General features: G+C 44.1%; 2 protein-coding genes across 2 annotated transcripts; both read left to right on the top strand.

The window, feature by feature from the left end:
- The first annotated feature begins 17,006 nt into the window (after positions 1 to 17,006).
- On the top strand, positions 17,007 to 42,647 carry LOC147902830 (cell division protein ftsH). Its single transcript, XM_087374051.1, has 4 exons — positions 17,007 to 18,075; positions 40,941 to 41,264; positions 41,537 to 41,837; positions 41,982 to 42,647. Exons 1-4 carry the CDS (start codon positions 17,008 to 17,010, stop codon positions 42,182 to 42,184), a joined length of 1,896 nt encoding a protein of 631 aa, XP_087230177.1. The 5' UTR covers position 17,007; the 3' UTR covers positions 42,185 to 42,647.
- A 25,758-nt stretch (positions 42,648 to 68,405) lies between these two features.
- LOC147902829 (microbial Terpene synthase-like protein 13) lies at positions 68,406 to 69,701 on the top strand. The gene has a single exon (XM_087373950.1). It carries the CDS (start codon positions 68,406 to 68,408, stop codon positions 69,699 to 69,701), a length of 1,296 nt encoding a protein of 431 aa, XP_087230076.1.
- The last annotated feature ends 2,388 nt before the right edge of the window (positions 69,702 to 72,089 follow it).

Raw genomic sequence — 72,089 nt, 5'->3', positions numbered from 1 at the left:
AGTACCTCCCTGATGAAATGGTACCTAGTCTTTGCATGAAAAAATGGATTCTATGCTTGCTAAGAATAGCACTCATGGAATCAATATGCAATGTCAGTACACCAGTATGAATCCTCAAATCTCCCACTAGCCGATTAAGTAGTATAGCCTCCTTGGAACCCTCTATGACTGCAACATGCTCGGACTCTTTTAGACAAAGCAACACACTTCTATGTGTGAGACATCCATGACACTATACCACCTGCAAAGTTGAACACATAACCAGAAGTGGAGCTCCTACTATCCACATGCCCTACATAGTCTACATCTGTGTACCCAAGTACACGCATCTCTCCTCTGCCAAAGGAGATACACATCTCTTTGGTACCCTTCATGTACCTCATGATGCACTTAACTACCTCCCAATGCCTCTTTCATGGATTAGCCATATATTGCATGGCCTTCTACAAGATTGTTTCCTTCACATAATGAGGACTCTCTTATTAGTCCCCTTCCCCTTCCTCTTTTCCTCTCTTGACAACAAGCTCGAGGATGACTAGATTACCATTGTGGCTCGATTAGACACCTCTTTGGGGTGGGAGTTGTATGGGTTATGTAATGGTGGGTCAAGATCTTAGACATTGTACTACACCATGGCACAAATAAGGAGCAATGGGACTTGACTTAGAGGGAGAATGAAGGAGGAAGACGTTTTCAACCTGATCATCGGCATAATCACATGATGTAACAAAGATCAAAGATGAGGTAGTGATTGATTAAATGATGGGAAAATGGCAACAAATGCATAAACGATCATATATTATTCAAACATTTTTCGTGATAGGAATATATGGTCAAGGTTGTTGCTCAACAAACAAATCTCTTTCACAGAATCCCATGGCAAAAATGAGTGTGTGATGCTAAAAGGGATTTGTGGAGGAGATTCAAAAACTCATAACTTGGTAGTAGACATTACTCCTTAGTGGGAAAGGAGTCCTCATGCTTAGTATTTTTGTGAAATAACAAGTTCCAGTTCTTGGCTCAAACTCTTGACACTTCCCATTCACTAGATTGCTCAAAATCTTATTTTTTAGTGTTGCCTTGCAAGACAATCACTCTACTAACACTTTTCATAAAAAGTGTCAATTTCAGATACTCATTTCTCTTCTCTCATCCCATAATATTGCACTTATATTTGGGTTAATGCCATACAAAATATAGAATGGGGATAATCTTGTAGATCAATTTTTTTCTCAATGAAAACACATCTTGTAAAGTAGGTCTAGATTTCCCAAGAGCAAATGCTCATGACCATAGTAAATGCTACATAGCATGAAAGACAAAATACCTCTATAAGTTCAAAAAATTGCTCATCAATAAGAAGTGTCAGGTAGAAAATGCCACATCAAACCTATGCTAGACTTTTCGAGAAAGATAGCCTCCTAGCAGATTGAGAAAGGAGAAGGACTAAGGAAGAACATCATCTAAGGAGAAGGCCTAAGGAAGTCTTAAGGAAGAACATCATCCAAGGAGTAAGACTCAAGTAAATGTGTTTGCAAATGCAAGTTCTTTGAGCCTTATCTTCATTTGGTTTGTGTGCCATAGTAGGCCATACGGTCAAGCAAGCTCAAGGAGGAGGAATTCTATAGCATTCAACCATTATTTAAAAAGGAAAATTTCCCCATTAGGTCTTAATTACAGACAAGGCAACTCTTGGGGCACCAACTCCCTCTAGTAAGAAAACCTATCAAAATCTTGAGTATGAGATGAGTTTAACAATTTGCCATGAGTAGAAATTATTCAAATTAAAATGGTTGTGTTCTACACTAAAAGAGATTCAAATATGTCTTTACATCTTGCATATTTTTCAAGGTATATACCTAGGAGGGGGGGACATGAAATTTTCATATTTTTCCCTTGCATATTTAAAATTTTTAAAGGAAATCCATGCATATTATATATGGACCTTGTCCCCCCATACCCTAGATTTTGGACGAGGGTAGTAACATATTACACATTGAATTGATGCCCCAAGAGGCAACTCTTCTCAAAGTGAGTCCTTTGTCGCCTTAGGAATTCCCCCACTGATTGTCAAAATGGAAAACTTGTGGAGGACAAGTAGAGGGGTGAAGATTTGAATGACAAGTCAAGAATAGTTTGATAAACTTTTGCAAACCTTGGATCCATTTACTCTAAAACCTTAGATCCATTACTCTAAAACACTCTTAAAAGTTTTTAGAGTTGCATTTTCCTTCTGAAAGTTTGAATGGATTGTATCAAAGGTTTGATATTTCGAATATTTAGTGATTTTATTTAGATAATATCAAAGGTTATGGATTTTCTAGCCTCCACTAGCAAGGCATGGGTGCGCATGCACATACACACACATGAGCCCTTATATCGAGACCCCTCACCTTGATTAAAGTATGGGTAATATTGAAGCATATACACTTAGAGATTTGTTTGACTCTTATTGATCAGTGTAATAGATTATCATGACTCGGATTGAGTATTGGAAATATGGATATCTTGGAGAATGCCTTGTCATTATACAGAGTATTAGAGTAATTATAGGAATAATAATATTTATGGCGTAGCCATGGTTCAAGGAAGGGCAATGACAAGTGGTAAGGTGGGATTGCTGGGAGAATAAGCTTAAAGAGAATAGTTTCCATAAGAGTTTTTGGGAATCTTGCGGGACTTTTTGCTGAATGGGTAGGAAGATATAGTTTATCCAAAGCTATCCTGAGATGCCAACACTTGGAAACTGTAGGTCATCTTCTCTCGATTGTAGTGATGGCCTATGGGCCCTGGTATGTGCCTTGTAGGCTTAGTTATAGGCACTTTAGTGTTTTAGTGCCTTTTATGCCACATAGGACATTTAGTCTTATGTGACACCTAGGACACTTAGTCCTAGGGTCTATCCTCAAGTACCTTGTACTTTCATTTCTTTTCAATCTAGTTGACATGACGACTTATCACTCTCGACTCTTGTACTTGCTCCCTCGTCCCCGGACCTGCATTGCTCCCTGCTCCCAGACCTCGACCATCCATATAGTCCATACAACTATACGGATGCTTGTATAAACAACGTGTAAATAACACGCCCTACTGTACAGCTACATAACTGCATCGTACAAAGTATCTATGTACAAAGCACCTGCACTGTACAATCGTAATTGTCCTATACCTATGCTGTACAATGGTACCTGTGTCGTACCTATGTTGTATAACTGTACTTGCACAACAGTTGTTCCGTATAGGTATACCTGCACACAATAGAGCTATTTTGTACATGTGTACTTGCACACATACATACTTCTGTACAATTGTATGTACAGGCGTACAGGTCTTCCATTCACATTCCCTATAGGTCACCTGCACCGTAAGATTCTATACAAGATATCTGCTCTTTGTATGGTCTACCGTACATGTATACCTACAGATCAGCCATCAACACCTTGTACATACTTTTCATACACATGTACCTGCAGAATAGCTGACCGTATAGCTTGTAGTTACTCTGGGTGTTCCGTACAATTTCGCACGTGCAAATCTACCTACAAGTTCCATACCTACTTTGGCATTGGCTGTGAACCAGGTTCTTGATTCCTGGTTGCTATAACCCTTTTTGGGTCTCACTACAATCAACTACAGACATTTGCAGTTTTGGGGCTTTTGCAGGACATTGGAAAATTTGGGGCCTTTAGTTCTTTTCACTTCCTTTGGTTGCAATTTCTTGCAAGACATTGGAGCTTCGGTCTGCAATTTCTTGTTTAGATTGTAGGACATTGGGCCAGATTGCAGGACATTCACATTTGAAGGGCATTGGGACATATTGTAAGACATTGGGTCACATTTGCAAAATCTCAGCAAAATTTGGGGCTTTTCTGTATTTGCCCTCTTTTTGGCCTCTTTGCTCTCATTAAATTTGGGGCTTTTGCCAGATTTACTGTTTTTTGTAGTGAACATTGCCTGACACAGTCACGTTTGGGTCAAATTTGCATTTGCCCTTTGATTTCGGCTGGAAATTTGCAAGACATTCACTTGCAGACATTTGCTGTCATTTTTTGCACAGCCAGCTCTTTGCAGTGATAGCCTTGAGGCTTTTGTGTTTTCATGTCTTTTCTTTTTAGGGTATCCCATTTGCCAATGGCTGGCAACAATCATGATCTACTTGGCATTCTTCATGAAGATGATAAGTTGGATGGCACCAACTATCCGATGTGGTCTTATCTTATGAAACATATTCTTGTTGCAAGGCATTTTTGTTATATTGTTTTTGGGGTTGATTTGAGGCTAGCCAATGCTACAGTGGCTGCCCCTACTGCTGGTCCCTCTGCAGAGGGTACTCCTCCTAATGCTTTATCCTCTAGCACCCCCGTTGCTGCTCCTCCAACTCAGGAACAAACAAGATGGGATGCAAGAGATGCAAATGCACATTCTTGTATTGATTTATCATGCAAGAGAATCATTATTCCACACATCCGGTCTTGTAGGACTATAAAGGATGCTTGGGACAAATTGGCTTCTCTTTATCAGATTCGTAATGAGGCACGTGTTGCATATTTAAGAAGGCAATTGCAGGAAGTCAGTATGAATGAAGGTGACTCCATCGATGCATACTTGACAAAGGTCAAGGATCTCATGGAACAACTTGCCAATATTGATGAGGTGGTGCCAAATTCTCAGCTTGTCAGTACCACATTGAATGGACTGCCAAATACATATTAAGGGTTTGCTACAACCCTTTGATTAGTGGCCATGGGTAATCCAGACCACTACTCTTTTGATCAGCTACTCACTTTGCTTTTGCAGGAAGAGCAAAGTCATGCTAATAGACAAGCTATTATTCCTAATCATAAATTTGCTTTACAGTAAACAAGAAAAGGCAAGGCTTCCAAGCCTATGGGCAAGCCTAAATATGCATCTAACAATGGCAATTCCTCCAATGCATCTAAAAATATAGTAGATAAGTCAAAGAAGAAAAGATGCAACTATTGTTGTAAGCTTGGGCATGAAATTTCAGAATGCAAGAAGCACATTGCTTCGGAGAAAAAGAAAGCAAGATTGATAGTTAATGCCTCACATGCAATTGAATCCCATGAGCCAGTAGATGCTTCACATGCATATGCTCTCTAGGATGATTGGGCATGGGCTGCCCATTACTCCTTTGATCCCTCCTAAGTTGATGCATTCTTTACTGCTAATGATGCTCAGTCTTGGTATTTTGATAGTGGTGCTTCCAAGCACGTCACATCTTGCAAATAGTTGTTTCATTCCTTAGCTAATGCACCTCGAGGGGGAACTATCACATGTGCTAATAATGCCTCCTATGATGTAAAAGGAATTGGAGATGTGCAGCTCACATCCATTTCAAGCCATTCTATCACTCTGACTAATGTTCTTTTTGTGCCCGAAATTGAACTCAACTTGATTTCAATTTCAGCAATTGCCACTTAAAGTTTTAGAGTGATTTTTGATGGATAGAGATGCCTAGTATATGATCTTCATGATGACAATGCCATAGTTCTCACTGGCACTTTGAAAAAGGGGCTTTATCACCTTGATGATCACTCAGCTGCACTCTCTATTGAAGCATTTGCTATTTCAGATTCACAGCTTGCTGAAACTCATCTTTGGCATGAGAGAATGGGTCATCTCAATTATAGAGCTCTTGCTAAATTACATTCATAGGACATGGCAAATGATGTACCTCAGACTCACACAGTTTCCAAACATGTCAATGAGGGTTGTCATTTGGGTAAGATGCATCGGTTTCCTTTTCAAAAGAATTGTCCAAAACTCTCACAAAGGAAATTGCAACTAGTGCACAATGACATCTGTGGCCCGATGAGGACAAATGCCATTGGGGGGTACAAATATTTCATGACTCTCATTGATGATTTCACAAGATATTGCTGGATATATGCTTTAAAAGCCAAATCTGAAGTGTTCTCATGCTTTCAGAGGTGGCTGAATATGGTTGAGAATGAATCAGGATGCAAGCTTGTCACCCTCAACACAGATAGGGGGGGAGAGTATATGTCAAAGAAGTTTGATGCATTTTTGTCTTCACGAGGCATTGTTCACTACTCCTTACACTCCTTAGCATAATCGTGTTCCTGAAAGGAAGAGCAGGTCCACTATGGAGATGGCCAGATGCATGCTTAAGGCCAAGTCCTTGCCCAATAAATTTCGGCTTAATGCAGTGATGTGTGCCAACTATGTGCTGAATAGATCACCTGCAAGGGCATTAATGACTGTTACACCTTATGAAGCATGGAAAGGCAGGAAGCCTTCACTTTCACACGAGAGTTTTTGGGTCTCTTGCATATGTTCATGTAGCATCTCAACTGAGACATAAGCTTGAAGACAAGGCAATCAAATGCGTATTTATTGGTTATAGCCAGGAGAGCAAAGGGTATCGGTTAAACCAACCAAACACTGGGAAGATTATTGTCAGTATAGATGTAATCTTTGCTGAACATTCGGCTTCTCCTCTTGTGGAGTGCAAAGCTAAGCCAGAAGTTGACATGTTTGATGTTTTTGACTCTTGGTTATCTCTGCTTCCCTCAGAGGGGGACAAGATGAGCCTCACACAAGCCCTCCAACAAGCAATGATAAGCTAGTACCCCATGCTGATTTGCAGGTTTTCTTCCAGCACAAAATGATCCCACTATTCATGATGCAGTGATTGAAGAAAGAGCTATCAATAGACAGCAAAGGCAAGTTCCCAGATGGCTTCTTGATACATTGAGGGACAGCAAACAAGATCCACCTCTTGCTGCCCGGCGGATAAGATTAGGGAATAGACAAATGCATGGTCACTTTCTTGAGTTTGCACTCCTTGCTACACCTTGCAATGAAGAGTCTTTGTGCCATAAAGATGCTTTTGATAGCAAGCAGTGGATGGATGCAATCAGTGCTGAGTTACAATCCATTACCAATAATGACACATGGGAATTAGTAGATCTCCCTCCCAGCAAGCATGCCATTAGTATCCCTTGGGTCTACAAATTAAAAAGAAAATCTGATGGAAGCATAGACCAACACAAAGCCCGTCTTGTTGCAAAAGGGTATGCCCAACAACAAGGCATTGACTTTGAGGAGACCTTTGCTCCCACTTCTAGGATTACTACTATTAGATGTGTCATTGCCATTACAGCCCATCACCATTGGCAAGTGCATCAGCTTGACATCAAGACTGCCTTTCTTCATGGGGATCTAAAGGAAGAAGTTTATGTGACACCCTCCTAAGTTTGAGGTTGTTAATTCTGAAAACAAGGTATGCCGGCTTTAAAAAACCCTTTATGGTTTGAAGTAGGCACCCAGGGCATGGTATGCCAAAATTCATGCACATTTACTATCCCTTGGTTTTTAGAATAACCCCATACCACTCTTTATGTCCATGGGAGTGTATCTGATTGTTTAGTGCTGATTTTATATGTGGATGACATGCTAATCACGGGTCCGGATACTTAACGTATTGTAGCTTTGAAGGCTGATTTGCAGCAAGCTTTTGAAATGTCGGACATGGGACAGCTACTCTATTATTTGGGCATTCAGTTTGCTCATGTTGTGGGGGGTATCATGATGTCGCAGTCCAAGTATATTGGACAGCTCCTTGATCATTTTCAGTTTGAAGATTGCCAGCCAATCTTTACTCCAGTGGACCCTGGCTTCAAATTTTCAGCTCATGATGGGAGCCTACCCTATGATATCTTTACCACGACAGGCTATTGGATGTCTCATTTACTTATGTCATGCCAGACTTGACTTATAGTATGTAGTATCCCAACTCAACAGGTTCATGCACATGCCCAGTTCACAGCATTGGCAGGCAGTGAAGAGAGTCTTCAGATATCTCAAAGGCACTCATGATTTGGCCCTCTTCTATGGTGATCAGGGTTCACTTACCATGCATGCTTACACGGATAGTGACTGGGCAGGTTTTTTGCTTGGCAGTTCATGTATCTCTTGGCTCAGCAAAAAGCAACCAACAGTTGCCACATCTAGCTATGAGGCTGAGTACAGGGCAGCCTTCACTGCTACAGTAGAGTGTGTCTAGCTTCGACAGTTACTTACAAATCTTGGTATTCGCTAGACATCCTCCACTATGGTCTACACAGACAGATAGAGTGCTTTGGCCATTGTGTGTAATCTAGTGTTTCATGCACGTACCAAGCACATTGAAGTTCATATCATTATGTTTGAGAGCGGTTGTCAACAAGAGACATAAACTTGTCCTACCTTCCCATAGAGGACAACATAGTAGATATGTTTACAAAGGCACTTCCTCGTCCCAAGTTTGAAGTCTTCCGATAGGCTTTACACTTGGTTCCCTTTGTTACATGATCTGACATACCTTGTACATTCATAGGTGGCTATATCCTTTTGGATGAGCATGTGCCACCATGACTAGAAAATACCAGGTATTCTGAGATGTTTCAGCCCATACCATGGAGGGGGGTTTGTAGGTCATGTTATCCTGGTTGTAGTGATGCCCTATGGGTGGTATGTGCCTTGTAGGCATAGATATAGGCACTTTAGTGTTTTAGTGCATTTTAACCCACATAGGACATTTAGTCCTATGTGACACCTAGGACACTTAGTCCTAGGGTATATCCTCAAGTACCTTGTACTTTCATTTCTTTTCAATCTAGTTGACATGATGGCTTATCACTCTCGACTCTTGTACTTGCTCCCATACTCACCGTACCTACAGAAACCATTCACACTAATGTTGTTGCCCCAAAATGTTGATGCATAATACTTGATGCTTGGTATCCTCTACTCAAGATGCAGCATAGAACTCAATTACCTTGAGAAGAGAGGAAGGGGCTACTATGTATGTGAGGTACTTGGCAAATGCCTCCAGACAAAGCATGTGGCTCAAGACATTGTAGAGGATAGTTGAAGGGACAATGGATGCTCTCCAAGTGCAGCTTGAACCCTTCTTAGACTTTTCATGAGCCTAACTCTTTTGCATGCACTATTATCATTGCTTTTATTAGGAGGCTTGCTTGTCAAGCCCTCCATGCTACCCTATTAATAGGTTTCTCCATTATATAGGAACATAGTTCGACCATTCGTGTTCATTTTTATATGATAGATAGTCATCCCTAGTTTTGGTGGAAGCTTCTCGGTTCATATATCTTCCACTTAGCTAGGAGGTGAGCATTGGAGTTCGCTAAGCAGTAGAGACACACAATATGAGCCAAGAGATCATTGGCCTCCATAAATAAGAAGTAAAGTTGTACTATTCTTTGCACCACAAAGGGGACACAGCAAGGAACTATTTGTAGATCAAGAAATGTTCAGCGATGGTGGCAATAGAGGATGTCTTGTGCCAGTGTCGAAACATTTCCATTAACTATATCTAGAACATGGTTGAATGAATTTATTTAACACTTTGACGCTTTGTATTAGTTAGACTATAGGTTTTTGATGCTTTGTTTTAGTTAGAATAGTAGTTGGATGAATTTATTTAACGCTTTGACACTTTGTTTTAGTTAGACTAGTATTGGCCTATACCATCACTGTTCACTCCTTCGCCTCTAATTGAATTTTCTCTCTCTTGCGTATGGAAGCCTATGAGGGACCATCTTGCATACGAGGGAAAGCTCCCAGTAGGTTTTTAGTTGTCCCTTTTGAGACATGCACTCATAGTGATAGTATTCTCCATAGCTAACGTCCAAGTAACTTAGAATGAAAATCACCTATAAAAGTTCTAAGAGCCAACGTAAGTTATATGCCCTTTTGAAACCTCTACATTCAAAGGTGGTATGTAGTTGACGTTGGTTCTATTTAAGTGATCAAGTATATAGTTAACACTCTTAAACAAAGCTAGGAACACCTACATCGATGTCAACTCAGAGAGGAGACACACTATGCTTGATGGATTTTGGAACTCTTTGTGAAAACCTCGATGATCACAGGTTGAGATGAGCGGCCACCATTGGGTTGCCAAGCACTTTCTTTCGAACTCCAGCTTGCCTATTGATATGCTATGCAATCTAAGTGTTGCACATACTTTCATCACCATTTCAACATATAGATGCATCTTCTTAGAGGCAAATTCGAATTCAATATGGAAATCCCTTATGCTAATGAGATATGCAACTATTGTGAGGGATAGTCTTGCTTGGGGACAACCTTGCTTGTCCCTAGGATTTAACTCGAGTTTACTATTTAAAGGAGTGTTTACACTTTTTTATTTTTTATTGGGACCTACGTTAAAAGTTGTTGCATGATTGTTCTTACTATGATCTTGTTAATACTATTTTTCATAGTGTTCTGCCTTTTAGTATGAAGTTATGGCACATACATCAAGTGGTGAGCTATTGTTATGAGCCAGTGATTTATATACTTAGACACTCTAGTCTTGACCAGTAGGAGAGCTTGCACCTCAGAGGGGAAATCATGAAAATATACTTCTTATTACTTTGACTTCTATTGTAGATTTTGCAAATTTTTGGTAGGCATTTTGATGGTTTTTTAAGGGACACAAATTGAGTCGGTTTTTGAGGAATTTGCAAACTTATATTTCATTTTTAAAGTAGTTGTCTAACATCAACCTTGATTTTATTTGATAAAAAAAATGAGCAAGAGAATATGTATATATAAAAAAGGATCATGAGTATATGTATCATTTTATTTGATAAAAAAATGAATGTGGCCCCGGACTAGCCAAAATTGTCATCAAGGAGCTGAGAAACATATTGGGGGAGGCCACTATGCAGAATGAGGAATGGTCAGGATGCATTAAGGTTGTACTTGATGGAGTGGGGGGCAGAGTTTTCGAGTACCTGCAATTGCGGTTGGCGAGACCATTCAACAAACAGGAACTACAGGAGGCATTGAATGCCTTAGCCAATGACAAATCACTAGGTCCAGACGGCCTTAATGCAGAATTTTATAGCCTTTTGGGATGTGATGGGCCAGGACCTCACCGAGATCGCCAGTGATGCAAACAGAAAGGGTACACTCTTGGTGGATGTCAATACCGGGCTGATGAAGCTCTTTCCCAAATGACAGAGCGTGGGAAATTGGAGGCCCATAACAATGTCAAAACGCCTCCTACAAGATCATTGCAAAGTCAATGGCCATTTGAATTTGAGATGGATGCAGCACGATAATTGATAGGGACCAGATCGAATTTGTCAAAGGGAGAGATATCTACAAAAACATCCTAAATGTCGAGACTGCCCTATATTATGCATGCGCTACTAGTCAAGAGGTGGTTATGTTCAGCATCGATCTGGATAAAGCTTACGACTGAGTCACGTGGGACTTCATTTTAGCGACCCTAGAGAGTCTGGATTGGGCATTAGAAGTTCATCAACATGGTAAATTGCCACTTTGGAAACGTTGGGGTAGTATTATGCATCAATTGGGGGGGCGTGGGGCGGTTCAAGCTCAAACATGTAGTCTATCGGGGATGTTGGCTCTTTTATTGTTCACCATGTGCATAATGCCACTTATGGCATTGTTGAAAAAGCAGGTCCATTTGGGATCGATCAAAGGGGTCCTTCTACCCTATCAATTGTGTAATCACTTGCTCGCTGATGACACCATGTCATTCTCCTAGGAGGACCAAGATTGCATTTCGCACCTATTGGAGTCTATCAAGCTGTTTTGTAATTCATCCCTTTCCAAATGCAATTGGGAAAACACCTTCACCATCTGGACAAGCGTCAAGCCTACCCATGTCTAGTTGACTTACCTAAGGGTTTAGACGGTTTCGAGAGGGGAGATTATTAGATACCTCGGCACTCTAATAAGCCTAGGAGTTACTCTCCGACAACGTCTTGAATGGTTTAAAACAAAGGTCAAGGCTTAGCATAGAGCATGGAGCGGGAGATGTATGGGGTGGAATGCTCGATATCTGGTGGTCTAAGACATCTTGGCAGCATTGATCACATACATGGCCTCAATATGGCACTTTAAAAAAATGCCCTCGGAGCCACTAAAGGCCCAAAACTTCAAGGTGAGGTTGGCCTCCCAGATATCAGGCTGAGGAACATTGTGCTAATCAATAAATGGTTACCAAGCCTCTTTGATAGCCAATATCCCTGGATGGGAGTGGTGCAGGATTTCATCATGAACTCAAGAAGCAAGGGGGCAAGTCTATGGAGGAGGTTAACCCGGTACGACAAGCTTATGTCCCCCATCCGAGCTCGCATAATGGGGTGTGCAGGCTTGGTCAGTGATGAGAAGTCATGCAAGCCCTTGATGTCATGGAAAGGCAGAGCAGGTTTTAAGGGTGAGGGGCAATGGCTGTCTGCTTGAAAGCATCTGGTGGAGTGACGCCCCGCCCAAGGAGGGTGCAGTTTTCACCCTTCACTAGATAAGAAGATCCAAGAGCCTTTTCAAGAAAGGGTTACGAATTTGAAAGGACCTATGGGACCCTCATAAGGCCAACTGGAGATCATTGGAGGAGTTGAGGACATCTATCCCCTTGTCCAATGGGGAAGCCGATCTGCTTAGAGCGATGCTAGAACATGTCCTAGAAGGTTGGCCTTCAAACATAGAAGCAGTGGAAGGATGGAAGTCCTCCCAATGGACAATAGGCAAAACATAAACTCTCGACCAAAATCATATATAGAAGATTGAATGTTGTTGAATGCGGAGCTACCCGTTTAAACAAGAAATGGGGGCTAAGGTGCAGCCCGGTCTGGTGGAGGACAAGACATCATGAAGTGTGGAAAGGTTGTGCAGTCAGAAAGGCGAAGTTTTTGCTTTGGAAGGTGATGAACTAGTGGATTCCGGGGTTAGGAGTAAATTAGCCAAGAGAATCTATGTGAACCCAACCTGCGTGCTATGCGAGAAGGCACGAGAGGATGCGAGTCCTCTACCCTAGAAGATGTGAGTCCTCTATTCTCATGTGGGAAGGCACGAGAGGATGCGAGTCCTCTATTCTAGAAGTGCCAAGTCATGAGGGAGATATGGCAGGAAGTCGAGCGGGCAGCAGTCCATAGCGCTAGCCTCATGGCCAAATTCATGATCGGATCTCATTGGGCTATGCTTCTCCTTGGTGACATGTGGAGACTCCCCTTGACATTTGTAGTAGCTTAGCCCTACCTAAGGGCAACAACCCTATTGGTCATTTGGGAGTTAGGAACCGGTTGGTGTTTCAACATTAGGTACAACTTGGGTTTCGTGTCCCAGTCACCCTAGCATTGGTCAAGGCATATTTAAGAGACTTTGGTAGGGGAGTTAGCAAAGAGGACCTTGTGGTTTGTGGCGCTATCTTAAATGTGGAGCGTTGCCTCATGATAGGGAATCTCTGGGTGTTTAACAGCGTAGGCCTTGGGTTTATGAACCTTATTTTGGGCCAAGTTTTGTACACATAGATGGACATTGTAGGAGTGATCGGCCCAAGTTGTATGTGAAGAGGTGGGGGTATCCGTGAGGAGCCGATGTCTTCCACTATGCTATGTTGCAACACCAAGTAGCGTATAGGGAGTTCATGCTGAAATGGAACTAGGTGGTGGTAGTGGGAAATGTATGTATTGCATCATACAAAAGGGGCTCCACATTGAGTGCCTGCTCAGGAGATGTCTGCACTTGCTTATCAAAAACTTGCTTGAGGTGGGAAAATAAAGTTGGGGACACCTATACGCCTTGGTCGCAAAATGTGACTTGGTGGTTTCACACTTCCACTTTAGCCTCTCAATTGGATTGAGTGTTAGCAATGGGCCAAGTCCTCCGTTTCTTTTGTTTCTCCTACTGCCACAGTGGTGCGTGAGCTTGTTGTGGCCTTCTGGAGGGTAGGGCGACTCTCAGAGATAGGCTAAGAGGACCGGTGAGGTCCTTGGCTGCTACAGAATCTCCATTACCAGGGTCGCATAGGCTAGTCAGCTTGGATAGGTTCTCTTTCGGGGCTTGGAGCTTTCACAGAAGTTGCTAGGGTTGTTTGTAGTCTTTGACTTGCTCAGTGAGCTCAACATTTTCAGTTTGGAGCTCACTGAGTTCCACTAGCTCTTCACGAAGCTGCTTGTTCTCGGCCTAGATTTTGTTGTTTTCTTTTGGCACCTATTCAAATGCCTGCTACTCAAACGATGGAAGCAGAATTGGGAGATTTGAAGTTAACTCCGCCATAACTCAGGCCACTTATGCTTTAAGTGCCTCCTCTGAGGCTTCCAACTTAGCTTTTGTTTTTTGTAGTTGCTCAACCTCACACTTGAGATTTGCATGGTTCATTTGGAGTTCTAAATGCGTTAGTTGGAGTCGACTATTGGTGTCCATCGAGTTTTGCGTGAACAAGGCATTCACTGTTGAGCATATCCTTGCGATAATCTCATTCCAAGCAGAGGTTTGTTTGGTTGATCCATAGGAGGTCCATCTACTCTTTAAAAAGGTGACTAGCTGGTCCCTATACTTGCTCTACACATAAGTGTTGTAATGGAGCACATATGGGGGGATCCTGTGGTTCCCAGGGTCCAAGAAGACGAATCCTTGGACCTTGAGCTTCATATTTTCTCTTACGATTTTCCACTGCACCTAGGTGGCCTCATGGTCTTTGTGGGTATCTTTTGTAATGAGAGGGTCGACAGGGAGGTATTGCTCGGAAGGGGGCAGGGTCATGAAAAGGTTAGGGGCTATAGGGGGTCCCTAGGTTGAGGCTTCAAACTCAACTTTCTTCAGCTACTCAAACTTATTGTCCTTGGCATGCTCAGCCTGGGATGGCTCTGCATGGGCTTAAGGCCACCCTTATGAATAAATTCGGCATTTATAACAAAAAAAAAGAGGAATTAAATTTTGCTATGCAGCAACTTGTGCTCTTCAATTAAGGATTGGTGGGGTGAGGGCCATTAGGCATGCTTGAAATTCAAACAAACTCCTTTCTTCGTTGAATGAAAAGCGTTGTCCAATGTTATAATTTTAGTACTAAAGAATATATCATTCTTGATATGGCAATGAATATCAATTATTTGATTTGTGGTTGGTGTTGCAAAGCACACCTCTGAATTTAGGATTGGAGTACAACAATACAATGAAAAGAGAAGAAAAAAGGTGGCATTTTGTGACTTCTTGTGAAGTTTAGGAAGTGAATATGTAGCCTCCACTAAACTTTTGGTGAATATGTCCCCCTGAGCTGGGTGCCGGCGATGCCTCCTTATTGTGTGGTAGTGTAAGCCATGGGCAAAAGCTCCCCTCATAGGGGGGGGGGAAATTTTGGTGGAGAAATTCTTATGGTGGCATGAAGTGAGGTTGAATGGGAAGACCACATGATATGCAAGCTAATTGATTATTATATGATATGATGAAAGCAATGAAAGAGAAGGAGAGAGAAAGATATGTTGTGAGGAGTTCATGGTTTTCTTGTGCCCTCCTCCTCCTCCCTCGTGACTTTTGGTGGAAAATGCAATTAAGTAGTTCCTTGTGAATTCTTGTGAATTTTTGGTGCAAAATCTTTACTTGTGCCCTAGACTTCTTGTGAATTTTAGAAAGTGATTGAGGTTGACCAAATAGTTCAATAAGAGAGAGAGAGAGAGAGAGAGAGAGAGAGAGAGGGGGGGGGGGGGGGGATTTATGTAAACTCACATGAAAAAAGGGACATATTAAAGATTTTAAAATGTAGAGAGAGAGAGAGAGAGAGAGAGAGAGAGAGAGAGAGAGAGAGAGAGAGAGAGAATATTTGTGTAAACTCGAATGGGAGACAAGAGAGAGAAAGAAAGAAAGAAAGATATATTAATGTCCATGGGAGACCTCACGGGCCTATGGGTCAAAGTGCATAGAAAAGCGAACTCATGGGCTGAAGCAAAGGGTATGCTAGGACCCTTGCTAAGTACTAGTCTATGCTAACAGAATCATAGTCATCATCATAATCATAGACAAAGACAATGTCAACCACGGTTGCAGAGTGGGCCATATCAATCAATCTATCTAGGTGCTGTGACGAAACCGAAGCCTCGTACAGTGATGGCTCTCTGGTGGGATGTGAAGATGTCTCGTATCTGCGTCTGTCTCGCGCTGCAATGGGGGACGAGGTCTCCTCGCTCTCTGGACTCTCTGGGCTATGTCTAGAGTGACCCCTCGTCTCCATCGGTCTCCCCTGAGGAAAGCTGTGATAGGTCAAACCTTAATACTAGCGTACTCTGGGGGCTCTTTGTTGCACATGTGGCCTCTGCGCCCCTCTCCCGGTGGTACTGTACCGGCTGCTCATCTAGAGAGAGAGAGAGAGAGAGAGAGAGAGAGAGAGAGAGAGAGACCTGTAATCGTTCCTACTCCTACTCGTTCCTCCTCCTTTGTAAATTCATTGCTACCAAACTACAAATGATTTCCAATTGCAATGGATTGCTAATTTTGCGTAGAAAATTAGGAGCATCACTCTGCTCGCTCCGTGTGCCTCTCCTGCTCTCTCTCCGTCTCCCTCGCTCCGCCATTCTCCCTCCCTCAATCGCAATTAGCTTAAGCAATTAACCTAAGCTATATTGAAGCATAATGGCAAATTTAAGGATTTGGAGTCTGCCGTGTCTCTCTCGCTAACGTCTTGCTTCCCTCTGTTCTTCTCCTCCTTCCTCCACCCACCTCTCTCCCTCCTCCCTCTCACTTCTCTGCACAAACGGTTGATAAGTCCGAGGGGTGAGGGAGAGGCTGGACCTCTCTTTCTACTTGCTCAAGGGCGGCCTTTGGAACATTCGAGAGTCTCTAGAAAGTTGGTGCGTTGTCTGCCATCCATTTTACTTACCATAATCTTTGGCCACCGCATTCATTGTCCAAAAGCTTAGGTTAATTTATTTAAATCCTGACGCAGCTCTTGCAACTAATACTAATCCCCGAATAAATCTCATCGTGGGGACCTACTACTTGTGTAAACGGGAATGGGAGATAATATATTTGTGTAAACTCAAATGTGCTCTCTCTTTCTCTCGTGTGACGAGTTTGAACTTTGGACTCAAAGTGCAACAAGAAAGTGAATCGCATGAAGGCGTGTGAAGTTTAGGAAGTGAGAAATGACCAAATGGTATGATTTGAGGGTCTATAAGAAGGAGGAGGAGAGAAGGCGAGGTTTATTTCATGGCGAGAGAGCAAGCTTCGATGGTGTCCCTGCGCCCTCCTCAGCCCCTCCTCCTCCTCCGCCAAAATCAAGCTTTCAAGGCAAGCTTTCATGGCGATGGAGCAAGCTTTCATGGCGACGCAGCAAGCTTTGCCTCCTCTTTCCGCCTCCTCAGCTCCCGCCATTCTCCCTCCCCTCTTCGCCCTTCTGTAGCTCGCCATGGCGACTCCAACAATCAGCCTCCCCCCCCCCCCCCTCACCCGCAGCACCTCGCCCTCCCCAACGATCGCATCCGCCCCTCCCGCCGCAAACCCTTCGCCTTCTTTCGCCTCCCTGCCCGCTTCCGCCTCCTCCTCCGCTCCCTTCGTCGCTGGTCCCCTCGCCTCCTCCTGCAGGCTTGCTTGCAATATATCCGCGCGCACGCTCGCCAGGTTGCGCTCTCCACCGTTGTGGGTTCCACCATGGGCGTTGGCTGCTTGTGCCTCAAGTTGGGCGCCATCTCTGCTCCCCACGTCGTGCCTTACTCGGAGCTGGTACGCCACTTGCATGCTAGATCCGTGACCAGTGCCCTTTTCGAAGAAGGATCCAGGCGAGTATTCTTCAATGTTAAGTCTGACAATGAGGAAGCAACGAATGGTTCAACCTCGACAGAAGGGGAGATATCTGCAAGTGAAGGCAGCCCCGAGCAAAGAGAGGTTGAAGTTGATGTGGCAAGGGTGTCTTCAGCATCCGCATTTGCGACCTCCGTGAAAGCTTTAGCTGGTAAGCCCGAACAATTGCTGAAGCGCGAGTCACAGCCATGGAAGTATTCCGCCCGAAGGATCGAGAATGACGAGGCATACCTTCTTAACCTGATGAGAGAAAGCGGCATCACGTACAGCTCTGCGCCTCAGCCAATGAGTGCTGCTTTGCGAACTATTATAATTACAATTGTTTCCCTCTGGATTCCTCTCAGTCCTTTGCTCTGGTTAATGCACCGGCAATTCTCTGGTGGTAATGCAATTGCTCAAAGGCGGCGGTTGATCAATCGGTCTGTAAAGTTTGAGGATGTAGCGGGAGTGGACGAAGCCAAGGTTGAGCTCATGGAGGTCTGTTATTCTATCCCTGAAGCACCTATATTGTGGTCGCATTCCTGTGATAGGGACGGTTGCTCGAAATCTTTTTTGTTTGTTTCAGAAACAAACATTTGAACCGAAATACAAACAAAAAAGTCAGCCTTTTTCCACCCACCGCGCTTATAAATACCATCTTAGATATGTATGAGGAACTTCCACTTGCGATTTTACAAAGGATATAAGAGAGCTTCTGATCGGCTTTTGAAACTAATATGATTTTCTAAGCTCTCATTTGAGACTACGTGTTATCATCTGTAACAAAAAATTTGGGGTCTTTTCTAAAAGCGCTTATTATTTTTCTTAACGGCAATGCACTTAGATTATTGGTTTGTGTGGGCTGAGGTCTGGGTTTTGAATTAAGAGAAGTGGGAGGAAGGTCAAGTTTGAGGAATTTGAAACGTCTTTGGCACAATTTGCTTCAACTCACAGCAGTCCGCCCGGGAGGGGGTACAATTGTGCAGAGAACGAAGGAGGGGGATCCTGGGAGCAAGTGACAATAATATGTAACTATAAAAAGTGCTTATCACCTTTGAGACTATATATTTTGAAAGGGTAGGAATAATAACAAAATCAAAGCGAGAAATAAAAACCGTAGATGCCCCCCTAAATGCTAGCCTGCATTTACTCTGGAGTCCCTTCATTTCAAGAGCCTTGACGAGTTATGCGGGAGATACCTTTGTATAGATGCTCGTACATGTGTGCTGATGCCCATGTCTATGTGGGTATGTGCATCTGTGCTTGTGCGAGCCTCCATAATGGCTGAGGTATGGTACGGACTGCTGTGGGCTCTGCTGGAGCTGCTGATGGCCTGAGACCACTGGAGGGACTCATGAAGGGAATCATGAAGGGGCTGCTACTACACTGGAAGATGTTAGAATGAGAGGAATGACCTCTTTTGTAGATATAGGACGGCGGACTGCTGGCCAACCCAGTCTATGGCCTTCTTGATGATGCCACAGACTGATCCAACCCTTGCTGACACCTGCCCAGCCTGAGATTGGTCCTGGTGTCTGCACTATCTGCAGAGTGCCGCCTGGTGTCCTGTACTTCTGTACTGCTGCTGTTACTGACCTGCTCTGCTATACAGCTGCTCCTGTGGGCTGCAGGGCTGACAGCAAGGCTGTCATGCCATGGGCTGCAGGTAAAGAATTGGGCTCAGATGTCCTTGATGAACTCATAGTGACCATTGTTAGCATATGTCATGTTCTGTGCACCGCTTGTGTAATCAAGTGACGGCTTCATGTGTCAAGTGCATGGAAGCAAGAAGCACTCCTCATTGTCCTATGTGTGCACAGTGGAAAGGTAGCTCTCGCTATATCTGTCATAGTTCAGCTTCCTTGGAAAAGAAGGCCTGACAGGAGGTGGAACTTGTCTGTCAGGCTCTGCTGCTTTGGTCAGGAGCAATGAAGATAGCAAAGCTCGATCCCATTCCTCCTTTGCTACTTGTGCCACTCTGAGGCAATCTTCTCTGGCTTATTTGAAGATTGGCCTCCTGTTTTGCATGAAGACAGTCTTCTCTGGCTTCTTGGCCATCTTGGAGACACTCTTCTTGGGGCGCCTAGGCAGAACTGTCCCTCAGCTCCTGAAGTTGTAACACGCAAGAGATTTTCTGGTTGCCGAGCTTGCATCTGCATCGTGGCCTGCATCTTTGCAACCGTGTCTAAAGGAGATGCCTGTGCCTCTGCTAGTGGGAGGTATTGGTGGTGAAGGATGTGCCTAAGTGGAATCTGCCTTGCCTTTCAAGCCGGGGTCGAATTGTTCTCCCAGACTGGTATTCTTGCTGGAGCTTCTTGTTACCCTGCACTGGCTGTACTATGTGGATCCACCGCATCACCCACTGAGACTAGAGGATGAAGGGAAGACATGGAGAGGATACCTGCTATAGAAGACACCGGTGGTGTTTAGCTTCCACTCCCTCCCCCCCTTGCTGCTCCTCACAATCTCAGGGAAATTTTTTGAAGCTCTGATACCACTGTAACGAGCAATAGGCCTGGAGTAGTTTCTCATTAGTATGCCTGTCCCAATCTACTGAGTGCGGAAGCATGGGATGCTGACTGTAATGTGTGTGTGTGTGAGAGAGAGAGAGAGAGAGAGAGAGAGAGAGAGAGAGAGAGAGAGAGAGAGAGAGAAGTAGAATTTATTAAGGTCCACGGGGGGCCAAAAATGACCCATGGGACCATTTCAATACAATGTAAAGAAAGTCTCCTCAAAAAGAGGGGTCAGGAATCTATGAGTTCCTGACGACATGTACAAAGACGGGTGACAAGATCCCAATGCTGCCGGAGAGGCAGTAGAGAGAACTGATAGAAACTCTGGCGTGTCTGGGCTGATGCATCCAAGCTCCTTTCTCTATAGCAAGCGTATGAGATCTGGTGCGAAACCTGGCTATATTTCTGCAATAGAGAAGGGGAATAGGTGTGCTAATGTAGGGCTGAGCAGAGGCCTCCATGGACATGTATGTAGACCAACATGAAGGGTTTATGTTATCTTGATAATACTCCAGCTTTGTCCACTTTTCATTTGTCAACCAGTGGGTCTGCAAAGTGCTCAGTAGGGACATTTGAAATTCTTGCATGGTGACCTTTTCAGGCGGCATGGTCAAGTATGCATCGACTTTCCATTGGCTGAACCATTTCCTTATGTCTGTTGCCCACCTTGTACAAATGATCTTACTTTTGTGATTCTTTTGAAGCTTTGTGCTAGCAGTCCATGCTCTATAAGGTAGTCTATCTGGTGGCATTTGCTGCACCTCTAGCAAATATTGCATAACTCTGATCAATGCATGAAATTCGATCGGCCTCCTACCTGTTTCCAATAGAAGCACTGAGTATGGGGTAGTGGGTTTGACACCAAGGTGCCTGCGTAGAAATGCTTTCTACATTTTTTCAATCTCATTCCATGTAGATGCTGAAATACGTTCTCCTCATACTTCCACTCCATATAACACTGTCTGCACTACATATGCATCAAACAATACATTTCGAATTTTCCAATTCCTGGTGTCAGTGTGCCTGCAGTCATTCTCAAACTGGTAGTATTTCCCCCAACCAGTATCCATCCTTCTGTGTGAGAGAGAGAGAGAGAGAGAGAGAGAGAGAGAGAGAGAGAGATGACCGTGGACACCATGTTTATGCTACCTACTATCTTCATTGCTTTCTGGTGGGACTTGGCAATCACCCCCCTCTACATATGTTCTTCTTCCTCATTGAAGAGGGCTTTTCTAAGCCTCGCTGAAGGGCTATGCTGAGGCTGTGAAGCTATCCATGGCCGAGGCTAGCTGAAGCAGCTATGGCTGACCTGTCTCCATGGGAGGACAGATCCTATAGAGGCAATGGTGCTGAGGGAGGTGCTGCTGAGGGAGCTATGGTGTCTGCTGCTTCTGGGGATTCTGTGGGCTACCTGGAGCTGCTGCATGGACTGTGTCTCTGCTGTTGAACGGCCTGCTGTGGAGCTTGTTGGAATGGTCACCTCCCCATCTGTAAGCCCCCAAATGAGGAGAGTGGGGGAGGGAGACCTAGGGCAGGATGTACCCAAGAGAGAAGAAAGAGAGGGGGCTGCCACATGGGCAGCACCTGACAGCCAAGAGTGAAGAGATGGCTGCCACATGGACAGCAGCAAGGCTGTCATGTGGGCAGCACTGCTCAAGAGCATCTTGGAGAGCGTGGAGCAAAGGCGCGGTATAGGTGGGTCAGGAGCGCAAGAGTACAGAGCAGGGTACAAGGCTGTGCAGATCTAGGACAGGTGGTGCTGACATCAGCATGTGTACGGAGCAGGGTACAAAGCTGTACGGGCTGAATGAGGCCTGGCAGAGCAGCAAATGGGGCTGCCAGTGGGCAGTGGCATGCCTTATATAGGGCTGGGCCCTTGCCTAGATTGGAGGGCCAAAGGCCCTAGAAGTGTGGGCCAAAGGGCCCCGGTTTTAGAGCCCTTAAAGGGCTGGACCAGCCACAGTCTGGTCGGCCAGATTAGGGCAGGCTGGTCGATTTTTTACAGCAGGCCTTGGGGCCTATAAAAGCAGAGGCCTCAGGCCTCATTTCACATCCAGCAGCCAGCAGTTCCAGGGTAGAAAGGAGCAGCAGGAAGCCTACTCTTTGGGCCTATCTACAGGAGGTGAGAGAGTGCAACGAGGGCTGCAGACTTAGCCAGGAAGGGCTGAACCTTGGCTGTCTTCTAGGCCGAGATCATCACACCTTCTGGAGCAGCCATTCACAAGCAGGTTGGAGCAGTGGAACAGCTATCTTGGGGCCTACATTTAGGAGGACCAAGGGGACCTGTGTGCTGCAGACAAAGCTTGGTAGGGGCTGCCCACCTAGGCTGATTCACAGCAGTAAGGTGGAGAAGAACACACTGGATGGAAAGTCTATAGACGCTCGAGGTGGAGCATGCGGGCTCGAGTCTAGAGATAGCCAGCAGATAGGAGAAGGACCTTGTGGTTAGATCAGAGGACCACACCATTGGTGGGACTGTGGATCTATCTATTTTGTATTGTGTCCATAGTTTTGGACGGAAATATATTATTTTGGTGGTTTCTCTATCTGGCTGGTTCATTGTCTATTGATGAGTCTGCACATCTATTTTATGCACATAAGTTAAGAAGTTGTGATTCCACACCCCACACCACACTGTGTGAGCTCCTGGGCATTACTTTAAGTCTTCCGCTGTGCGTACCCTCTGTTGGGTGATTTCTAACAAAGCTGCTGTGAGAAGTGCACCGGAAATGAACGAGAGAGGGGGAGAGAGCGAGAAGGAGAGAAAGGCACAAGAGAACTGCAAGTGATCTCTGGAGAAAAACCCCGCTGCAACTGGGGGAAAACCACGGAAACAACGGGCTCCTCGAGAGCTTGGAACACACAGCTCAACAACCAGAAGAACGGGAGCACGAGGGAGTGGATGAACTGCTCCACTACCCTGCTCCTCAAGTGATGCTGCAGGCTGGCTCTGCACCTCTGCTAGGCACACTTTGTGGTGGACTGAACTGCTCCACAAGATGCTCAAACAAGGAGTGAGGGGGGGCCTATATATTGCCCCTCACCCTCTTCCAGTTGGCTGCAGCATGCAGGCCGACTCACTGCCCTACGAGGGCCGACTCCAGGACACAGGGCTGGGCACATAGCCCTATAAAAGGGCGCCTAGGGGGCCGACGCCCTGCTGCCTGTGGGCCAACCCACCTAAAGGGCTGCCTACTGCCCTATAAAGAGGGTTCAAGCCCCCACCAGCCGATGGCCAGCAACGTGGCCGACCTGCAGGTCGGCCCACCCTCTGCTCCACAGCCCATAAAAAGGGCTCTAAGAGGCGCCTAGGCCCTAAAAGGCAGCTCCATAGGGCATACTTGCCCACACACCTCCGTACCCTGCCTGGGAACCACACTAACCTACACTCACGAGGGACAGGCTCACCCACAACAGAGGCCCTCACTCTCTACGCTATCCCACTCAATGGGCGGGCACACCCAGGTGACATCAGGAGATGTTGACCTCCAACACCCCCTCTTGGCTCCTAGATGGAACAGAGATGCCAGGGTGCCGGGTGTGTTGTTGGAACAATTGGAGGAATTCGTCATGTGATGATCCATCACTGAAGACCGCCACAGGTACTGACGAAGAAGCCCCCTCGTGACGATCATTGGAAACCTGGAACTGTTGCTCCCAGGCCACAGGGGCTAGTTACTGTAATCGGCCTTAGATCACTAAGGGCAGTGTATCTGTCTCTACTATATCACAAAGATGAAAATACAGCCAACTTAATTGATTGTCTTGGTTCACAAACCAAAATCAAAGCATAGAACTTCACTGCACAGCGTCATGAAACCATTCAAGACAAGGGAGGCTAGCATGCCCCTACTCAGAAACATAGAGAGTGACACTTGTTGGCCCCAACACTTGGTGCCCCTTGCGGTATTTATTTAAACTGGTTAGCTCAAAGATACAAAGGGACTCCCTTCAAGAGCTCACCCGCAGGTGCAACCCAGTAGTGCTATTACCTTGGTTCCTTTCAGCAGACATGCATAATCACAAGTAGACCAGTCTGACAGCATGCCAAGCAATGCATTACCCATTTCCAAGCCATTACCGAGCCCAAAGACAACTGCTGCACCCCCAGGAAGAGAGTCACAACCAGTGCCCCAATCCTCTCCCGGGCCAACGGCAGGGCATCCAACGTAGCAGGAACTAAGTAGGAATGGCTGTAGCAAAGAGTGTAGAAGGAAGATGAGAATCCAGCCAACCGAAAGAGCCTGTTTCTAGAAAAGATCAGAGTGCGTCCAGCAAGCTGTAGCAGATCAGCCAAGAATGCGCCCACCAGAACGAAGTTTACAGCCCACAAACAGCTCCGTTTTCAGTGCGCCTTGCACCAGGCGAAAGACGTTATGCATTGTCCAATTGTTTGGTAACCACAGCTTAATGATGGGGAATGGTCCGAAACTTTTAAAGGATAATTTAGGGCATCGCTTGCCCACCTGTTTTAACTTTTGCTTTATAATCCTCAGATAAACCCAATCACCCTCTTTATATCGTTGGGACTTATTAGCTTGGCACGTGTACGTTGCTTGTGCTTTGACGAGGCGGTCTTTAATTGGCTCCGTGATCTCGGCCATGGATTCTGTAGTTTTATTGGCTTCGAGAGATGGAGGTATCATCCTGGTGAGGAGTGAAGAGAACCTCCTGCCAAAAGCTGCTTCTTACGGTGTACAATGAATAGGTATGGTTCAATATGTCTTGTATTAATTGAAGGTACTGTTGTTAGAAATTGACCAACGGAGGGTACGCACAGCGGAACACTGAGAGAATAACCTAGGAGCTCACACAGTGTGTGTGGTGGATGGAATCACAAACTTCTTAAACTTATGTGCTTCAAATAGATGTGCAGACTCATCAATAGACTATGATCCAGCCAGATATAGAAGCTACCAAAACAATATATTTTTGTCCAAAACCATGGACACAGTACAAAGAGAGAGAGATCCAAAGTCCCACCAAAGCGTGGTCCTTTGATCTTACCGCCACGTACTTCTACTATGTGCCGGATCTCTCTAGAACTTGAGCTCGCGTGCTCCACCTCGAGCGTATGTAGACACTCCGTCCTTTGACCTCAGCTCCTTGCTGCCCTAGAAGACAGCCAAGGCACCAGCTGTCATGTGCACGGATTGGTATCTGACGTGTACTGGGTACACAAGACTAGCTCAGGTAGCTTGGGGAGGCTTAGAGCTAGGCAGGCTTGATTCTCGGGTTGAGTGGCAAGGGTATGAACCAGTTTGAGGTCTTCGCTATTTTTGGTGCTTGGGGCCCAAGTCTATAAAAGGGGCCCAGGGGTTCAGTTCTCAGGGAGCCGATGGGAGCAAGTTTCGTTCCCAGGTGCTAGGTCTGATCCTGGATTGAGTTGCGGACGCGCGCCTGCATCTTAGCGTAGCCCAGGGCCCAGTGGCAGATCCCAGGCTTCACAGCGCCACCTGGTGGTATGGGACACCAGGCTGGTTTGGATCTGGTTGGGAGTTCGTGCTAGTAGCTCAGCTCGTGGCTCGGAGGGGACATCACCTGATTCGGGATCACATCCCGTAGATGTCATGGTTGGGTGGTGAGCAGCCTGCTCAGTTTCTCACGTTGTGTGTGTTTGTTTGCAGATCAGAGGTTTCAGGAGTGCTGGGACGTGTCAGTTGGTATCAGATTCAGCTCCTGAGGTAGGAATTTCTGATGCGAGTTCTTTGGACGATTTCTTCCTCCAGGTATGCCCTAAATTCGAAGTTTGCTGCTGCAAGTTCTGGTTGGTTCATGGGTTATCAGGGGTGGTTAGGATGTAGGAAAAAGGTAGGAGAAAAAGAGAGCGTGATTCGGAATTGCTGAAGGGATAAGGTGAGAGAGGGATGAGCGTAGCTAGGAGAGTGCAGGTAGGAGAGACGATAGAGGAGCTGAGTGGCAGGCGTGGAGTTCAAGGCTGGTCGGGGCTGCGTGGGGGTAGAAGACACAGAGGCGTGAGGCTGTGTGGTGCGCCATGGCTGGAAGGAGTTTCGGCCAGGGCAGGGTGATGCGCAAGGGGCTGGAGCAGGGTGCGGCCACTCTGTGGGAAGGTGTTGCTTTTTTCGAAAAACCACCACCCTCCAAAGTTGGGAGGGTGAGCTTTTCCGGGAAGCAGAGCTTCCTATATTAGCTGCCCTATTCCCTATATAGCTTGGCAAGGTCCCAAGCTCAGCCATAGCCTTGTGCGAGAAGCCCTTCTTGCCCAACGACTTGATTGCGCCATTAGGATTCGGGACAGCCTGCGACAGGCTGCCGTACAACCCGTGTCAGCTGCTGTACACATGCGTCAGCTGCCATACACCCGCGTCAGCAACCGTACGGATTGCGTCAGCATCCGTACAGTCCACGTCAGCATCCGTACTGTTAGCGTCAACGGTACGGTCAGCAGGAGGATTCCGTACCAGTACGGATTGCTGCAGATCTCCGTACACTGCAGCCTGCAGCGAATTCAGCAAGAGGAAGACTCCGGGGTTATTTGCGCCCGCTGTTCGCCAGTTTCCAACATCCTCTTTCGTCAGCATCTCTTGGGACGGTTTTTCTCTACTCCACTCTCCTTTCAGCTGCGATTCCCCCAGTTATTTCTCTCAGTTTATATTCGTTTCAAATCAGATTTCAGATATGTCTGATTCTGCAAATCCCGAGTTCACCATGGGAGAACAGGATTTGGATTACACTCCTTTGGGAGAGGAAGACCAGGGTCTTTATGATGATCTGATTACGAAGAAGGCCTTCAGTGAATTCACCACTGCTCTGGATGGAAAATTCGAGCAGGTTAATGCGAATCAAACGGGGTTGACACAGCAACTCCAAGCGATTCAGACGACTCTCACCCTTTTGACTAGCACTGTGCAGGCACTCACGCATGTGGATGCCATGGCTTCAGTGCTAGGTCCGAACATAACTCCAGACCCTTTTTCGGGAGATCAAAAGTCTCGAACTAAGGAGGTTGTTGACACTTGGTTACACAAGTGGCAGGTACACTTCCAGTTCCACCTGTACCCAGATGAAAAGAAAATATAGCTTGTAGCCGGTTTCATGTCAGGAAAGGCTTTGCTATGGTGGAAGGAACTCCAACCTAAGCCGGTTACATGGATAGATTTCGAAGGGGTCTTCAGGAAGGAGTTCCTGAAGAAGGAGGACGATTATGATATCGTTGGCAAGCTTAAAGCCCTCGATATGTTAAAGCTGAACTTGTCATTTGAAGTTTATCTTCAAAGGTTTCAAGATCTGCAGACCAGGGCCACAAAGATGGATCCAGTGACTTTGTTAGGTTTCTTTGTGGATGGTTTGCCAGATTCGTACAAGTTGGAAATCAAGAACAACAAATGTACAACGTTGTAAGAGGCCATGAATTACACGCGTATTTATGATGATACCATGGCCGGAGCAAAAGCAACTACAGTTTCCGACATGAGTGGAAAGAACAAACGAAAGTTCTTTCAGCCTACGACTGGTACCGGGGAGACGAAGTCTACAGACAACGCCTCCAGGAAACACTTGACTCAGGCAAAGAATGGCCGAGCCCGTTTCCTTTGCACATTGAAGCTTAAGAAAGAAGGATGTTGCTTCTACTGCGAGGAGCGGGGCCACACCAAGAATGAGTGTCCAAAGCGCAAGAATCAAAAGTTAGCGCTCGGACCGAAGCTCCAGCGGGTCCACGTACCACAGCCAAGGGAGCGAACCAAGTTTCGATGACAGGTATTTCTGTAAATGTCATTACTTGCCCACTTTCTTGTAATTGCACTTTCAATACTTCGTTGTTTGGTTCCCATGATCTTTTCCGAGTTTATGGAGAAGTTAGGGACCAACAGGTTCACATTCTCTTTGATCCGGGCAGCTCTCACAACTTTGTTAATTACGAATTTGTGCAGAAGATGGGGCTGTCCACAGTACCTAGCGATCACACCTACGAGGTGCAACTTCCAGCTGGGAAGCAGTTTTGGGATCGCAAGGTTGAAGCGCTTCCTATCCGGATTCAAGCTTATACAGGGGCTCTCACGTGTTATGTTATGCACTTGGAGCATGTAGACTTGTTAATCGGAATAGAGTGGTTTAAAACCCATAATATTCAGATTGGATGGACGGAGCATACCCTTTCTTTTGTAGATAAGGACACCCAATTTTGTATTCAGTGTGATAAAATTCCCTCTTCTCAGGGACCTATTGTATTTGCGATGCAGCTTCGGAATATATTAAACACTTCTCATTATGATGTCTATTAGTGTGTTTTGATTCCGCTTTCTTCATTTGTAGTCTCTGTAATAAACAAGAATGATTTAAGTGTGTATGAACACCGTGAATTGAGAATGTTGTTAGATAGTTTTAAGGATGTATTCCCCGCTCAACTGCCGGTAGGTTTACTTCAGAACGGGCAATAGATCATCGCATAGACTTAGTCCCAGGGGCTCAACCTATTAGTGTACCACCTTATAGGATGAGCCAGCTAGAGGAGGATGAGTTAGCTTCACAGCTACAGGATTATCTGAATATGGGCTATATACGCCCAAGTAAATCACCTTGGGGTGCACCTGTTCTCTTAAGGAAGAAGAAAGGTTCTACATGGAGAATGTGTATAGACTATAAACGATTAAATAAAGTGACAATTAAGAATCGATATCCTCTAGCTCGTTCCGATGATTTGATCGACCGTTTGGCCGGAGCGAAGTATTTCACTAAGATTGATTTGCGTACGGATTATCACCAAATCCGTATCTATGCTAAAAACATAGATAGAACCGCATTCCGAACTAGGTATGGTCATTACGAGTTTCTTGTATTACCTTTTGGTTTGACCAATGCTCGTGCCACCTTTCAGCAGATGATGAACGATTTGTTCCGAGATTTTCTGGGCAAATTTGTTGTAGTGTTCTTAGATGACATCTTGGTATATAGTCGAACGCTTGAGGATCACATAGGACACCTCCGGATTGTCTTAGTTATTCTAAGACAGCATAAGCTCTATGCCAAGATGAGTAAATGTGACTTCTTTATGAAGGAGATCATTTACTTAGGACACAAGATTTCTTCTGAAGGTATTAGCATTGATCTAGATCGTATCCAGAAGGTTTTAGAATGGCCTATCCCTCACTGTGAAACAACTTCGTTCTTTCCTAGGATTTATGGTATTTCTATGGAAGTCTGTGCGTGATTATTCACATATCACGGCACCCCTGACAAACATATTGAAAGGTCGTGGACACAGGTCTACCCAGCCGATCTCTTGGAATGATGCAATGAACAAGGCTTTTGAAACCTTGAAGTTTTCTATCAAGGAAGCACCCGTTCTTGCTTTACCCGATCCTACCCGGCCTTATGTTCTAGAGGCCGATGCGAGTGATTATGCGATTGGGGCAGCTCTATTCTAAGAGGGCAGACCTGTAGCTTTCGAGAGTAAGAAGCTAGACGACACTCAATATCGTTGGCCCACACTAGAAAAGGAACTTTATGCTGTAGTATATGCCCTTAAGGTTTGGAGGCACTACTTGTATGGTTCAAAGTTCCTTGTATTGACTGATATACAGTCAATTAATGTGTGTGATGGATCTGAATTGAGGGGACGGAAAGCTAGATGGGCAGAATTAATGCAAGATTTTGATTTTGAAATACGTTATCGTAAGGGTTCGTTGAATAGTGTGGCGGATGCCTTAAGTCGAGTTAAGTTTGTAAATGCTCTGTCATTTACGGAAATATCCTCAGACCTATTTCAATCCTTGAGAGGGCTATACGCAACTGATAGTCATTTCAGTTCTTATTGGCAGAGAGTCTAGGATGGGAGCTCCATGGTTGACCAGGACTCAGGGATTGTGCCACCTACGGTACAGGCGGCGGGAGGTCAGTGATTAGGAACGGCTTGCTGTTCTGGAATGAAAAGATTTGTGTGCCAGATGTTCTGGACCTTAAATCCAAGATTCTCTGGGAGTGTCATGATGCTCCTAGTGCTGGACATCCGGGTATACATCGGACTCTGTCTCTTGTGAAGCATACCTTTTATTGGCCTAAGATGCGTGCATTTATTGAAAACTATGTAGTAGGTTGCCGGGTTTGTCAGGTTACTAAGGCAGAATGCCTTAGAAGCGCGGGTTTATTACAGCCATTACAGATTCCAGGTAATAAATTGGAAAGTATTTCCATGGATTTTATTACTGGTTTGCCTCGAACGCGCAAGGGTCATGACTCCATTTGGGTCATAGTCGACCGTTTGACAAAAATGGCTAGGTTCTTACCTACTAGAACAACTATTTCAGTTGTTCAGCTGGCTCACGAGTTTGTGGACCACTTGTTTAAGTTGTATGGTTTGCCATCTGACATAGTCAGTGATAGGGACTCAAAGTTTACAAGTAACTTTTGGACACTTGTTTTTTAAAACTTAGAAACTACTCTAAGTATGAGTTCCTTAGATCATGCACAATCCGATGGCAGTACAGAGAAGGTTAATCAGTTGGTTGAAGACATGCTTCGGGCATATGTATCTAAGAGACAGTCTCGGGTTTCAACCTAAGTCACTAGTTATGGTTGGGTTAAAAGGGATTCAAAATGATGCTGCTAAGAACTTCTTGCTAGATATGCAGGAAATGTTGCAGTTTGCCAAGGAGTCTATTAGAAGTGCCCAAGATCGGGACAGATTTTATGCTAATAGACATTGTTCACCTAGAGAGTTCTCTAAAGGAACGATGGTATATTTGCGAGTTCCCAAGGAATCCAAGAGCCTAAGTACTGGTTTGGTTCCGAAATTATCCCCGAGATACTGTGGTCCGTTCAAGGTCATTAAAAGAATTGGACCCGTTGCATATCGACTAGAATTGCCTCCTGATGTTAAAGTACATCCAGTCTTTCATGTCAGTAGACTGAAAGAAGTTTTGGGTGCGGATGATCAACTTGTTTCTCCTCACGAGATAACAGAAGTTACAGATTTGACTTTTATTCCACACGAACCTGAGTGTATTCTTGAATTTCGTGACAGACATATTCGAAATCGATCTATCACGGAATACAAGATCAAGTGGAAGGATCGTGTTGAGGAGGATGCAACATGGGAGACATGACAAAACCTCCAGAGAACATTTTTGGGTTTTTTACCGAACTCAGGAGTGAGTTCTTAGAGGAGGGGGAGTATGTCATGTGCACGGATCGGTATCTGACGTGTACTGGGTACACAAGACTAGCTCAGGTAGCTTGGGGAGGCTTAGAGCTAGGCAGGCTTGATTCTCGGGTTGAGTGGCAAGGGTACGAACCAGTTTGAGGTCTTCGCTATTTTTGGCGCTTGGGGCCCAAGTCTATAAAAGGGGCCCAGGGGTTCAGTTCTCAGGGAGCCGATGGGAGCAAGTTTTGTTCCCAGGTGCTAGGTCTGATCCTGGATTGAGTCGCGGACGCGCGCCTGCATCTTAGTGTAGCCCAAGGCCCAGTGGCAAGTGAAGCAGGCTTCACAGCGCCACCTGGTGGTATGGGACACCAGGCTGGTTTGGATCTGGTTGGGAGTTCGTGCCAGTAGCTCAGCTCGTGGCTCGGAGGGGACATCTCCTGATTCGAGATCACATCCCGTAGATGTCATGGTTGGGTGGTGAGCAGCCTGCTCAGTTTCTCACGTTGTGTGTGTTTGTTTGCAAATCAGAGGTTTCAGGAGTGCTTGGGACTTAGGCCCCAAGCGCCAAAAATAGCGAAGACCTCAAACTGGTTCGTACCCTTGCCACTCAACCCGAGAATCAAGCCTGCCTAGCTCTAAGCCTCCCCAGGCTACCTGAGCTAGTCTTGTGTACCCAGTACACGTCAGATACCAATCCATGCACATGACACCAGTCCTATGTGAGCTCAGTCTGCAGCCTTCCTTGGACTCCTCTGCCTCCAGGATGTAGGCCTGAGGGTGAGTCTCCTTGTGTTCCTGCTGCTTCTTGATTTGCTGGATGAGCCCAAGGCCTTGCAAAATAGCCGACTAGAGCAGGCCTCCTGGCCGACTCAGTCTGTCCCAAAACCGCCCCCACCAAGCCCTATATATATTGGGCTGTGGGCAGCTCTTCTTGGGCTGTGTGCCCTCTGCATTTATGTGGGGTCCCAGCCCCCTTGTTTTGTGTGCCAGCTGAGTATAGAGAAACGATAGAGAAACCATAGGGTTTGCAGTGGAGCGATCAGAAAATAGACAATACTCAGATACAACTGAAGAACGGAACTCAGAAAACATAGTGCCTGTCGGTAATATAAAAACTGAATACAAGAACCTCAAGCCGTCGTGTATGAAGGACCGTGGCTGAGGTGAATCAGAAAGATGATTCCATGTAGAGAGACAGTAGAAAAGATAGCAGTAGAGGGAGCGTAATGCAGTCCTCCGTGTAGCTCAATGATGACGAGGATGATGGGAGCTGGAGCTGCCCTAGGAAATGGCTGAAACCAGCATGCTCTGAGGAAGGAACCTTCAGGCTATTTGGAATAGCAATATGATGAAGAAAAGGAGCTGATCTGGGGCAGAAGGAGCTGATCTGTAGCAGAGGAGCAGAAGGGGACAGATCTGGAGTAGGATGGGACAGATTTGGAGCAGAAGAGCTGATCTGGAGAAGAGGTGCAGAAGGGGACAGATCTGGAGCAGGATGGGACAGATCTGGAGAAGAGGAGCAGAAGGAGACAGAGGAGCAGAAGTTGGGACAGATCTGGAGGAGAGGATGGAGCAGCCAGGAGGCAGGAAGGAGAGGCAGCAGAGGAGGCAGAAGTGGAGAGGAGAAGTAGATGGAGCAGGCGGGCCTGCAGCAAAAGATAGAGGAGATGAGGAGCAGCTGCAGGTCCTGTCCTATCACTGGAAGTGTGAGGGCAGAGGCCTTTTATAGGCTAGACCTAGCTGGTCGGCCAGCTGGTCGGTGGGCCTGCCAGCTGGTCGGCCAAATCTGGTCAGCCAGACCAGCTGGACTTTCTGGCCATTTGTTTGGCTGAGAGAGCTGGCCTGTGAGCTATTTGATTGCCCCATAAATTGGGGATTGCTTAGTTGCTGAATACCCCCTCTCAATTGCCAATTTTGAGGGGCAAACATTGTGTGCTTGGAGCTTCGTGTAGGGATGTCGATGGTGGTGCTGGCTATCCCTGTGAAATGCCCAATAGAAGATCACAAGAGGAGTGCTTTTGCAAGGGAATTGTTCACTTCCTCAAGTGTCGTAGTTACACGTATGATACTAGATAGAAATAAGAACACCGTGAAGCTTGAGAGAATAAGCCACCCCCTCTCACCGCCGAAAAGTGGAGGAAAGTGCAAAGGGAAAGAATAAATTTGTCGTAGCAGTACTGATAATCCAGAGAGGTCGGAGCTGAACAGTGAGCCAGTGTGTGTCCGATCTTGGACCTCGGGAGAGAGGAGTCTATCCTCGCCTCCATGCAGGTAGAAGATTCGAAACAACAGACATCTAGACACATGTGAACAGAAAGGGTCCCGCCTAGGGAGAACTTGTAGATCCTGGAAGTCGATGCGGAGGGAGGTAGAGGTGAAGTATCATGACCCCCTCTTTCGAAGGAATGGGGCATGTCAAACCAGAAACCTATAAAAGGAGGGAGGGATGGTAGTAGAAGATGGAGGTAAGAAAGGGAGGGAGGGATGGCAGTAGAAGATGGAGTTCTGAAAGGGAGGGAGGGATGGGAGTAGAAGATGGAGTTCTCTCCCTTAGTGCGCAGCGGAATGAAGAGGAAACTGATATGTTCATAGGAGTGATGCTCCCTGTACCGATGGCCTCCATGAAGAAGCAGGATCTTTAGATCACCTGAGATCTGGGGTCTTTAGATCACCATGGCTCTGATACCATATAGAGAAACGATAGAGAAACCATAGGGTTTGCAGTGGAGCGATCAGAAAATAGACAATACTCAGATACAACTGAAGAACGGAACTCAGAAAACATAGTGCCTGTCGGTAATATAAAAACTGAATACAAGAACCTCAAGCCGTCGTGTCTGAAGGACCGTGGCTGAGGTGAATCAGAAAGATGATTCCATGTAGAGAGACAGTAGAAAAGATAGCAGCAGAGGGAGCGTAATGCAGTCCTCCATGTAGCTCAATGATGACGAGGATGATGGGAGCTGGAGCTGCCCTAGGAAATGGCTGAAACCAGCATGCTCTGAGGAAGGAACCTTCAGGCTATCTGGAATAGCAATATGATGAAGAAAAGGAGCTGATCTGGGGCAGAAGGAGCTGATCTGTAGCAGAGGAGCAGAAGGGGACGGATCTGGAGTAGGATGGGACAGATCTGGAGCAGAAGGAGCTGATCTGGAGAAGAGGAGCAGAAGGGGACAGATCTGGAGAAGGATGGGACAGATCTGGAGCAGAAGGAGCTGATCTGGAGAAGAGGAGCAGAAGGAGACAGAGGAGCAGAAGTTGGGACAGATCTGGAGGAGAGGATGGAGCAGCCAGGAGGCAGGAAGGAGAGGCAGAAGAGGAGGCAGCAGAGGAGGCAGAAGTGGAGAGGAGAAGTAGATGGAGCAGGCGGGCCTGCAGCAAAAGATAGAGGAGACGAGGAGCAGCTGCAGGTCCTGTCCTATCACTGGAAGTGTGAGGGCAGAGGCTTTTTATAGGCCAGACCTAGCTGGTCGGCCAGCTGGTCGGTGGGCCTGCCAGCTGGTCGGCCAGACCAGCTGGACTTTCTGGCCATTTGTTTGGCTGAGAGAGCTGGCCTGTGAGCTATTTGATTGCCCCGTAAATTGGGGATTGCTCAGTTGCTGAATACTGAGTGGCTGGCCCCCTCCACTCACCGCTATGTATAGGGCTGTGGATGGCCGACCAGATCTGGCCGAACCAGCCAGCTCCCTTTCCCTGCCATCTGCTGTGCTGTTGCCATGCCCTGCTGCAGGCCTTTCACCTGCCCACATACACCCTTTTCATAGGCGCCTTCACTTACGGTATCCCCCGCCATGTCTGCTGCTTTAAATCTGCCTTTCCCAAGCGAGATCCCTTTTACTGTGTGCATAGCTATCTGCTCCTGTCTTTCAGTTCCATTTGACACAACTGTCACGACTCCTTCCCTTGTGAGGTGCTGCCCATGTGGCAGCCCCTCCCCCTCTCTCTCTTCTTTGGGCATCTTTAGCCCTAGGGCTCCCTCCCCCTCGCTCTCCTCATTTGAGGGCTTACAGATGGGGAGGTGACCTTTCCAACACCACCTCTCACCGACACATCTAGGCCCAATGCCAACACGTCGATGACGTTGCCCTAGCAGCTCCCACGATGGAACCCTTTGGAGCAAGGTGTTGATTCCGGTTCTTGGCTTTTCAACCAATGGTTCGTGCTCCTCCAGGTCCGGCCTTGCACAAGCAAACCATCTTGGTACATAGGTCCACCACAGTAGACCGTGTAGCACCAGATGGAACCAGCTTAAGTCACGTTCCCGCCTTCGAGCCTGAGCAATCCAGACGCCACGATCTTCCAGTTGTTCTCCTCATAATAATGAGCGAACAACTTGGAGTCTTCCAAGCACCATGCGCTCAGGGTTTGTTTCAAGTTTCAACCCGTCCTTTCGTTGGCAAGGTCCGCAACAAAAGAACCATCTCGAGTAATGAAATCCCAATAATATTTCTAGATAACATGGACCACGAACTCTCATTGAGCTCTCAAGCAAGTACTCTTTTGGCTTCAGTACACCTTGTCCAGCACCTTCCAGCAATCTATGTCCGAGATTTGAAGAAGCACCAACACTTCTGCTTCTGCCTTCGAAGAAGGCCCTTTCCTTCCAATCTCGCATTACTTGAGACATATGAAGAGCAGATTCTCTCCACAGCATGCTTTTAAGGCATAAACTAACAACATCAAGTACTGCCTGTGTGCTTGCTTTGAAAGCAAACCATGCACCTCATCAAGGCACATACTAATTAACTTGTGCAATCTTGTACTGTCCCCTTTTGAATTACAGTAACTATCTGAACATGAAACCTTAGGGCACTCCATGGAATCCACCCTTGTGTTAGTATCAACAGCCACGCACCTGGAAGATTCCAAGCACTCCATGCTGTCCTTCACCTTCACAAAGGCCTCTGACTTATCGTCGGCCCACATCTCAATGCCAGACATCTTCACTGTGGCTTCTAGGTTGGCATATCTGACCTCAGTAACACACGAAGATGTCACCAAGAACAATTCTTTGATTGCCACAAATAGCTTTGGCTTTTGTGTCACCATCTGAATCTAAGTCGGACTCCTCCGTCTTGTTCTTCTGTTCCGTCTTCTTCTTTCTGCAATCTTTCGCTAAATGGCATGGCGTGTCACAATAGAAACACTTCTTCTTCTGCTTCCTCTTCTTGGAAGTGTCCTCGTCATCTCCAGAGTCATCCTTCTTGGGCTTGCCACCGTTAGGCTTGCCCTTTCCTTTGCTAGCGTTATCCGTTGCCAGCAACGTCTTGTTATCGTTGTCATTGTTGTGGAGCTCCTCTCTTGGAGCAGTAATGGACCCAGCTCCTCAAAAGTCAGAGGTTTGGTCCTCTGTCCTATTGTCACAGTCGTAACGAAGCTTTTGAAACTGCGTGCTAGTCTTCTCAGTACCATCAAGTCCAACTGGCATGAGTCCACCTTCTGACCAACCGATGCTAGTTGATCCTTCACCACCTTGACCTTAGTCAAGTGGTCATGTATCGAATTTCCTTCATCCATATCCAAGTTATAGAGATGATGTTGAAGAAGCAAGATTCGGGATGAGTTATCTATCTCGTACAGGTCCTTCAGAATGGCCCACACCTCTACTGACGTGTTGGTCATCTATATGTGATGAAGCACAGAGTCTGCTGAAGTCCCTATAATCAATGCCAAGTCATGGGCATCTCTACCTTTCCATGCTTTGAGCTCCTCTCCATCTACTGGTATGAGTATCCTCCCATTGTTGTCCACCACATCCTCTGGCTTCGCCTCTGCTCTCGTTGTTTTTCCACAGTTTCCAAGCGACTAAATGATTCCGGATCTTCACCTTCTAGATAGGGTAATTGGTCGCATTCAGTTTCCCAGACTCTCCAAAGTTAGGAATGGTGAAAGGAAGAAATCGACTGGGGGAGGAGGAAGGGAGAGAAGGGGTTCGTTGAAAGGTATGCTATGAAGCCGCTGTGGGCTTGCGGAGCTGTGTGTGTGAGCTGCTGTCCTGGAGACATCGACACCTAAAGAGTTGTAGCAGACCTTTGGAGTGAGCCGTGGTTGATGAAGGATCCGCTATGGCGTTAGAGGTTAGCCATGAAAAGAGCTGACAGACAGCTTAGGACTCTTTGTTGAAGAAGTCATTCGCAACTGGAGTTGGCTGAGTGTTGAGAATGCCGTGTTGGAGAAGCAAGTTGATGCTGATGAGCTGCTTGTTGAGAGCCAGGGCTTTACCTTCTCTGTTGAAGTCTTAGAAGCAAAAAATAGCAGGCTCTCTCTCTCTCTCTCTTTTCTCAAAATATCTCTCTCTCATTCTCTAGAACAAGGATCTCTCTCAATCTACCTTTCTTTTTCTCCCTATCTCTTTCTCACACACAAATAAAGAACAATGGATGGAAAATATCTCTCCTTCTCAATCGGATCTCTCACAAACTCTCGAAAGAGATGAATGGAAATCCTATGGATGGAAATTCTCTTTCATCTATGGAGTGAAAGGATGCTCACTCTATCGGTCTCAATCTCTCAATCTCTCGATCACTCACACAAGGATGGCGCCTCAGCAGAAGACAGAACCATGCTCTGATACCATGATAAAATATGAAGAGGGGAGAGGAGAAGAGTGGAGATGAGGAGAGAGGACACAACTAGAGAGCACACCACAAATGACTAACTGTATTGACTAACTGTACACTAGATTTAGTTGAAAATGTAGAATATATACAAACCCATTTAGGGTTAGGGTTAGGGGATCTAACCCTTTCCTTTATAGCACTCTATTGGGTTAGTGCTATGCACATATGATCTCATGATGGTGATATGCACACGTGATGACATGATGTTGAGTGTGAACTCTTAACATGAATCTCTAGTACAGTGGTCTTTTGTATTGTATGAATGGAGGCTTTCCTACTGAGAATGTCGGCGATGGAGTTATTCTTTCCAGGGACATATTCAATCATGTCCCCAAATTGCTGAAAGATTTGTGACTCCATTGGGATTGTCGATCGCTTCACTGGGAGTTGGACATTGTCTGCGGCCACTGTAATGCTTGGTGGTCTGTCTTGACTGTGAAGGTCCGTCCATGCAGGAACAACTTCTAGTGGTTGAATACCTGGATGATGCCAAGTAATTCTTTGTCATAGACCAAGTAATTTTTTTCGACAGGGTCGAGCTTTCTGCTGTAGTATGCCATGGGTCTTCTTGCTGTAAAACTACCCGATGGCGACATTGCTTGCATCGGTAATGACCAAGAATGGACCATCCCAAGATGCGATTTTCATAATAGGAGCTGTAATGGCCAACCATTGTAGGTCATGGAAGGCTTGTAAAGTTGTGCTGCTCACGGAAATCTTTTGCCGACAAGTCTTCACCCCTTTTAATAGGTCCATATGACAAGTTAGGGTGCTGAAGTGGTGGAGAATCCGGACATATGCGAATGGTAGGCGTGGCAAAGCCCTACAAAAGATCAGATCTCTTGGGACTGCCCAGCTTATGATAGCTTGAATTTTTTTAGGGTCTTAGTGAATGCTATTGGCACTAATGCTATAACCCAGATATTGGATTTCCATTAGGCCGAACTCACTTTTTTGGGCATTGAGATATAATTGATTATCGCGCAAAAGCTAAAGAGCTTTCCGCATATCCCACTCTATTGTGGCTGAGAAAATTAAGATATAATCTATAAAGATGAACAAGCACACTCCCATATGCTTAGCTAACACTTGCGACATCATCTTATTGAATGTTTGTGGTGCATTTTTGAGATCGAACGGCATGACTACGAACTCGTAATGAGCTCGCTCTGTCCAGAACGTTGTCTTTGGGATGTCAATGTTGAATATGCGGACTTGATGATAACTGCTCTTAAGGTCTACCTTAGAAAATTATTTGGCACCATTCAAGTGCTTTAAGATGTACTCTATGCGAGGCATTGGAAATTTGATGCTAATCAAAAAGTGATGAGGATGGCCGGATAAACCGAGCGCGTAATAACTGAGTGAGCTGTTGTTCTATCTCTGCCTCCATAGACTTAGATAATCGATAAGAAAACTTGTTGGAAGGCGTAGAGTCTAGGACTAATTCAATCCGATGGTCCTTTGATATATGAGGTGGAAGCTGTGATGGGAGATTGTCTCGGAGCATAATATCTTGGAACTCCCGAATTTGGCTGCCCCAAAGGAGGAGCGGGTTTAGCTGACAGTGGACATACACCAATGCGCATAGAGCGCCTTTGCGAACAGCACGAGCTGGTTGGATGTGGGAGATTAGAGGGATGCCAGGAATACTTATGTCCCTGCGGATGATGGCTGGCTCAGGTAGTCCTTTGACAATTGTGAAGGAATCCTGTCGCCAATCGGGCATAGGTGAATATTCGTGTGATCTGAGTGCAGAGCCCGAGTGTGAACCCGTCCTCCTCGAGCTCATGCATCTTTTTGGCGAGCTGAGGGGACATAGCATCTTCTGAACTCCCATGTGAAATAAGACAACAAATCGTCGCCCTTTAGTCGTGCCAGAGGTTCTGATGAGGGATTTCTTTTACTCGTCAAGCATGCCCTCCTTCTTACCTTCAAAGACCACCAAGGTTACGGCATTCAAAGCAGGTAGGTATGCATTCATAGTTGATGTAGGTGGAGCTGGGAGGGCCAAAGCAGTGGCGACGGTAGAAGTTGGCACTTTCGCAGTCTTCCCGGTCAACCATGTGGGGATTTTTTCTTTCCATCCCTGCAATGTGGTGGCAATGGAAACGACGGTGCTCCGCGTGGTATTGCTTCTGTTTGTTGGGCTGCTATATCCTCCCATAATGCCCGCTTTATCTTTTTTATATGGAGTCATCTTGGCCTTAGACTCCTTGTTTTGACCAGCTGACTGGTGGTTGTCTTTCTTCTGGAAGGAGGCTGTTCTGAGGGGAACTGAGTGAGGAACGAAGGCAGCAAGCCCCCCCTTATATAGGGGGCTGTGGGGGCCTGGTAGGCTGAGGCAACCAACCAGAAATGGCCGACCAGCCAGTCGGTGGTTGTTTGGCCAGTTGGGCTCGTTTCCCCATCCCCAAGGCTGCCTAGGGAGGGGCACAAGGCAGCCTTCCCCCAGCCCATTTCCTTTGATGGAGAGCTGCCTCAACGGCCCTTCTGGGTTCCTTCCTTGGCTGCTCCTATCGCCAATCCTTGGTCCAGCCCTTGGGGGCCCTTCTAGGCTCCTACCCTAGTCTGAGACCTAGACCTAGCTAAAACCCTAAGATGGAAACACTAACCTAGTGTTCTCCAGTGGGTACTAGTGAACAAGGACTTGACTTCTGGCTGCTGACCTGGTTGACTACAGACCCAGGTCAGGTCAATTGAAGGGTCAGTCATCTGGTCGGCTGAATATTTGGGGGAATCTAGCCTTAGATAAGCAAACCCATTTGAGTCATTTTGGCAGTTCGTTCTGCAGCTAAAACAAGAGCCTCAGGGCACAACAACATGCAGATCTACAGCAGGTAGAAGAGCAACTGTTGGTGCATAGAAGGAGCAGGAGAGCTCATCCTTGAGCAACTACTACTGAAGCCCGCTTTTAGGATAAATGTGCTGGTCTCCTCCAGTTCGAGGTGGGCAGGATATCTTCCTCATCATATCATGCAAACAAGGAGAGTCTTCCTTATACTATTATCTTTCTATAATTCTTAATTTCGCAGTCATACATTGATGAAATGCCACCTTGTATGCATTTTTCTTGTAGTTGAGATATGATCAGTGATATCTAAATAACTGTTCTGTTTCCCTACGCAGATTGTGTCTTGCCTTCGAGGAGCCACGAACTTCCGTAGATTAGGAGCAAAGCTACCAAAAGGAGTGCTTCTTGTTGGGCCCCCGGGAACGGGAAAGACTCTTCTTGCTCGAGCAGTGGCAGGAGAGGCAGGAGTACCATTCTTTGCAGCTTCTGCTAGTGAATTTGTTGAGATGTTTGTGGGACGAGGAGCTGCACGCATTCGTGAATTATTTGTGGGAGCAAGAAAGTGTGCACCTTCTATCATCTTCATTGATGAGCTCGATGCTGTTGGAGGTCGCCGTGGTAGAAGCTTTAATGATGAACGGGACCAGACTCTGAATCAGGTTTTTTACTACTGCTTTAGATTTATCTCATGTTCAACCGATTCCTTCAGTGTAAACCTGCTCTTTCTGTCAAGTGTCTATGAAATGGAATCTTGTGGTCAACTCTTTCTTCATGTTCGGACCTTATGGATCAACAGGCTGTGACTTGTTACCTTGTCCTGCCAGCTCGCAAGCTCTTCTATGTTGATGATTCTTACCTTGTCCTGCCAGCTGCAAATCCCTTTTACCATGTGGATGATTTGTATCTGAGATTTTTCTTTTGCTTCCTGCAGCTTTTAACAGAGATGGATGGTTTTGAGTCAGAGACAGGCGTACTAGTTATAGCTGCTACAAACAGGCCTGAGGCTTTAGATCCTGCTCTTTGCAGGCCCGGTCGTTTCTCAAGAAAGGTCTTTGTACGAGAGCCCGACCTTAAGGGTAGACAGCAAGTTTTGGCGGTCCACATGCGTGGTGTTCCCGTTGAAGGAGATCCAGAGATGCTTCAGGCTGTTATTGCCTCCATTACTTGGGGTTTTTCTGGTGCTGACCTTGCCAGTGTGGTGAATGAGGCTGCTTTGCTGGCTGTACGCCAAGGTAAGAGTTGACAGTATCTGTTTGCATGATATCATGCATTTGTACGCTGCAAAAAAGGGGCAACACCAGCTGTTCTTTCGGTTGCAGCATGTGTACGAGTTTTTTAAATTCCCCTTACCCTGAAGGTCTTGTATGTAATGACAGGTAGATCTGCTGTAATTCTGGATGATTTCAAAGCAGCAGTGGTCAGGGTTAAGTTTGGTGTTGGAGACAAACCTGCCTTTTCTGGGTTTGTAGAGAAAGAGATGGGTCGCTTGTTGGGTTGGTTCCAACCGAAATCACTAAAGTCTTTGCAGGAAAATGCACCTGCACCTTTAGGATATGAAACAGCTCCTTGGAGTGGCTAGGCAGGACTCTACCTTGCTCAAGCTGTTTATTATACATGTACAATTATAAAGATTCCTTGAAGTCCAGTGGATTGGCTGACAGGAGTAGGTGTTAAACCTGCGAATTCTGCAATGCCTAAATATTCTTGGGCACACCGGCCCTCCTTTGCTCAAAGCAAGTGTGTACCTGAAGACTACTTCCTAAGGGAATGCGCTGGTCAAGATGTATCGATGAAAGCATGGCGGACATGTTGAGGGATGTTATGTAAGCAGGGAATCCGTATGGTCTGTGAGTAGGACCCGTCCCTTCTTATTTGTGTCCAATCATTAATAGTATTGTTATTTTTTGGGAGGCCATTGTAAGTCTCAATTTTTAGATATTAGCCACTTTTCAGATTCAAGGCAAATTGGGAGATGAGAGCTTATGCTCCCTTAAATAGTCCATTGTGTTATTCTGATGAGTTTTCAAATTATATAATGGTCCTTCATGATGGGCATCTGTTTACTTTCCCAAGATATAAGATATTTTGCAATGAAGCAAGTTTGTTTAGATTGATGAAGTTATGTATTTTTGTTTTGTTGTTTGACAAGAAGAGGGCAGCACATGTGAAGAGAGGGGAGTGAGAGAGCTGGGTTTTTGCTCAAAGATGCTGAATGGGTGATTTATGGGTAGGTTGTTATTGTGATACTTGACCATGCCTAAATTATACACACTAACCACAAATCACCCCTTTAGATGTATGTACATTTTTTGGTCTCTCCAAGGACTCCTCGTCCACCAATCCATCCAAGGTCATCTTATATTCCTATTGGAAGATAACTTGCTTCCCTCTTCAAGTTTTAGTGTCCTTAATGATAATGCTCTCCATATTTGGTAAGCAGACTCCCAAGTTTGCTTTTGATAAAGCAAGTCCATGCCATGAAAACAATATAATGGTTATATTTTGATTTAGAACTTGCATCTCTCCCATTATGAATACGTCACTTGTAAAATTCTTTTTCACAAAGAACTTGAAATAATGGATGCACCTTATGATCTTGTTGTAATTGTGTGAATTTTGACAAGCTGAATCAGCTTATCATCTATCACCTCTCTGATGAAGTGATACTTCACATCAATGTGCTTTGTCTTTGCATGAAAGACAGGATTGTGTGCCAACTGAATAGCACTCTGATTGTCACAATGCAACAATGGAATATCACCTGTAATGCCCAAATCTTCCACTAGCCGAGATAACCATAAGGCCTCCTTGCATGCCTCTGTGGTTGCAATATATTCAGCTTTCGTGGTAGACAAGGCTATGCACTGCTGCATCCTTGACATCCATGACATTGTACCTCCAGTGAATGTATAAACATAACCGGTAGTAGACTTCCGGTTATCGGGATGACCAGCAAAATCTGAATCCACATAACCATGCACCTTTGCATCTCGCTTGCCAAAGCATATGCACAACTCTTGTGTGCCCTTCAGGTATCTCATGATACCTTTCACTGCATTCCAATGCTTCTTGCTTGGATTTGCCATATACCTGCTAACCACTCCCACTGCAAACGCAATATCAGGTCTGGTAGCAACCATGGCATACATGAGACTGCCACAAGCTGAAGCATACGGAATCTTGGCCATTTCAGCCCTATCAGCATCTGAGTGTGGGCTGTCCATTGCACTGAGTTTCACATACGGAGGCAATGGAGAACTAAGGGTCTTCCCCCCCTCCATATGAAACCTGTGCAATACTTTGCCAATATATTCGGTCTGAGACAAATACAACAAACGCTGTCCCCTGTCTCTCCATATCCGCATTCCCAGTATGTGATTTGCATCACCAAGGTCCTTCATATGAAAGGCCTCATGCAATCTTTTCTTAAGGTCATCAAGCTCCTTACGAGCTTTACCAGCAATAAGCATGTCATCCACATATAAAATGAGAATGATTAAGCTGCCATTTGCAGCCCTTTTGGTATATAAGCAGTGATCGTCATCACTTCTCCTGAAACCTTGGGACTTTATGAAGGTATCAAATTTCTTATACCATTCCCTTGGTGCCTGTTTCAGCTCGTAAAGGCTCTTTTTAAGCTTGCATACAAGTGACTCCTTGCCCTTGACTGCAAATCCTTCTGGCTGTTGCATGTAGATCTCCTCATGAAGATCACCGTGAAGAAAGGCTGTCTTCACATCCATTTGGCATAATTCCAAATTCTCTCATGCAACCAAAGCAAGTACAATCTTGAGTGTGGTCATCTTAACCACTGGAGAAAAGATCTCATCAAAATCAACACCATACTCCTGCTTAAAGCCCTTGGCAACCAACCTGGCTTTATACCTTGGCTTAGATCCAAGTGTGACTTTCAATCTATACACCCACTTGCATGGCAGTACTTTCATGCCCTTAGGCAACTGCACCAATTCCCAAGTACCATTTTTATGGAGACTGTCCATTTCAGACTTCATGGCTAGTTCCCATAGCCTTTTATCATGCATTTGCATGGCTTCCTTGTAACAGAAAGGTTCTCCACAATCTGTAAGCATAATAAAATCTGCTCCTGGAACAAATCTGTCTGGCGGTTTCATTTGTCGAGTGGACCTTCGGACCCATTGGTCTTGCTGTCCAACTTGTTGCTCACCTAAAACAGGTTGCTGTTCTAGTAGATCAGGCTGCATAATTATGCTTGGGAGGTCTTCCAAAGGTGGCATGTCCCGTAGTACATCTTCCGCCACTGCGGGCTGTCCATTTGGACCTGCTGCAGCATCATGCATTGGCTGATTACGTTGCTGTTGTGGCTGATTTGCAGCCTGCCTAAATTGTACAGGATGTCCCGAGTCATCAATGTCAACCTCTGAAGCATCAGAAGGCTTATCTGCTGCCTTAAACATACATGACTCATCAAATAAGACATCATTGCTGCGTATTAGCTTCTTATTCACAGGATCCCATAGGCGGTAACCCATCTCACCACTGTCACCATATCCAAGAAAAATGCATTTAAGAGACTTAGGATCAAGCTTGCTGCGATCTTCTCTGCGTATATGCACGTACGCAGTGCAGCCAAAGACCCTCAAGTGCTTATAGGAAGGAGGTTTTCCTGTCCAAAGCTCCTCTGGCACTCTGCCATCTAGTCTTTTATTTGGTGACCTATTGATGAGGTGTACTGCTGTTTTTACAGCTTCAGCCCAAAATCCATGAGGTAAAGCAACATGTGACATCATAGAGCGAGACTTTTCCTGTATGGTTCTATTCATACACTCTGCAGTGCCATTTTGCACTGGACTGTAAGGAGCAGTGAGTTCTCTTTTAATACCTCTAGCATCACAAAATGCATTGAATGCATTAGACATATACTCCCCACTGTTATCTGACCGCAAAGCCTTCAGTGTTCTGCCTGTCTGGTTCTCAACCATAGCAAGCCATTTCTGGAACACTGGAAAGACATCACTCTTCAATCGAAGAGGATACACCCACACCTTCCTTGTGGAATCATCTATAAATGTGACAAAGTACCGTGGATCTCACACACGTCTGTATGTACAAGCTCAAGTTGAGCATCTTTATGTCCTAATCTCCTTTTATGAGGACACTGTAACTGTCTACCATATATGCAGTGCTCACAAAACTTTAAATCAGAAAATTTAAGAGACGGTAAGTAGCCAAGGCGAGCCAATTGCTCCATTCCACTTATGCTTATATGTCTCATCCGGCTATGCCACATAGAAATATTCGGCAGCTCGGTGGCATGAATATTAGCATGATTACATTCTTTAGCATGAAGAGTATACATTGTGTCAACCTTAGAGCCTCTGGCAACAACCAGGGCACCTTTGTTGACCTTCCAGAAACCATGACCAAAGCTGGTCACAAAACCTTCGTCATCCAACATGCTAGTAGAAATCAAATTTTTCTTGACTTCGGGTACATGCCTAACATTGTGAAGCTGAGTACCATCAGTAAATACAAGCCTGACATCTCTAACACCAACAATACTGCATGCATGATTATCCCCTAAGAAAACGACTCCATTACTGCCTGCTGCATATCTTACAAACAATTCTTTGTAAGGTGTAACATGGAATGAGGCACCTGAGTCAATGATCCAAGAGTGCAAATTTTTCCCTCAAAATTTTACAGCATGGCTATCCAAAAAGAGTGCAACAAACAACAACTACTATGTCTGCAAAATCTCCTGCATGGAGAGAATGAGCATCCAAAGTAGAGAGAAATAGAACCTCTCCCTCACTATCATAACCGTGTGTAGAATGAAGCTCTTCAATCTTCACACTGCTCTTGCCATTGCTTATTGGTACAATTGCTTTTGCATCTGACGCATCAGTGTTTTTGGCTTTGTCTCTCTTATCATTTTTCAGTTTAAAGTACTGCTTTTTGGTATGTCCCTTTTTGCCACAGTAGTAGCACTCAACATCTTTGTTGGAGCGGGACTTGCTCCTCCCTTTTCCCCTTTCCTGAGATTTGCCTCTTTGCTGACTTCTCCCCCTTGCATTTAAGGCATTGTTAGGCTTTACTGCATCTTGAGCTTTCAGCTTCTGCTCTTCTTGCAAAATCAGCCCTGTGATATCTGAAAAACTTATGAAAGTGTTTGCATTTGTTACAGCTGTGGTGAATGTATCCCAACTTTCAGGAAGAGAGATCAAGAGTGCCATACCCTTGTTTTCCTCATCCACCACATATTTTTGATTTGCAAGTTGAGTGACAATTGAATTAAACTCATTGAGATGTGCATCCATGGAGGTCCCTTCCTTCATCTTCAGATTAAAGAACTTGCGCAACCAATATATCTTTGTGGCTACACTCTGCTGCTCATATGTGTCCTATAGCTTTTTCCACACACCCCAGGCTGTTTTTTCACCATCCACATTCCAAACAACACTCTCATGGAGTGACAATTCAATTATGGACTTTGCTGACAGATTAGCTAGTGCCCAAGCATCATCAGATGTGCCAGTGGGCTTCACACCTTTGTGTATAATAGGAGCATGAAACTGCCTGAGAGTTAGCACATTCAGGACCATCTTTTTCCACATTGGGTAGTTAGCAGCACCCTGCAACTTTTTAATATTGAGAAAAGATTCCGAGGATGAAGCCATTACAATCAGCAAGAAATGTAACCCACACTTGGGTGCCTGACCCCTTGCAAACTAAGTGCACAGATGCACTTGTAGTTGTGCTCAAAAGTTAATTCCTGCAATGGAACACAGGACCTGCAACTTTCTCCCACTTAACAGTAAATACTGTCTGTTTCCTGCCTGATGCAGATCTAGAAAAGCAATACTTAATGCATTAATTGATGCTCTGTAGTACAGTACAGTAGTACCTTTATTTGACACAATGTATGTCCCTGCTGTAATAGTGACAACAACACTATTTTTATGCACTTTAAACTTCAGTAAAGTGACTGTTTACAGTCCAAAGTTGACTCCGGACAATACCCGACTGTACTTTCTAGTACAACAACAGAAATTCACTGTATAACTGTCCAAAACTGTCAGAATTAGACTTTCTCTTGCCTCTATAACTGTGTTACATAGTTTAGAACTTGAATGAGGCAAAAGCCCCTTGCCAATTTTGAAGATTTTAGTGCATACACCGCTTTCCCAAAGCTCCACTGATCACATAAAGCATCTAGGTGTTTCCCCCAACACTGATATGCATAACAATGTCAAAAGCCCCAATTCATATGCATCTGCCACTGTCCCGTAAGTCATAAAATGCATCAAATCCTTGCACAAATTAACTCCAATCAGGAGGATATATGCAAACAAGTGCATATATAAGCCAATGCTTGGCTGTGGCTACAAAAGCCCCTTGATTCCGCAATTCAAAGAAAATGAGAATTTCTCTCACATGGGAGGCATAGATCTGTAGATCTACCTCACTGACAATACATCTGACCCACAATGCTCAAGTATGAGCTCAGAAATTGCGTTGGGATAGAAAAGAACTGAAGGCTGAAGGAACAAAAAAAAAAAGAAGCGGATGAAGCGGGCTGCTCTACGATGTGTTGCGAATCGTGAACGTCTCCGAGCTCTTCGGCGATGGCGATGGCGAGGACAAGCTCTTGTGGCCACTTGTGGCGCTGATGGCGGAGTTGCTGGCGCCGCCTGGCTGGCTGCTGGTGGTGCCACTGGCATCGCTGGTAGCCTTAGCGCTGGCGCCGCCAGTGGCCTTGGCGCTGGCGTCGCTGGTGGCCTTGGCCGCTGGCGTCGCTGGTAGCCTTGGCGCTGGCATCGCCGGTGGCCTTGGCGCTGGCGACGAATAGCCTTGAAGGCTGTAGCGCTGCCTTGGCTACTGGCACCGCTGCCTAGCGATGGTTGTGCTGCTGGCTGTCTTGGCAGCGCTAGCAGCTGCTGGTGTCACTGACGACGCTGGCTGCTGGTAAGACCCATGTTTGGGCACCCACACGAATAGGCAGCTGCTAAATAGGTGTGGATAGGGAGAGTGGCTCTGATACCAGTTGTGGAAGGGGAGAGTAGGAGCACACCGACACACACTAGTAGGATAAACACAAAAGTGTGGGGATAAAACATATGTGTGTACCTCCCCTAGCACACAATCAACCTTTTATATGAAAGGTTACAACACTAAGTACGGTGTACTTAGTGTACTTAACAAATAAAGTACTAAGTGTACTAACTGTACTTGGGTGGCCATAGTGCCTTTACCCCAACATCAAATATCATGGTGATAACTTCATTCATTCTCCTAAGAGAAATTTTTTAAAGGATTCCTTAACATGAAGTCCTTGATTATCATCATATTCTCTAAATAGTTATAATTTAATGCATGCAAGTCGTATCTTGATCTAGTAAGTAGCAAGAGAGACTAAAAGATTGAAGAAATACTCCAAGTAATCCTCAATGGACTTAGGGAAGGATGTGAGGAACTTGGTTCAAAGCGTGGCGATTTAAAAGTATTGACAACATTTAAAAGTATCGACAACTTGGAAGAAGTAATCAATGTTATTGGGTGAAAAACGAAGAAAACATGCAAAATCAAGCTAGGAAAGAACAATGAAGTAGAAACTTGGCTTTTGCAACCTCTAATAGAGATAGAGGAAGGGGTAAATGAACACATAGAAGTGGTGCATATTAAAATCAAGAACATAATAATCACCACGAATAGAATATGTTAACCCTTGGTCAACATAGAACCAGACCAGGCGCCAGCCAACCATGCACCTTGGTTGACCCAACAAGTAGCCAAGCATCGAGCAGTGGATCTTCGGGCGGTAAGGATAGGCAACAAGTGCACCATCACAGCGGCCCAAAAGTTCTCAGGTAGGACGGGTGCTAGAACCGCCTGGTAGACGACAACCAGTCTATAAGAGTCTTGATGTAATAGTGAGACATGCTTTTTGGCTCGCAAGTGTCTTCTACGAGAGACAAGTCCACGTGCGTCTAGAGACCTGAGTGGTTTGCCTCGAGTCAAGGCGAGTGTTTGTACAGCCAATGGCTGTTTGTACACGATGTCCTTTTGGATTAATTCAAGTACTTTGGAATTCAGTCGTTCGCTTATGTACTTATCCTATTTACTCATGTCACCCATCTCTATACGGTTTTCACCCTACAACACAAACCCCTTTAATACACGACACTGTTCCGCAAACCAGGCGCATCGGTTAGGAACGTCTGTGATCAGTCTTCGAGGAGTGCAAGAGAGGGAACCTTTTGATCAAGCATTGTGCATGCACCAATCACAAGTACTGGACACCGAGTAGCTCGAGGCGTGGATGGAACCAAGCGTTAACATTTGGCGATCTTGGTGCGGATAGACGTGTAGAAAGGCTTGAGTGGGAAAATTGAGTAGGTTGAGTATAGAAGTCTTAGCTCCGAGTGTACAGAAAAAACCACCAAGCAACAGTTTATGCTGACCAATAATGAGTTACACCTGTTACTTGGGTAAGCTTAATATTTCAGAAAATATCTCCGAGTGGCTGCTATTGATTTCAGAATCTTACGGACGTGTTTGAAGACTAGAGTCTCCAGACAGCCCTTCGTGTCATCTAGGCGATTGAAGATGTCTGCAAAGAATAACAGGTGGCTCATTACTAGGTTACTCCTCAATTTGAGTGCATTATACGACATGAATATGCCACCCACACCCAAGTTTAGCAGGCAGCTGAGACATGCGTGCAGCAGCTGGACTATGATGCGCGTAGGGTGGGGTTCTAGGATTTCACAAAGAGAAACGAGAAGCTAAAGGATGAGCATGCTACATTGGAGTTGTAGTAGGCGGAGGATAAGAGACAACTCATAGAGGCAAACTTCTGCTGCTACTACTACTACTAGTAGCAGTAGTAGTAGTAGTACTACTACTCATTCGAATCATCCTCATCCTCATCCTCATCTTGTTGGCCTGATCCTTCATCCTCGTGAGCTACACCTTCTTCCTGATCCTCGTCATGTGCATCTGATCCATGGCCCTAGTGATCGCTCGCCTCTAATGATGGGACGCTTGAGCTTTGACTCTAAGAGTGAACCATATAAATTGAAAATTAGATTGGAACTTAAAGAATAAAACAATTTAAAAAGTGAGATTACAAGTAGGAATAGACTTATACGGTGCGAGCAGCCACCTCAGCCCAATTGACCGTCGCTCCCATTGCCTCTTGCTCAATAAACCACGGCTTTGTTCCTATGCAAAATGCGTGTCGCATCTCTGCATCTGTAGGAAGACGACCCATCGCAGCTTGCTGTGGATTCAATTTATGAGAGTTAGAGTTAGCTAAAGTGCATGTAATATGTAGTAAAACAAATAGAACAATACATTAAATGAGAAGAAGTAGACTTACCACGGTTGCCTCGAATGCCAACCATCCGTCTGCACCAAAGTGCAAAGTACCTACGATGTCCAGCCGACTCTTTTCATCGATCTCCATACGGGTTTCACCCACGCAATGCAGAACCTACTAGTACATGACACTATTTTACAAACCAAGCACTAGCTAGGAACATGTGTGACTAGCGTCCAAGAAGTGCAAGAGAGGGCATCTTCCGACCAAGCACTGTGCATGCACCAATCACAAGCAATGGACACCGAGTAGCCTAAGGGGTGAGTGCAACCAAGTGTCAACAAAAGATAAATAAGGTAATTGTATGCATTCAAGCGGAAGCTTTCAAAACAAATAAATAATCTCAATAGAGTAAATTCCAAGACATATGAACTTTATCCAAAAATGTGTCAAGCATGTAGTGCAACTACTATCACAAATTTGGCATTATGAAAGAGTGTAGAAACAAATACTATAATCAAAGTGGTTAACATAACACCAATAGAGAAAATTTAGAGGTAGAGGAATATTTCATGGACAAAGCCATAGTCATCATGGAAATCAAATAACAAAACGTATACATTGTCATTGAAAGTTTGAAACAAGAGATGCATCCTGTTTTGTAGATTCCAAAGGTCAATGTCGTTACCGTGTCAACAGTGCAAAAGAAAAGGGTTAGGATGCATGATATGTTGATAGTGGAACATTCGTTGCATATGACAGAGACATAAGGAATGGTTCACATGAGTATCCAAGAAGGTGATCTACATAGGTGATGATACACCGAATCTTATTCAAGGAGAGGCCAAATTACCCATGTGTAATTTTTAGGGCATGAAAACTTGATAGATGATGCACTCTATGTTCCAAACTAATTAGCAAGAATCTTTTATTATTTGAATAGATGAAAAAATTATATCATAGGGTTATGTTTGATGGAAATGAATGCATGATCATAGATAAGTCAAAAGGGTATCAACTTGTTGGAAAAGCAGTTAAAGAAGGCAGATTGTTTAGAATGATAGCTTTAGTACCAAATCTTCATCCAACATAGGGAGAGTGTTAATCGATTTAGATTTCAAAATTATGGCACAAAAGATATGGACATGTCAATTTTAGAAGTTTGACACACCTCAAACATCAAAAAATGGCAATTGGAATTTCAAGGCTCAGATTTCTTGGAAAAGTTTTGAAGCATCTTGCTTTGGAAGCTTGCTAGGGTCAATTTTAGCAAAAGCACAACTAGAGCAAGAGGCTCCCCTAATTTAATACACTCTAATGTTGGGGTTATGCACAAACCAAAATTATAAATGGTCCACTCTATTATGTCACATTCATTGATGACCATTATGGTTCACTTCATTATGCCACATTCATTGATGACCATTATGGTTCACTTTATTATGCCACATTCATTGATGACTATTATGGTTCACTATATTATGTCACATTCATTTATGGTTCTCACAACAAAGTGTGAAGTGTTTGACAGATTCAAAGCCATGGTGGAAACCAAAAGGCAAAAATATCAAGATACTCATATCAAATAGACGAAGTGAACACACCAAAAGTCAGATGGGGCAAAGAGTAAGAGGGAACTAAGAGGGGTGGGATAAATGTTAACAACCTAAGCTAGCCATGATAAAGACTTTAATAGAACTCATTTGCTTTGAGTCTCAAAGTCAAGTCTACTTTGAGAATGAAGGTGCAACAAGGAAAGTCTATTGCAGAGAGATTAGGGGTTTATTCAAAGATAGTTATTCAAACATAGGCTAGTCAGTTGGATATGTTGCTAAGGGTTCATGAAGTGGAGTAATGAGGAGATTAGTAACCATTCTACATCATCCTCTCATGAATTCTTGCCATGATTTATCTCAACAGGGATTTCCTTGGCTTTGAAAAAATTAGATGTTAGGCTCTCCCATACCCTGGCATTAATGTATCTACAAGTAAACTTCCTTATGTTTACTTTAAAAAGTCCTCTCCCAAATAAGAAAATACTAGACTCTCCTTTTTTTGTGCAACTCCTTTTACTCAAGGATCATTTGATGCAAGTTAATGTTACCTTTCTTCTATCCTGAATGTCTCAAAATCTTGCTTGAAATTCTGGGGAAGTGCTCATGAATTTTAATGTGTAACCTACTCATCCAGTTGAATATGAGAAGTTGAAAAGCCATGCAAGATGGAATAAAAGGATGACAGGAGTTCAATAAGTAATTCCATTGCAAGTTTTGTGGATTTTTTAGAGAAGGTAGGAATTGAATTTCATAGCATGTAGCATGATGTGATGTTGACTATTAATATCTTGTAATTGCCTTAGAGTCAAGATATTTCATAATTATTGTTTTAGCCCACAAACAAATGAAAAATGGGAGTGTTCGGTTACGTCCTTTTCTATAAAATATTTGTTATATACCTATGAACAAAGACAAGTAGAATTATACATGTGCTCTAGCAGCAATGGCAACCACATTACAAAGTTTATATGCACAATGTCACATTACAACAAAATGTTAAGGTGTGAAATTGTGAAATCAAGGAACATTCCCATCCTTTCTTAATGTAGATATCTTACAATCCATAGATAGAAAAACTAAAGGGAATGCATAGGATTATTAGCAAATATTTTTGATTCATTTTCTACCTTTTCTTAAAACAAGCCACATAAATTAGCAATACAAAAGGTCATCTTTCATGTACACATTTATAAGTTATGAAAGTGACATCATCTATCATGTCTTGCACCTCACATTTTGTATCTCTTGCACTATCATATGAAATTTTGATTTCTTTGTTGTAAAACTTGTTACATTGATTGAAAGGAAATCACATTTCAACATTTGATGATGAGTAAAAATGAGATTAGATTAAGTTATATTTTCCCTCTCAATTCTAAAGATATAAGAAAATAACCTCAAGGAATCTCCAATTTATATCTCTTTTGCAAATGGATGTTGCAACCTACCAATTGCAATCCCAATACCCCTAATACATGTGAGCATTCAATGTTAAAGAAAGAACAAACCATGGTCCGTGTGCATAGAGAATATGCTGCAAACATGATGAGAATCATTTCAGCAACAAAAAATTTTTATAAAGAAATTGCTAAATATTACGATGGTGCAAAGATTACCATGTAATGCGTAATGTGCGACCCCCCCATGCTTTCACTATTAATTGCATAAACTCTTTCACAGCCATCTTGAACCTTTCATAATACATCTCATCAATTTGAACTTGGCGAAGCAATTTTATCAACGCATCTACCTTTGTCCATACTTTAGCTCTCAAAGTTGCTACTTGAGGATGAGAAGCCTTATTGGTCATGCATTCACACAATGCTTTCCAGTATTCCCAACCCAAACTACTTTGAGACAATGTATGTTTGTCTTTGTCGAGATTGTGGTTCGATAGGAATCTCCTTGCCTCTCCTCCACCCATGGACACTTTGCAGGAAGATTCTGTGTTGCCCCCATCTCTGACAGAAACTTCTCAACTTCTGCAATGCACCATGCGGATACTTCTTGCGGAATTAAATTCCAAGCATAAACAAGATGCAAATACAACAACTTATCAAGTACGTGCAGTTTTGCATGTAAAGTACATATGTGTACTCTCTCGAGTGGGATGGGATCCCACTTTGGATCCTTCTTGTCACGATTGGGAGTTTGCGTTTGGCTGCAAGATATAATGCCATTCTCCCATTGTAAGCCAACCTTTTGCTTATGTTGCGAACACATGCAATAAAGACATGTGTTCATTGCATTTGCCCCTGTATCACAACCATGCAAGCACTTGAGGGTTTTCAAATCACCAGCAAGATGCCATTCAACTCAAAATGTTCCATGGCCATCGACTGTCAATGTTTGCCCTTCCTCTTGTCTTCGGATCATCAATGGGATTCCTGTTCTATCTGGAACCCACTTCAATGTCTCATGGCACTCTTTTGGAGTCTTAAATGCTGCAAGCCACCATATATCTTTCTTTGATTGCACTAAGAAATCTTGCTCTACTTCCTCGTTCCCTTGAACAAAGGCTAAGGCTTTATTCATAATGCAGATGCTCACTCTCTCTAACTTGTGTTCTTTCACCAATTGAGCTTCATCCATTTTGATGACAAATATGAGCTTTCCATTGCAATTTGTACAACAAAAGAGAGAAATCATTAGGATAAACATGATATAGGAAATGAACTAAGTAAAGTGCAATGCTATAATGGATTTCTACTTACCATCTTCTCTCATGCCATAGAATTTGACCATTGCTTGTTGCAATTTCTCAACATCTAAGTAGACATTGTTGAAAGCATTCATCTCAAAGGTTTGCAAGCCAAATTTACACCTGGGTCCGACAGTATCACAAGCTGCGAGCATTGCCTTTGCGTCCACAATATCCTTGAAGTCCTTCATTACCTCTTTGTACATGTAGGTGCTAGTGTCTTGGGTCCCTTAGTATCCCAATGCCATCACTTGACTTCAATAAACTAGCTAGAGCATATGAACAGTCAATATCATCCCCATCTGTTCTTCCCATCACATCTTCCATGAAGTTCCTAAAGAAGAACACAAGAAAAACTTAGCCACAAACAGTGTAGCACAAAAGAGTGTAATTTCATTGGAACATTTGATAACCAAACTTGTAGCCCAGACTCTCCTCTTTCTAGCCCCCAGTGTGGGTGCCAATGCATCCATGTTATGTAAGTACCTTCTTTTCCTATCCTTCAATCCCATAGGTGTTTCTTTCATCTTTTGCACTCGTTCTTCTACCTTCTCTCATTCCTTCTCTATGGCTCGTTGAACTTGATTGTATATAGATCTTTCCAAGCCTTTTTTGGACTCAGCTAGCTTATAGAGTGACTATTATAATTTATGTTACTCCAAGTCCAATGCATTTCGCTCCAAGTCCAATGCTTTGGATTTATCATGAAGATCGTTGTTCTTCCTTTGAAGATCCTGCATAGAGCTATGCATTGCAACAATGGTGCTATTTCCTAAATGTGCTAGCATCTTTGCTTGGGCTCTGTGCATCTCGCTTGCTTGCATAGCCATTGACTAAGAATTGTTTAACCGATTGCAATAATGAAGCAACCCCACATCCATTTCCAACAAACTGAACCAGCTCATGCATTGTATGGAAAGGAGGGCTCTTTTGGTTGGCAGGATCTAAAGGATACAAGGATCCTTCTACGCAAAGGTCGAGATGCTTCTTTCCTTGCAAACGAAGACTATGGATTTTGGAAGCTCCCCTCACTCCCTGACTACGTGTGCTTGCATATTCAGACTCCAACTCTAAGTGAACCTGGTACTTGTTGGAGACATCCTCGAATGGTATCATGAGTAAAGAGTGTAGAGGAGGAGAAGGTGTGGAGAAGCAGGCTTGAAGGAGCAGCACACAGGAAGAGGGAGGGTGAGGAGGAGAAGGGATGGGGGAGGGAGGACCAACAGTTGAAGAGGAGGGTAGGGGGGTGGACCAGCAGGTATGTAGGGTGAGGAGGAGTAGGTGTCGAGGAGGAGGGAGGGAGGAGGGAGGAGGAGAGAGGGAGGAGGAGGAGCAAGCATGGAGGAGGAGGGAGGGGGAGGGGAGGAGGAGTAGGCATGGAGGAGGGAGGGAGGGAGGCATGGAGGAGAGAGGGAGGGGGAGGGGAGGAGGAGCACACGTGGAGGAGGGAGGGAGGGAGGGGGAGGAGGAGGAAGGGGGAGGAGGGAGTGAGAAGGGGGAGGGGGAGGAGGAGGGAGGGGGAGGAGGGAGTGAGGAGGGGAGGGAGGGAGGGAGGGGGAAGGGGAAGGGGAGGGAGGGAGGGAGGGGAGAGGAGGGAGGGAATTCAAAATTCAAAATTTGAATTTTGAATTTTTTGGTTCCCACCTAGGAGTAAGAGTTGTGTAAGAGGTGGGGTCACTTTTGGGCTTAACCCACCTAGGTGAGGGGGGTTAGGAGTGTTTGGGACCTACCTTGACCCTTTCATTAGGACTAATCCATTTTTTAATCCATTCCTTATGAGGCCCTTTTGAGACCCCATTTCTCCCCTAATGGCTTGGCTACTAGCTCCCTCTCATGACCTGCTCTTCCTTGCTTGTTCGAGGATTCTACTACAGTCCTAGTTCGGGCTACTTTCATAGGTGGTTAGCCACTCCAACTTTCAATGCAACTTCTCCTACTATTTAATTGCTAAGTGTTCAGGCAGCTCTCTAGCTTGTCTTTGCTCTCAATGGATTCTCCTTCTTTGAATCTTTGCAAGCCTCACTTAGTTGTAGACAAAAATTCATCAACAACTTCTTAAAAGAACCTTCACTTAGCATGGAAAACCATTGGCAGATGCACTCCATGTGTACTAAACGTGTACTAAACGTCAGTGCGTAACCATCGAAAAAGGGCCTATGCCTTGTAGTGTGTAAAGCTTTGGTGCAAACCAAGGAAATATTAACTTTGGAGCGAGTGCCTAAACCTACTCAGGCTTGCTCTCAGTTCTGTGGAGACACCCTCCCTAATCAATAATGCTCACCCGCACAAATTTCCCATCTGGTGTGAAATCTAGCACATAGTTTTTGGCATTCAAATAAGTGTGTCTGAACCCCTCTCGTGCACTGCTTTCATTGCACTAGCAATAGCTATGCAAATGGCAAGAGCATTCTTGATAATCATGATACATGGAAGGTAGGCTCATGAGCATGTCTACTACCTCGATTGAAGTATGGGCTGATTAACCAAAGATCGCTAACATGTGTGTAACCAATTGCGCGACACATGGCTCTATGCATTACAGTCATTGCTAGCTCTGTCTTCAATGATCTATGTGCATGTGCAATATCGTGCCTCAACTTCTTGCTAGCATAAGATAGGGTTGGCTTGAAACCTGGCACACCCTCTATCTTAACCCGGTACACTTTTCCTTCCACTCCCCCGCCTAATTCCTTGAGAATTGTCAATGCAACTAGTGGAAAGTGTACCATTGTAGAGCACATGTCAGCAAACCTTATGCACAAGTCTATTTGTGCGTAGATCTCTAGTAGAAATTCATGTTAGCAAACTTCATGCACGTGTCTATTCCACTACTACACACGGATCCTATTGTGACGTTTACATACCGACGTTTAGCGCGCACGGGGCACTAATCGTCGGTATGAAAAGTGCGTCCCGTAAAGCGTCGCTATATAGCGACGTTAAGCAAAAGTCGCTATATAGCGACGGTTATAAAAGTCGCTATATAGCGACTTTTAAGAGTCATTATATAGCGACACTAAGATACTATGTTATAGCGACATTTTTCAGAGATGTTTTTTACTCATATAGGCCTTAAAAGTTAGTTTTTTCCAATGACAAAATTTTTTAAATTTTCATACATGTTTGATCTCATAGAGAATAAAAATACGAGAGCGTGTACATGTTTGATCCTTTAAAAGAATAAAAGTACAAGAGCATGTACATCAAGTTCGAAGCTCATATATTCATGTCTACGTTTGAGACTTGCTTCATCCTGAGCCAAGTCTAGTGTGCCAAACAAGTCTATCTCCAACTCTATATTGAGTTGATCTCCTATATCATCATCGTACGTTCACCATAGACTTGATCATCTTCTTCAATAAAGTCGGGTGATTCTTGATGATTGTCATCTTCTTCCTCAATATCGTGATCTCCATGTTCCTCCCATATGATGTCATTATGCACATCTTCGTCTTGGCTCATATTGTGATCTTCATCTTCTTCTCTAAACCCATCTGGATCAATTGGATCTGGCATTGGTAGTGGCATCTCCATATCCACATGATCTCTATCTTCATATCCACATTGGTAGTGTGAAGGTATATGCACACCACCCTCCTCATCCTGTCTCAAGATTTCGTGTCATGTACGCATGCAATATTAATCATGAACTCAAATAGCAATGAATTTTTGATGATCCATCACCATGTGCACCACCAACGGTGGGTTATGGTTTGGGCTCCTCCCCATACATCCTCAAGTGGCGCATGACAATATGGCGTTGATGTCATACTTCTCGCTTGCAATGAGTGCAATGATAATACAATCTCTCCGTAAGCCACTCTGCACTCCCGAGCATTGGCGCATCATTTGACAAGCTTTCACTCGTCCCTTCCATCTGCACACCTCTAAAGTCATAACACAAAATGCAAGGAAATCCTTTAAGATCCAAAAATTAGCCACCCATGAGTTCCTTCCCTCTCTTCTTAGATCAAGTGCCTTGAATTGACACTTTTAAGGTATAAGTGTCGCTATATAGCGACACTTAGGGTTAAAGGTCGCTATATAGCCACTTTTAGGGTTAAAGGTCACTATATAGCCACTTTTAGGGTTAAAGGTCGCTATATAGCCACTTTTAGGGTTAAACGTCGCTATATAGCGACTTTTAGGGTTTCAGTTTTTTAATGTTAAAGGTCACTATATAGCGACTCTAAAGAGTCGCTATATAGTGACGGAAAAGCGTCGCTATATAGCGATGCTGTGGATTTAAACCGAAACCCGTCGCGATGCGCGGCGCTTTCTTTTGCACTCTCTAATTTCTATTGTAAGCAAAGCAATCTCTCCTCCCACCTATTTCTGACGACCTCCCACTCTATTCTCCACTCCTCACTACTACTCACCCCTCTCCTAGCTCTTGTGCTCCCCCTCCACCCTTCTCCCTCTTTGGTTTCTTGAAAGGAAGTTTTTGAAGAGGTCTCTTTGAACAATGTAGGTAGGTTTTTTGTGAGATTTCGTTTTGTGAGTGCTTCTCCTTGTATTGCTAAAGCTCCTTACTAGTTTTCATGCTTGATTTCAAAGGATTTCAAAGGCCAGTCCACAAAACACTGAGCGGGATGTACTATTCCAAGTAAGTGCTTCCTCTTTTTTCCATTTGTTATTTTTTTAATTTGCATTGGCTTGCAGCTAGTGCCTTAAGTGCTAGCTGTAGTGATGGGCATAGAAACCTTCTGTTCCCCTCTCTTCCCTCTTCTCTCCTCTTCTTTCCCTCCTCTCCTTCTCCTTCTCCTTCAATCTTTCAATCTCTTTCCCCCTCTTTTTTCCTCTTTCATTTCCCTCTTCTTCTCTTGTTTCCCCCCCTCTTTTCCCTCTTTCATGCTCATGCTCTTATGCTCATGCATAAGCATAAGCATAAGCATGAGCATAAAAGAAGGAGGCATATGTCTCTTTTTCCCTCTTTCCTTTTCCTCTTCTTCTCTCTTTCTTTCCCTCTTTCCCCTTTTCCAATCTCTCTTTTCTTTCCCTCTTCTTCTCTCTTCTCCTCTTTCCCCTCCTCTTTTCCCTCTTTCATGCTCATGCTCTTATGCTCATGCATAAGCTGAGAGCATGAGCATGAAAGAGGGAAAAGAGGAGGGGAAAGAGGAGAAGAGAGAAGCTTATGCATAAGACTCCTCTTATGCATGAGCATAAGAGAAGGAGACATATGCTCATGCTTATGCTTATGCATGAGCATAAGAGAAGGAGACATATGCTCATGCATAAGGATGAGCATATGTCTCTTTTTCCCTCTTTCCTTTCCCTCTTCTTCTCTCTTTCTTTCCCTCTTTCCCCTTTTCCAATCTCTCTTTCCTTTCCCTCTTCTTCTCTCTTCTCCTCTTTCCCCCCCTCTTTCATGCTCATGCTCTTATGCTCATGCATAAGCATAAGCATAAGAAAAGGAGGCATATGCTCATGCTTATGCTTATGCATGAGCATAAGAGAAGGTCTCTTTTTCCCTCTTTACTTTCCCTCTTCTTCTCTCTTCCTCTCTTTTTCCCCCTATTTTCCCTCTTTCATGCTCATTCTCTTATGCTCATGCATACGCATAAGCATGAGCATAATGCTTATGCTTATGCATAAGCATAAGAGAAGGAGACATATGCTCATGCTTATGCTTATGCGTGAGCATAAGAGAAGGAGACATATGCTCATGCATGAGCATATGTCTCTTTTTCCCTCTTTACTTTCCCTCTTCTTCTCTCTTTCTTTCCCTCTTTCCCCCTTTCCAATCCTTCTTTTCGTTCCCTCTTCTTCTCTCTTCTCCTCTTTTCCACCCTCTTTTCCCTCTTTCATGCTCATGTTCTTATGCTCATACATAAGCATAAGCATAAGCATGAGCATGAGCATGAGCATATGTCTCATTCTCTTATGCTTATGCTTATGCTTATGCATAAGACTCCTCTTATGCATATGCATAAGCATAAGCATAAGAGAAGGAGACATATGCTCATGCTTATGCTTATGCATGAGCATAAGAGAAGTAGACATATGCTCATGCATAAGCATGAGCATATCATATGTCTCTTTTTCCCTCTTTACTTTCCCTCTTCTTCTGTCTTTCTTTCCCTCTTTCCCCCTTTCCAATCTCTCTTTCCGTTCCCTCTTCTTCTCTTCTCTTATGCATAAGCATAAGCATAAGCATAAGCATAAGAGAAGGAGACATATGCTCATGCTTATGCTTATGCATGAGCATAAGAGAAGGAGACATATGCTCATGCATAAGCATGAGCATATGTCTCTTTTTCCCTCTTTACTTTTTGTAATAACAAAATTTCTTTTGTAATTAAAAAAAAAAAGCATTAGTGGGGCAAAACAGGGCTTGCTATGGCCCTGTTAGGCCCCACTAATGCTTTTTTTAAACTTCTGTTAATCGTCGCTATATAGCGACGTTTACCAGTGTCACTATATAGCGACGATTAGTAGTGTCGCTATATAGCGACGTTTAAGAACGTCGCTATATAGCGACGGTTCTTTTCCGACGCTTTTAGCGACTTTTATAGCGACGTTTGCGCCCGTGAAAAAAAAAAATTTTAATGTAAAAAGCGTCAGTATTTTCGTCGGAAAAGGGCCTATGCCTTGTAGTGTTCTTTCTAAGGAGCCACTAGCAACTTGGGTATAATGTTGCATGGCGACATTCGATAGTCTACTGACCGCACCTTTTTCCTTTCATTTTTTCCTATGAATGGTAGCGTGGGATTCTTTCCACTCTATGAGCCACTGAAGGGCTCTGACTACTTTACCATTTCCCATTGTACAACTATATCACCCAGCACTCTAGGTAGGAAATTTAGTACAATCTCTTTCTCCTCTATCCGCTCCACCTCTCCATGCCTCGTCTAACTATAGTCAAATTGAGCAAGTATGCGCTGATGCATTTCATCTAGCTTAGACTTGGTATGTAGAATCTCTCTTATTTGCTCCTCACTCAATGTAATAATATGTCGAATGCACACCCTACGGACAAGGTGTTGCAACTCAATTTTCCAAGTGTCTCTCTCTCTCTTTGAAGGGGTGGCTAACATTAGGAAGGCAGAGGTATAGATCTAGTTCACACAACAATCATTACATAAGCACTCTTGAGGTTCTGCTACCACAATGAGTCATGATGTGTACATTACGAAAAGCAATGCATAGCAATTTAGTAATTGAGACATCTAGGCCCAATCATAATGCATTACGTTAACACTCAACAATCATTGCAAAAACAAATCAAGAAATAAAATTGAGATCTATGTAGATGCTAACATGAATTTCTAATAGATAATAATAACATGGACTCTACAAGCAATAGTGTGCCTCATACAAATTACTCCAAGAAACGCTATCAGGCTATTGAAGAAGAATAGGCTATAAAAGATGAAACAAGAAAACATATAACAACAATCACGATGTAATGAACCAAGATGATCTAGATCAACATTGTGTGATCACACATCTTGAGCTTGTTGGGAAGGTCATCGTCGAGATGAATCCAGCCGGCCAAAGCGAGCTATCATCCCGGTTCTATTGAGACAGCTACATACAATATATATGAATATATGATAGTAGACCAAAGTGAGGTGAATCCAACTGGCCGAAGCGGGCCATCACCCAGCCTTAATCATGATACTACCTAATAGAATGCCACTCGAGGCGAGATGAATCCAACTGGCTGAAGTGAGTCATCATCCGGCCCCAAGTGGTAACATCACACATGCAAACACATATAAGCAAGCATAAATAAGCATCACAAATATTCCTCTCTCAATTAGGATGAGGTGAATGCAGCCCATCGAAGCGAGCAATCACCTGGCCTTAATCATGATACTACTAGAACATCACTCGAGGCAAGATGAATCCAACTGGCCGAAGCGAGTCATCATCCGGCCCCGAGTGAAACACATCATGCAAACACACAGAAGCAAGCGAGCACAAATATATGACATGTTTCTCTCTCTTTTCTCTCAGTTGAGGCAAGGTGAATCTAGTCGGTCGAAGCGAGCCATCACCTAACCCTAACTGAAAACAATCGTGAGGTTGAAAGCTCACCAAAAGCATGAAGGAGAAGCGAAAAATAGCGAGGATACAGAAAAGAATAGAAAACTGTGGGGAATTTCGGTGAAAGGTAGGAAAAAATGAGGTGAAGGCACCCTTTTATAGAACCCAACTCGATCTACCAGCCGGTATGTCTACACACCAATCGATTTTTGTAGCCAATGCATGCATGCCTTATGTTCTGTTGTGCACACCGATCGGTATTTCACTACACTGATTGATGTATTCTGAATATACCAACCGGCGTTGAGTTTCATCAATTGGTTTATTATATAACGGTTGGTGTAGTGATTCACCGATCGGTATTTTTTCCACCGGTCGGTGAATCCCAACACCAGTCGATATTTTCAAGAAAATACCGGTTGGTGTTGGGATTCACCGATCGATATATAGCCAGTCAACCGATGCACGTTGACCGGTTATAAAAAACACATTTTTTGTGTTTTGAACGTCCACATGCGTTTTTAATTCAAAAAACATGTTCTTTTCTTTAAAAAAACGTACTAAAAAAATCCCAACTTAGATGATTAGAGTGGAGAAGCCTGTCACTAGTTAAGCATGATGTACCTTCTGCCCATAGCCTAATTGAGAGACTTGGCATGTGAATGCATTGCACAGTGCGACTCAGAGATTTCCTTCAGGTACTGCTCCCAAGATGGTGAAATCAAATACTCCTAGTGTGTTTGTCTGCAACAAAAGATAGTTGGTACAAAGGGAGGAAGAAAGTTGAGGGCCGGATAAATATTAAAACGTTTCGAAGAAATGTATTGAAGCTTTAACTATTTCATCCTCACCGTTGCATGATCCTCAGAGTTTGGACCATTTGCAACAATGATCTGGTCGGTTGGTGGTCCATCGAGGTCCACTTTGACAATGACAAAGGCCATTTTGTTAATAACTGATGTGAAGGACGCTCTCATGTTTTTCATTTGATTGGCTGCCTAAGGTGTGCAATGCCTTATGACATTATCCAAAACAAAAGAAATGGCACCATTGAATGGTTCACCTTTCAAAACTATTGTTGTTGCATCAACACACAAATAAAAAGAAGATGTACCTCCCTCACCGAAACCTCGCTTGCTAATGGTTGGACCATCCACTATGAAAAAGTCATTGACTTGGAAAATATCTTTGAGATCCAAAACATATGCGTGCGGAACATGTAGTGTGATTATCTCTGAGCATGCACGATTAGTTAAGTCAATACGTGTGTAGATAGGATATGAGACATCCCTTGCTTTGAAGGTCCCGTACTTTGCTAGGACCTTCCCTTCAAAAGCGAAACGATGCGAAATAGACTCTGAAGTGTAGTTATTGATAGTACTGGTAGAGCATTTGGACCTGGAGGATTTATGCTTGTGGGTTTGTTTACTCTGCTAGGTCCAGTCTCATCATTCATGCCAACCATAGTTTGTGTTTAATGTGAAAACTTGAAATTGCCATTGCAAAATCTTTTTCCAACTTGTGCTCCGACATTTGCACTAGCTGAAAAATGTCATTTTTGTTTCTTGTGAGCAATATTTGAGTAGTTTTGACAACTTATTCAGTTCATAATGTGCTTTTAAAAATGTTGCATCTTAAATCAATATCCTATCTTCATTGAGTATGTAATTTTAAAATTCCAATGTTTTAAAAGAAAACACGATGTGCTATGTTTGCAAGCATTTGATGACATTTTTCAATTGCAAAGAAATAACATAAATTCCATGACTTCTATTTTCCATGAGAAATAAAAAAAACACAACATTTTTAAACAAGAACACCGAGACAAAGACTTTTATATACTACAAACAAAGAATCCTTCACTCTTTTAAGAAATTATAATAAATAACAAACAAATATATGTAAATAAACTCTATAATAATTGATTGAAATTGAATTTGCATGTATACAAAGAAGGATAAAAGAAGATTCTTTAATGTCAAATATGAGGCAAAGACATTGATACGATTTGAGCAAGGAACCTTGCACTTTTAAAAACTTAGCATAAATAGAGCACACACGTATATAAACATATACAACTCTATAATATTTGATTGAAATGAAATTGTATGTACACAAAAAAGCATAAGTATTAGTAAGTTCATGCTAGGCGTCTATGACTTCAGAAGCGCTCCGGTCCTCTGGAATCGGTGGCCTTGTATTTGCACTTCAATTTGATGTCGCACCCTTTATCACGTATTGTTTTTCAAACTGAAAACCAAGACCGATTGTGAATGCCTCTAAGGCATATAAAATAGTTGCAAATGAATTACTAAAATCGATAAAGCTTTACCTTCAGCACAAGCTTGCTTGGCAGCGGCATAGAACACATTTTTCAATGTTTTCTTCGAATTCTTTCGGATGCCACCTTCTTTGGTTGGGGCTGACACCAAAGGCAAACTTGCTACTGATGCTGGGGGAGGGACATAGGTCTGGGGGAGGGACATACGTCTTTATCAGGCAAACACCTGAAGCTGAAACAACACCATGTTGTGCGAGCACTCGTACTACTTCTCTCATTAGTGGACCAAGGCCTACGAGGGTAGTTGATGAGACTTTAAAAAAGGAATAAGTATCAAAACTTTCCTTATACCTTGCATTGGATTAAAATTTTCATTTCTGCGTCTTGCACTTGCAATGGATGTTTTCGACACTCCCGTGTGTATAAGAATATCTAAGGTGATGTCCATCCATCACATAACAGTCAAGAACATCTATTATGAGAGGACGAAAGAAGACGACTTTATTGAAACAGAGAGAAGGGCTAAGCTACGATAGGCCAAAAACGTATACCCCCAGCTGCGTGAACACATTTCGAAACCTGCTTTGCCCCACAAGCATTTCTTTCAACCTCCAAACGTATATCGCGAGGTTCGTATTTGCCTTTGTAATCATCCTCTGGCGCACACAAATCTCTATTGCGTTCTTCACTTGCACGATTGTCCACCTTGCATTCGTCAACCTCCTCAGTAATGGAGAAGGAATACACGTATTAAGATTGTGCATATCGACAGGCTCGATTAAGGATTCATATAGAATTCAAAATTCTCTTATCATTACCTCGGATAACTGAACAAGCATCGTCCGTGGAGATCTTCTTGGATTCCGCCATGTTCATGAGACCTTCAAATGTTAACGAATGATATAAGAACACACAAGAGACAAGGTATGGTTCGATGGAAGCTTTGGAATGAATAAAGAAATACCATAAGAACACAGACCTCTCTCAAACTCCCCACTACTAATATCCATAGACTCTTCGGACGCTTTCGATCCATCTTCAGAAACGGCCTTCTCTGCTTGTGACATGCTCAATAGCAGCTTCCGACAAAAGAAAGCATGGGCGAAAAAACACACGTAGAAAAAGCAGGCGGAAAATCCCACAGACGGACAATGCATGGAATCCTCGTTTTATAGAAAAGTGAATGACCCCGTTTTGGACATCCCATGGCCCTGCCCATCCCTTTCGCCTTTCTCCTGCCCATCGTGAGCCATGCCTTTCCATGGTAAGCTCAAACGACTTCGTCCTCCGCGCGCATTGGGAGCCATGCCTTTCCTTGGCAAGCCCAAAATATTTTGTCCTCCACGTACGACTAATGCCCACGACGTCCTCCGCAAACTAAGACGACCTCATCCTCCAGAACACGGAAGGGGATCCCGAATTCGTAGGGTAAGACGACCTCGTCCTCCAGAGCACAGAAGGTGCTTCCGGATTCACAGGCGAAATTGATCAACTAGGGATGAACGCAACAGGCCAAAGAAACAAAAGCCAATCCTAAGCAACCACAAGCTTGTATGCAATCGGCCAACGGATGGCAAACACTTGGAAGGATTCCTTGGGACACACTTGGAGGGGACATGCGAAATTTCAAGAAATAAATCTAAAAGCATTTTCGCTTCTCTTGAGCTTCTCTTGGAGGCGTAGGCTTCACTTAGGCATTTACAACTGAAGTAGCCGCCAGTGAGACGATTCAAAAATCTAGATGGGAACCGCTAATTGGAATTGCTCATCGGCCGCGTCGAACAGTGAACGTTCGTCTTCATTCTAAAGGTGCAAATTGAGGAGAGCTACAACCTGCTACACTAGATCGATCCCCAATTATTAGACAAGAATTGCATGGGGGTTCAAGCTTTAACATATGTTACGTACAATTTGTTGCTGGCTGCAGCTTCAAAGAATTATTTTGTCTGTGGTATACGCCCACATCGTGTCATTGCGACGGAACTATATAAACACCGATCAGGCGATTGAAGAGATATCGTCCACCACTGGTGGCTATTGTTCAAGCAAAGCATCAAAATCTTCAAGAAAAATCAGAAGGATCTAGCATCTTGCACTCCCCGATGATCAAGCCGATTCTTCATCGCGCGCGTACTGAACGCCTTTGTTTGCAAAGTCACGCCTTGGAGTCTTAACAATGCGCAATTCCGAAGTGCCTTTTGTTTCTTCCAGGCAACGCTCGTCCACCACTGGTGGCTATTGTTCAAGCAAAGCATCAAAATCTTCAAGAAAAATCAGAAGGATCTAGCATCCTGAACTCCCCGATGATCAAGCCGATTCTTCGTCGCGCGCGTGCTGATAAATAACGCCTTTGTTTGCAAAGTCACGCCTTGGAGTCTTAACAATGCGCAATCTACACAGTCTAGGGCATCAACAATAATAATGTAGCTTAGATGAAGGCATCAAAGGAAGGCAGAAGCAAGTTGAACGCCAAAACATCACCTCTACCAGCAGTATTCATTGCGCATATGCGGTTGTTTGTAGTTCACGGAGCATCCTGTCTGCTGCCAGGCCTGTATTCTCTCGACTTGCTGATAAGACGTGATGCTTCGTTCATCGAAGTCTTCGAGACAATTCAAAGGAGGCTACCATCTTGGAGTCGCCGAGGATCAAGCCCATCCTTCGACGTGCTTTAAATAATGCTTTTCCCTCCGGCCGGACAATCGGAGGGTAACTATATGTATTCCGAAGTGCCTTTTGTTTCTTCCAGGCAACGCTCATATCATTGCTCTCATCCAGATTTCTTATATACTCTCCAGTTACGTTCTGCAGAAGGGCTTGCCGTCCATGAAGTCTCTCGGCGCTTCTCTCACTTCCTTCAGTATTGTCGTCCCCTGTTCCCATCTCCCGTCCTCCACGCGGCTGCTCTCTCCTGCTTACAATCAGCCTACAACATTTAGCTGCTGTCTCCCTCCTGTTACACAACTCATGAGTACCTCCTTGCTCTTCCATTACAGACCACTCCGATCTGCATGTTCATCCACCTTGCCTTCTGGAGCTGCAGCCCCGCAATATAGGACCCACGCATTACAAGGCGCCGAGGCGATCGTCAACCCGGAGATCGCTAAAGTGACCCCTCATGGCCGAGCTGACGTGGGATATCAGCCCCAAAATGAATTTAGAACGCCCCCTCCTCAGCTAGGGAACCCGTTGAATTTCTATCTTCCCCAAGTCGCTTGTTCCACGCCTGCCAGATTACATCCAAACTATCATCCTGTGAGGGAGGCCTGCGACACTTGGCTAGTCGATTGTTTAAAGCCACAAGATGAGGCATACAAGCAGTTCTTGATTCAGTCGATGCACCCTTTGTTTGTCTGCTTGACAATGCCCGACGCGCTTCACGAAAGGTTATTGCCCTTGTGCAAAATGATCGCTTGGCTGTTCGTAGTAGATAACTTTTCTGACGAACTGCTACTGATGGCTGACGATTTGATGTCAGAAAAAGAGTATTATGACTACATTCTGTCTCTGCTTGAAGGCCGCTCTTTAATCCTTCCCGAAAAGGATTGGGACACGGACCTGAAGGAAATGTCAGAAATATTGAAGAATGTCTGGAACGACGTCCGAGCAACGATGTCAGAAAGGCAACAGAGAAGATTCATTGAAACTTTGAAAGATGTGTTTGATGCCACGCTTACTCAGTCGCGAATGCGCGAAGAGCAAGGCGTTGTAAACCTGCAATCTTATCTCTCCTTCCGGAAGTTTACTGGGGAGGGTTATTTGTTCATGTTAATGGCAGAATGTGGCAATAGTCTTGATTTAGGTGAGGATGTTCTAACCGATCCAACTATTATGAAGCTTCAAGAACTGGTGGCCTATCACGTAGCCTATGTGAACGACCTTCTCTCCTTCCGGAAAGAATTCTGCCTAGGCCATTATCAGAATCTACCGTCCATACTCTGCGTGCACGAGAAGTATAACCTGCAGGAGTCAATATTCAAAGTCTATAAGATGATACAAGGCTTGGATGACGAGTTTGTAAGCTTGCGCAAGAAGGTTTTGGATTCGGAGTTGCGCGAAAGACCGGGACTGAGGTCGTATTTGGATGTTTTAGGCGGCGTCATGTCTGGGTTCTTGGAGTGGGCGTATCAAACTGGCCGATATCATGGTTTGAACAATCATCTCACGCTGAGACATGGATTAGTGAGCTTAGCTCATCTTAACCAGACACACATCACGCAAGGATCGGTAAAGTCAGAGTTGTTTGCGGAGAACAATGTGTGATTTGTGTAGAGAAGTACTGGCGTCCTCGCACTCGATGTACAGAATCATGTCTTCGAGAAGCAATATGGTGATAGGTTTGAAGGCATGGCACCTTCAAGCCTAGCGTATTAAATAACTCTAAGCTTAGCATACGTTAATAACTCAACCTCTATAGACGGCTCGTTCCAAAAAAAAGAAAACTAGATAAGGGCAAGTAGCTATATATTTAAAATTTGTGATTTTAGCATATAAACAAATGTAATTTTAGCATATAACCACATGTTTTGTTTTTAGAAAATTGAATTAGCACAACATTTTGAATTTGCCACATAGCACTTTGCATTCAACACATAGCACTTCATGCTTTGCACATTGTACTTTGCCTTTTGCACATGAACACACATTTACACGAGGGGAGAGTTACCACACTTGCTCACCAAAATTATAAGACTGAGGAATGTTCCCTTTTTTAGGTTCACTACTTCAACATTGGGGATCAAGTGGTTTCTGGAATCTTTTATGCAAAAATCCCAAAATGCAAAAGCAGTTATGCATTACTACCAATGCGGTGTTGGCAATAAAGTTCCAAATGTTGCAAGCAAAGCACAAGGTTAAAGGCCAGAGAATGGTGTATCGTGTACCCCAGGAGGTGCATGAACAAATCTTGGCAAACATTGAAGGGAGAGCATGTATTTTTGCAATGGCTCTTACATATTTTTGTACGCGTTTTGTATTTTTAGCTGCCCCTTTGGGGGTTGCTTTTTGTAATACAAAGTCATCTTGTCTTCACAAAAAAATTTTGAAAAGTTAAGTGTGTTTTTTTTTAGAACATTGATTAAATGGGAGTGTTTCCATGCCAAGTGAATATGGGACAAATGTTTAAAATCAAGTGTTTAAATGGGACAAATGAATATGCATCTACTGGGGTAAAGAAAAGGAATCCAAAAATTGTGCAAGTGTAGTGATAGTGGAGCTAGCAAACAAAATGTTTCACAACATGACTTATTTGTTTCTCTGGGGGATGCTCCACAATGAGAAACTTTAACAGTTTTTAGTGCTATCAGTTTTAATTATGTACTATTATATTATTACTGTTTAGGTACTACTGTCATATCATACTATTAGCCCTATTTTTTAATGATTGTGTACTATTGTAGTAATTTTTGTAGTTCATATTAAGTTTGTTCTACTATCATATCATACTACTTTTATTCCTATTTGGTCAGTACTATTTAGTACTATGTAATACTATCTTAAGTAACTCAATTGTTGTTAATTGAGAGAGAGAGAGAGAGAGAGAGAGAGAACCATTGTACTACTGTCATATCATACTACTTAGTACTATTTAGTTAGTACTATGTGATACTATGTAGTACTATCTTAAGTAGCACATTTGCTGTCAATTGAGAGAGAGAGAGAGAGAGAGAGAGAGAGAGAGAGAGAACCATTGTACTATACTGTCATCATATTTTTGTAATGTTGTTCCTCTTTTTAATATATTGTACTTATAATTCAGAATGAGCCATACAAAATCAGAAGGTGCCATATAAAATCATAATGAGACATATAGAATCAATCATATGACATTATGGAGCCCAAACGGCTTGGATACAATAGCTTTGCGCTACACTCCACACACCCCAATATACAACCCGGTCAGGTGGATACATACAGTAGCTCTGCGGCGCGGCACTCCAGCATCCCAATATATGGTGTTCTAGGAAGGAACGACCCTAGAACGTACGAGTTTTCGGCCCTTCTTCCTCAACATCATCGTTAGTAGCCAACCCGAGGGATTGTCACCTCAGACATCCGAAGTTGCTATTTCTTCTAAGTTATCTTCCAACCGACTTCCATCGAATAGTTGTTCATTGTCTTCTTTTCCACACGAGGCATGCCCCTCTACCTATTGTTCTTTCTTAGTGTCTATGAACACATTTGAAATGTTAGGAGTTTTGCATTTCAACAGCTTCAACTTGCTTTGTACCAGTCTTCAACTTTTTTGGACATGGTATTTCAGTGTCTTTACCTGTTTGTGTAAGGAAAAGAATAATTATTTCCAAAGGCAAATAGATTATTTAAAGATAGACAATAATAAAAAAAATAGTAGTATTTAAACTTGAAGGAAATATGGCCCTTGAGGGGTCCCCTTTAGGGGCAAGGGACATATTCCAACATAGCCCTTGCTCCTAAAGGGGACCCCTCAAGGGCCATATTTCCATTGGTTGTGTTGGAGTCCAGATGTGATTGATACTAAATAGTACTAAGTACTAAGTGCTACCAATAGTGCTAAATACTACTAATATTGCTAAGTACTACTACATAGTACTAAATACTACTAATACTGCTAAGTACTAAATAGTACTAATGCTAATCCTAATACTGCTAGATAATACTAAGTGCTACTAA

Source organism: Dipteris shenzhenensis, chromosome 4 (genome assembly GCF_047967505.1).
Source record: "Dipteris shenzhenensis isolate YYH24624 ecotype China chromosome 4, Dip_SZ_1.0, whole genome shotgun sequence".
Lineage (NCBI taxonomy): Eukaryota > Viridiplantae > Streptophyta > Polypodiopsida > Gleicheniales > Dipteridaceae > Dipteris > Dipteris shenzhenensis.
Note: the sequence above shows the minus strand (reverse complement) of the source record. Positions and strands in the feature narration are given on the sequence as shown.

Excerpts from the sequence above, each read along its gene's own strand:
- LOC147902830 (XM_087374051.1), top strand. The coding sequence starts at position 17,008 with ATGGCGAGAGAGCAAGCTTCGATGGTGTCCCTGCGCCCTCCTCAGCCC. Across the intron at positions 18,076-40,940 it reads CCAAGGTTGAGCTCATGGAG|ATTGTGTCTTGCCTTCGAGG; the intron begins GTCTGTTATTCT and ends TTCCCTACGCAG. Across the intron at positions 41,838-41,981 it reads TTTGCTGGCTGTACGCCAAG|GTAGATCTGCTGTAATTCTG; the intron begins GTAAGAGTTGAC and ends ATGTAATGACAG.
- LOC147902829 (XM_087373950.1), top strand. The coding sequence starts at position 68,406 with ATGAGTACCTCCTTGCTCTTCCATTACAGACCACTCCGATCTGCATGT.